Below are 72,089 nucleotides of genomic sequence, written 5' to 3'. Positions count from 1 at the left end.
GTATAGGATGGCTAAGTTACTGTTCCAAATTGTCAGAGTGGTGAAATGTGGTTTTGAACAGGACTGTATTAAAAGTCTATGCTTTTCTACTTTGTAACATTGAGATATAATGGTTAAGGGAATAAGACTGGCAATTTCTTTTTTCCCATTACACTAGCTTTTAAGATAACTTAAAGAAAATCATTTTCAATACCTGGCAAATATGTTAGAAAGCATCTCTGTGACTTTTGACAAAATTTAAACTGCTAATTCCAGAGCTGGTACTTGTCAGATAACAAAAGTTTTTTTCCACTTAACATTAAATTCATTAATAATACCACCAAATTACTTCTGCCTAAAACCTCATAAAACAGGAACTAATCAAAGCAAACACACTTAACAGCTAATGATGATTTTAATTTAGCTGTAAATGCCTCAAAGGCTAGTAATTAGAGATCAGTTCTACGCTTTTTGTTTTGCAAAAATAAATTATTGCTGCATGTTTTGCCACAATTTTCTCTATTTAATTTTGCTAAAACAGTGTTTCCTTTACAAAATTTTAAAATAGATCTAATGGCTAGATAACTTGAATCACCATATTACAATCAATTTTGTTTAAAGTAATGTCTCCTGAAGATGTTTTGAACAATAAAGCTGGACACAAATGTGCTATAAAAGAATAACAGACAGAGCCAAGAAAATAAACTCTTCACAGCCCTTGATTGCATGGTACTACTCACTTTAGATTTAATGAAAGGTTATTTGTTTAGCCATAAAGATGTACGTCGTATATCCTGATGATAGTATGGCTCTAAACAATGAAGCTTAATCTAAAATTATATATTTTCTCCAAACGCATATGAATATCGGTATTTTCTCTTTAGCATTTAAATCTATAACTTCAAAGTTGCAAACCTACATTCAAGGTCAATGATATTAAGTTAGCCTGTCTATTTATTTATTTAATTTTTGAGACAGTCTCACTCTGTCACCCAGGCTGGAATGCAGTGGGTAATCTGGACTCACTGCAACCTCCGCCTCCTGAGTTCAAGCAATTCTCTGGCCTCAGCCTCCGGAGTAGTGGAGACTGATGGTGTATGCCACCACACCCAGCTAATTTTTGTATTTTTGGTAGAGACGGGGTTTCACCATGTTGACCAGGCTGATCTTGAACTCCTGACCTCAAGCAATCTGCCTGCCTGGGCCTCCCAAAGTGCTGGGATTACAGGCGTCGGCCACTGCGCTCGGCCTATCCTCTCATATTTATGCATGACTGTATTTATTTATTTATTTATTTTATTTTATTTTTTTTGAGACTGAGTCTGGCTCTGTCGCCCAGGCTGGAGTGCAGTGGCTGGATCTCAGCTCACTGCAAGCTCCGCCTCCCGGGTTTACGCCATTCTCCTGCCTCAGCCTCCGGAGTAGCTGGGACCACAGGCGCCCGCCACCTCGCCCGGCTAGTTTTTTGTATTTTTTAGTAGAGACGGGGTTTCACCGTGTTAGCCAGGATGGTCTCGATCTCCTGACCTTGTGATCCGCCCGTCTCAGCCTCCCAAAGTGCTGGGATTACAGGCTTGAGCCACCGCGCCCGGCTTATCCTCTCATATTTATGCATGACTGATCCATAGGTTTCAACAGAAGGGGTGGGGGTGGGGAATTTGTCTTCCTAAATGAGAACCCTGAATGTAGAATTGCAAATAGTGCCAACATTATTTATGAAGACAAAGCTAGTTTTCAGGAGAATGACCACTAAAGAGTAAGGAAAGCTGCCACACATTTAAACACAAGAAAAAGGAAAAGCATAGGACGTAATTCTGAATTATTGGTCTGATGTATTTATCTATTGCTATCCTAATACAGTAGTTCCCCTCTTATTCACAGGTGATAGGTTCCAGCCCCTCCAGTGGATGCTTGAAACCATGGATAGTATCAAACCTGATTGCCATCAATCCATACACGTTTCTGTTCAGGTCTTCCACCCACAAATTTAGTGCTTTTTCCAACTTAACTAACTACTTGACATGCATTGGGCTGTAACTTTTGCATTTTGAGGTGCAGCAGCACAACTAACACAAATTTCTTTTTCCTTCTTCGTGATTTCACAGATAGATTCATTCTTACCATAGATCTTAGCGACCTCAGTATACAATTTTTTTTTTTCTTTTCTAATTAAGTGGAGCACTTTCACCTTTTTACTTGAAGGAAACACTTTACTGTTTCTCTTTGGCATAGCTCAATTGCCAGCAACACTACTGTTGTACTTCGGGGCTTTTATTAGATAAAATAAGTGTTCCCTGAACACAAGCACTACCATACCAGAAAGTCAATGTGATTGCGGAAAGGGCGGCTAAGTGACTCACAGGTGGAAAGCTGTTACAGCGTGGGTGTGCTGGACAAAGGGAAGATTCATGTCCTGAGAGGGACGGAACCTGACAGCCCAAGATTTCATCACACTACTCAGAACTGCAGGCAAGTTAAAACTTACGCATTGTTTATTTCTGGAATTCTTCGTGTAGTATTTTCGGCACAGGGTTGATGGCAGGTAACAAACCATGGGAACTGAAACTGTGGATAAAGGGTGACTACCGTTCCACACTGATCTGATGAACATACAATACGTTCCAATATTTGGTAAGCAAGTCCGCTCTCAATTTTTTTATCTTCATAACTTTATTATCTTTTCTAACACATTTATTATCCACTGTGAACTTTAATCATTTTATACATTTTCAAATGGGTCTGCAAATGCTCATTGGCACTTCATTGAACTTATATATAATTGCGGAAATAAGTCATTTAATATTTTAATCTTAATATTTGAAGAATATTTTAATTATTCAAAATATTACTTGTAAATATTACATTTTAATTGTTTATCAATTTTGTTAATAATTTAATTAAATTTTAATTATTGAATATTAACATTCTTAATATTTTTAATATTATAGAAGGTTTTTGGTCTCTATTATAAATGGAATACCCTTTCCAGTTTCACTTTTAAAACTTTATGCCAGAGTATATAAAAGTTATTAATTGGGGATATTTATCTTGTATTTTTTCACATTATGAAATTCTCTTAAGAATTCTGATTTTTCTCAATTATTTTTTACTTTCTAGGTACGTAATAATGTCAGGAAAAAGAAATAAAAGTAGCTCTTCTTTTTAAATATTTATGTCGTATATTTTTTGGTATATCGCATTTTCTAAAGCATCAAAGACGACGCTAATATCATAGTAGAAATTCTTAATAGTTTCTAATTTTAATTAAAATGATTGTAGTGTCACCATTTTAGATACTTGTCTTCAGTTTTTGATAGTTTTTATTATATTTAAGTTGTTCTTTTATTTCTTTTTATTAAATTTTTTATGAGCAATGGCTGCAGTATTTAATAACCGCATTTTGTAGTATGATATGCTTTTTCTCTTTTAACTTGCTAATTCAGTTGATTTTATTGATGGATTTCCTGATATTGAACCACGCTTGCATTCTTTAAGAGACACTGCTTGCTCATAGTGTATTATTCTTATAATACATTGCAAGATTTCATTTACTAAGTTTTTCCTTTGAATTTTTATAACCTTAGTAATAAAAAGATTGATCCATAATGTCATATTTGTTTTTCCTCTTCAGGTTTGTTTGTAATGATGACTGTATAAATCAAATGTGGAACTTTGTTCTTTATTGATTTGAATAATCTTAGAGTCATTTATTCTTAAAGATTAGATAAAACTCATCTCCAGAACCATTTGCCTAGTGGCCTTTTTCATGTTAACTTTATATCTCTCTAACGTCCACAAATTATCCACTTGTTCTAACATCAGTTATGATATTTTGGCAGAATGTTTTTAGGCAAGCATGTAATTTCTTCAGGTCTCAAATTTCTGCCAATGTAATGTCTGTAGTCGTCTCTAGTGGTTCCTTATCTCCTTTTTCATTTCTAGTCTATTTTTGCTCTTTTTTGTTCCTTTATGAAGATTGCAAAGATATCTATTTTATAGTGTTTTCTTCTCTTTTCTTTACGAATACAGGCACTTAAAATCATACTATTCCCTGATACACCTCCTTTACTTTATTCCATAAGATTTTTTTTAACGAAGTATTCTATCCATTGGTTTCTAGATAATGAGTACTTTTTGTTTACTTCTTGTTTAATCTAGGAAAATATTTTTAATTTCAAAATATTTAACATATTTCAGTTACTTTTGTTATTTTTAAAATTTATATTATGATATAGAAAATGCATTTAAACACTTAATAAATTTATTAGGTTTCATTATAGTCAAGTTTATATTTTGTTCTTAAATCACTTTATTGAAGATACGATAGACATTTAAAAAGCATTATGTATTAATGGAAAGTGTTGAAAGGAGTTTGGAGGTAGTATAAACCTGTTTAAAACAATCATCACCATTAAGGCCATGATCATAAGCATCACTTTCTGAAAGTTCTCTCCCATCCCCTTTATGATGATGATGATGTGGTGTTTTTGTGTATATGTGATAAGAGCACTTAACATAAGATTCACCAACATAGCAAATTTTAAGTATACAATATAATATCATGAGCTATAGGCACTGTGCTGTATAGTAGATCTCTAGAACTTATTTATCTTGAATAACTAAAACTTTGTATCTTTTAGCCATTTCTTTTTATTATTAATTTAAATTTTTATCTTTATTGAGTATGGTCATATCCTGACTACAATATTAAAATGTAAAAAAAAGTATTATAACTAATCTTTTCATCTACTCTATGTTGATTTTAAATTTTGGATTATTTTACCTTTTCCCTTAATTTTACTACTCTGATAACTTGTTCTTCACTTCATTTTCACCCTTAAACATTAAGACATTAATCTCTTTTAAAATTATTTTTAAATAACTACCACACAGTACATTTTTCTAACGATCTTTGTCTTGTTTCCTGTCTTTTTCATAACATGGAATATTATGTCTCTCATAATTTGCATTTTTCTCTCCTACATTTTTCCTCCTTTCAGTGAGACATTTAGAAAACTTTTCCTGTTTTCTTCTACATCTCCATTTATATGATTTGTTGGCATAATTCTGAACTTAATAGAATTTACTTTGATGTATACCTCTTCTGTTTCAATAGTTTTTTTGTTTTTTGTTTTTTTTGAGACAGAGTCTCACTCTGTCACCCAGGCTGGAGTGCAGTGCTGTGATCTGGGCTCACTGCAAGCTCTGCCTCCCGGGTTCACACCATTCTCCTGCCTCAGCCTCCTGAATAACTGGGACTACAGGCACCCACCATCACGCCAGGCTCATTTTTTTGTATTTTTAGTAGAGATGGGGTTTCACCATGTTAGCCAGGATGGTCTTGATCTCCTGACCTCTTGATCTGCCGACCTTGGCCTCAATAGTTTTTCTTAAACTCATATTATATATTTCCAGATGGTCTGTGCTTATCATTAAATGCATTCTTAGTGATTGCTCACCACCGTGTTCACTTCCCGGGGTCTGCTTTCTTTCCAAGGTCCCTGATTTATAGCCGCAAATGCTGTTAGAACCTTTTTCAAATATTTTTCTTTTGGTGGCCACTTGGGTAATATGCTAAGTTCTTGAATATTATTGATCTAAAATAAAAAACAGTCAAGTGTATAATATCTTGGTTGAGCACAGGATTCTGAAATAAGACTTTTTATTTCACTGGTCTGTTGATGATATTCCACTGCCTTCCAACTTGCATAGTTACCAACAAACATCCCAAAGGCAGTTTGCTATTAGGAAACGGGGATAATTTGCTCTGTCCGAACTGCATTAATGTGTGTTTGTGTGTGTGTGTGTGTGTGTGTGTGTATTGTTACCAAAATACTTCTTGGTTGTTGGCTTTTGTTCTTATTTTGGTGTAAAATACAGTATTCCTTAATCTTTAAAAACAGATCTCTTATTTGCTGAATGAATTTTTTTGTATGTATATACAGTTTTCTGATTACCCCTCTTATATCTATTCATTTTTCTCCTTCTGGAGCACTTTTTCTTATATTAGATTTCCTAGAACCATCTCTAAGTTTTTCATCCTTTTCTAAGTGATTTCTCTGTGTCATTTTACTCTATACTTAGAGATATTTCCTGCACTTGATTTTCCAGGCCATTAATTTATCAGAGAACTTGAATTTATATACTGGAATTTTTAATTCGAAACCCATAGTGTTCACCTGTGAGGAGTCTTTTTAGTGTTGTTTTAGATATCCTTAAGTGTTCTTCCTTTGTTTATTTGTAACTCTGTTCTTGTTCTAGCCCTCCTGAACTTCAGTTTCATTAAATGTTATTTATAATTCTTTACTTGCTCCTCCTCTCAGTCAGGCTTCTTGGGGGTCTAACAAAAGAAAACTAAGAATTTGTCGCTAGTTGGCTGTACTACAGGAAATACTAAAGAAGTTCTTCATTATGATGAGAAATTATTCCAGTTCCACAGAAAAGGACAGGGAGCATCAGAGTGATAAATATCAAGTATAAAAGCAAAAGGCTGTTTCCCCCCTTATAATTCCTTCAGAATTATAATTTCTTTATATATTATACAAATGTTTAAAACCAAATTTATAACATTGTCTTGTGTTGTCAAACCATTTCATATATTTAGACCAGGAAAGTTACTAAACAGATGAACAAACAAAAAACAGCAGCAACAAATGCTGGAGCTGGGGGGAATAAGCATTCAGAGAAGTTAAATTATATTACCTTAAATGCTTAGCTTTTAACCAAAAATTACAAGGCACTCACAAAAAGCAAGAAAGGGTAACCCATCCCAGGGGTAAAATAAGAGCAGTCAATAGACTAATTTTGATTGTCTCTAGAATCTCAATGTGTCAGAAAAATAATTCAAAGCAACTATTATAAATATGTTCAAGGAAGTAAAGCAAAATCACATTTGAAGAGTTAAAGGCAAGCATGACAACAATGAATCAGAAAATATAAATTCCCAAAAGGACATAATAATTACCAAAAGGTATTGTCATGATTGAAGAAAATTTCACATAAATTCAGAGACCTGTGGGATAATATAAAGAATACCAGCAAACATTAAGTGGGAATCAAAAACAAAAAGACTACCTTCTGTATTATTCCATTTATAAAAATTTTTGTAAAGCAAATATAGTGGGATATAAAGCACATCAGCTGTTTCCTGGCACTGGGGGTCATGAGAGTGTGTCAGCTATAAATGGGCTCAACCAGGTAGCCAAAGAAGAGACTAGTGCCCTGTTCAATTTCACACAGCTCAGCAGAGATCAAGCAGCAAGTTTAGTAGACTTTAGTGAAATCTATAGGACAAAGAAAATAATAATTGCTTAGGGCAAATCCTCACATTTTTTCTGGACTTGCCCCTTACATTACCTGTGATCTAGATCCAAGTTCTGCCCACCTTGGAAACATCTCAACACCTTAGAGTCTGAACAAAATTGATCTCCTTTTTACAAAGAAGACAAGTTTTTTCACTTGCTCAACTAAGGTCTACTTACCTTTCCTGCCACCTGATTGCAATATTCACTACATATACCACAGTCCTATTAATAGCAATATGGTCTGGCTCCATGTTCTAAGATAACCACATAATGGTAGCATTCTCTTTTATTTCCCAAACCTTGTGTTTTTCGGTATCGGGTAACACCATAAATAAGATATCAATAGCCCAGGGCATGCTATGCTGCTAATGCTTAATCCATTTTCTTTTAAGTCCATCATCATCAAGAGTTCAAAATACCCAGGGTTCCATTTCCAAGAAGAATTATGTTGTATGAAGGCTAAATAAGATCATAGGGACAATATTTGTGAAAGTTTCTTCACCATGCCGGTCACAGAAATATGTGGAGCAAATAAATGTGTCTTTCTCAACTTTTTTTCCTGAAAGAAATATTTGAATTTATCAGTAGGTCAGCAAATATTTTAATCATTGAAGTACTCAAGCAGAAGTGTGAAGGGCAAGACTAACACCTAGGAGACCATTCACTTAAGATATAGGAAAGGAAACACAGTTAGAAAGCTAAATGTAAGCTACAAATATACATAATTTTTAAAAAATGATTATGTAGATAATGGAGAGATAGTGAAGGTCTTTAAAATACTGGGAAAAATGATAAAAACCTTATTTTAGGGGCCTCCCTCTAGGTTGATATGAGGAAGGTACCAGAGAACTCCAACTGAGGCAGGGAGATGTTAGAATTTTGTGATTTCCTAGGTGATAAAGGCTTAAAGCCTGACTAATGGTAATGGAAATAATGATGATAGTTAGAATAGTTAGATTTACTGAATGCTCACTCTGTGCTGCCATGCTAGGTACTCTTGTGACACTCATTTAATCTGCATAGCACTGAGTACTCTTGGTACTACTGTTATCTTCATTTGGCAGAAGTTAAGCAACTTGTTTAAATTCACAAGTAACAGAGTCGCAAGGCAAGATTCAAGTCTAGGCTGTCTAACTCTAACCCTTATGCTTGCAAACACTACACTAAGTAAGACATTGTAAAGAGAAAATGTCTTACTTGGTGCCAGTGGTCAAAGACTAGCGATACGTGATCAAGAGATTTCTAGTCTGAGGGAAGTTGGAAATAAGCCTCTTGGGCTTTAATTCTTCTTAGAGTTATGATTCAGGCTCCTTCTTCTCTTAAATTAAGCTCATATTTTTCATATTGTGTACCCTCTAAGTTTTCTCGCTATTGTAACTGCACTTTATGTGAAACGTATGTTGTATTTCTTTTAAAATATTTTGATTTCATTTGATCTGACTGAGCCCTTACTCTTGCTGAAATTTGTGAAAATCTCAATATTATCATTATTGAAACTTCCCCTCTTACATTGCATTATACAAGACCCAGAGAAATGAAAAAGGAATGTGTTTTGCTGCCCACAATGGACTCCTTTGTCCAACCTTCATCATTGCCACTATTAGCCCCCCATCAGTCAGGCACTATTTTAGTGCTCACAGCCAGCAGTGATATTCAGTGCCACCAAGCACCCAGAGCAGAAGCTTGTAGATGGAATATGCTTCTATGTGCCAGTGTAGCTATTCCCACACAAGGCATTTTATTTCTAGGTCCCTGTATTTGAGAGGGAACTACTCTTCTTCCACCTGTGAAACTTGAAGTACCCACTTTTCTTTCCTTCATCTTTCAAAATCCATGGCGTCTCTATTACTTCCCTCTCTCAAAATATGTAGCTAAATCCTCCCATGGGCCTTAACCCACCATTAAACACCATGGTCAATGGGGCAGGTCTAGCTGACTGCTGTGCTTTGTTGAGTTAATAAAGTACTAACCCATACATTAGTATACATTCCCAGCAATTAAAATGTGCATATTTTACATAAAACCTAGAGCCCAAATTCTCAACTAGCAAAACCAGACTGGGGCTTCAGTGGTTTTCATTCTTGCATGTGGTGTTCCCACAGCCTGTAGCGGTCCTTATTACTGACAAGACACTGAAGTCAGGTATCAGATCTCCAAGATATTCAGTGTATCTTCAGGCCAAGGTAACCCAGAATGAAACTCAGACTGCCAGCATATGAAGCTCCTCACTACTTTCTTAAGTAAATACCTCTCATTTTATTATCAAGAGCCTGCAACTAAGAAATTATGAACACATTTATTTTCTCATTCAGATTATTCTACCTTATTAACTTTCTAATAGAATATTTTGCGTTTGCTGTGATGATGTTTTGTCATCTCAATCATTGATACCAATTATCTAGAGCAATGAAGAGTAATACTTATAACACCCCCATGAGTACAGTACTCCATCCAATAGGTCAGAAAAGCTGCCCATTAAATTGGTTGTGAATTTTTATTAAGAAGACTAATCAAATGGGCACTGGCTCAGAGCAGTTAACCAGGCAATAATGCGATCAATTGTTTGGATTCAAGTAAAATCAGTTTTACTCTGACCAACCAGAAACATCCACATTGCTCAGGGAATATTTTTCGTAGAGTAATATCCTAAAGGCTCTAAACGGGTTGCACCAGTTCCAGCAAATCATGGAAAACACGCCTAAAATGTATTTTCAAATAGGAAATATATTTCTAATTCTGCAATTGGTACACAATAAAAGTCATTGAGAGAGAATGAAGCAAGAGCGAAGAAACCAGGGGAGCGTGACGGGGAGAGTTCTTTGGTGTTGTGGCGTTCATGTTCTCTGCAGGGACCACCTGTTCCTATTTCCCGCAGTAGAGTAACTGTTACTTTGCTATGCTGATCCTGGTATCTGATGTTCTAACAGCTAGTAATATTGAGTTTTCCCTGTTTGTATTAAGCAGTATTTTTAAAAAGGAATCCAATAAAATTTCAATATAGAGAGAGAGATTTTAAAAGGTCTTAAGTATATCAACACTAGCATTAACTTCTCTCAAAGATGTTGTATGTTTCTCAGTTGATTGTGTTGGAAAGCAGCAAAAAATTGAAATAATATAATTATGCCTGTCATGATTTACATGTCTACACTGGTGGTTCTGAACTTACACATGATGACTCCCTTGAAAATAAAATATTTTCTTCACCCTTACAATAATGGAATTGCAATTTTAGTATTCATTACTAGGGAAAATATGTAATAATAAAAAGCTATTATGAATTAATTAATGATTAAGATTTGTGTACTTTGTCATTATGTGCCACATAATTTGTCAAATGCATTTGAAAATGTGTCCTCATAGACTGACCAACATGGCAAAACCCCATCTCTACTAAAAACACAAAAATTAGCTGGGTATGGTGGCACACACCTGTAGTCCCAGCTACTCGGGAGGCTGAGGCATGAGAATCACTTGAACCTACAAGGCAGAAGTTGCAGTGAGCCAAGATTGCGCCACTGTACTCCAAGAATTCTGGTTGGTGTATATCCACACTGTTAGAACTCTTGTGGTAATTTTGTGACATCCTCCCCATCACCAGGAGTCTATAAAGCATACATTGGTAACCTTTGATTTACACAAAATACACTTTGAAAGTTTAACTGTGTAAGTTTTATTACCAAAATCAAAGTGTGTGTGTGTGTGTGTGAGTGTAACCATATTATATTATGCACAACTCTAAGAGAGCCATTCAAGAAAGCTAAGCCATTACTTGTCAGCTTGGAGTAAATCTGGCAAATTGTCAGTAACCCACCAAAGACTCTCTTGACACATTTCCAATCTGAACAGATTGTGAGTACAGTTGCTTTAATTCAGTCTGCCATGAAGCTCACTACGGTAAGTCAAAGATGCATGGTCTGAGATCGCATATGAGGAAAATTTACATACTTTGTAAAGATGTGCTGGATAAAAATCTATCATATCATCTGTTTGACAGCTCTACTATTAGAATTCATAGGTACTAAAAGTAGGAAACAAACAAATATAAAATGTCATTCTTTCTAATAGTGTCAGGAGTACGTCCATAAAAGTCTTCTGTCATATTGGACAAGCAGTGGCTATACCTTTAGAATAGTCCTTCCATACAAACTGACACCAAGAATCTCTCTACATGTATATTTTAATCTCTCTGATTTTCACCTGAGATATTTTACTTGCAGGATTTTAAAACTGAATTTTATTCTATTTATTGCACATTTATAACTTTCCATCTTAGGTTAGAATTATTAGATTTGAGGTTTAGGCCTAAGATAAAAATTTTTAGTAATACATAGAAAGTGTCTAAGCTTTCGTAAAACTGCTAAGAATACTACTCTATTCTGGACAGCTATTTGGTAATTAGATTTACTTTAATTTACATATAATTGTACATAAATGTATAGCATATTAATATAGTATTTTATACTATCACATTTATATATAGTATATATAGCATAGTATACATATATTATGTAGTATACTATGGAAATAAAAAATTTTGTGATTTTAGAGTGTAGTTCTATGATTTTTAACACATACATAGATTCACATAACCACCACCACAACCAACCAGGATCAGAAAGGTCCCATCACCACAATAAACTCCATGGTGCTTTCCCTTTGTAGCTGAACCCTCCTTCACCCCTAATCCTGTCAACCACACTTCTGTTATTTTTGTGTGTGCCCATAGTTTCACCATTTCTAGAATCTTAAATTAATGGAATTGTGCAATAAATAAATTTTCCAGACTGGATTCTTTCTGTTAGCATAATGCATTTAATATCCACTCACATCATTGCATGTATCAATAGTTCATTCCTTTTCATTGATTGGTCAAATTTCATTGTATTGATACCTCATTTTGTTTATCCATACACACAGTGAAGTGCATTAGGTCGTTTCTAATTTTGGTGGTTATGAATGATGATGCTATAAATATTCAATAAAAGGTTTAGTATAAACATACGTTTGTTAATTATATAGGGTAAATACCTAAGAGTAGGGTAGCTATGGGCTATAGTAAATGTATGTTTAATTTTATAAGAAACCAGCAAACTACTTTCTGGAGAGTGGCTGTACCATTTTGGATTCCCACTAGAAATAAATGAGTTTCTGTTCTTCTATATTCTTGCCATCATTTGCATTGTCAGGTTTTGTTTTTCTTATACATTGTAATAAGTGTGTAGTGCTACCTGTTCATGGTTTTGATTTGCATTTCCCTAATGGCTAATAAGGTTGATTATTTTCATGTGCTTAATTTCTCAACTGAATAGCTTTTCCAATGAAGTGTTAGTTCAGACTTTGTCTGCTTTTTAAATAGGTTCCTTGTTTTCTTATGGTTCAGTTTTGAGAACATTTTAAAATATATTCTGGATGTAAGCCCTCTGCCAAGTGTACTATTTGTAAATAATTTATTCTAGTCTGTGAGTGGGTTGGCTTTTGATTCCCTAACAGTGTCCTTAGCAAAAGTATTTACATTTTGATGAAATCTAATTTCTCTCTCTCTCTTTTTTCTTTCTTGTAAGAACTTGGTATTATATCTATGAACTTTTGCCTATCTCAAGTTTTCAAAGATTTTCTCCTGTGTTTTATCAGTTTTACATACATTAATTAATTGCCAATTATCATTAAATAATCATCTTTTTCTTGCCTTATTGCACTAGCTAAAACTTCAAGTAAGATGTTAAATAGGAGTGCTGAAAGTGGATTAGGCAAAACACATTCATTACATTTTTCTGGTTATTGGGGGAAATAATTTGATCTCTCATCAGGAAATGTAATGTTAGCTGCAAATTTTCTGTAGGTACCTTTTTTCAGACCAAGAATGTCTTCTTCTATATTTAGCTTGCTGAGCATTTGTATCATGAATGCATTTTGCCTAATGTATTTTCTATGTTGATATGTTCATGGACTTTTTCTGTTATGGTCTTATTTAGTCTATTAAAACAGTGAACTGCACTGATAAATCATCAGATATTGAACCTAGCTTAACAATTTGGTGGAAGATGTACACAATCTATTAAATATGCTTTACACTTTGCAAATGTCAACTCTTTGTAAAATCTGATGGTAAAAATACAATGCAATTCACTAAGTATATTTCTATGTAGTTAAAATAAGGTTTATATGTTCAGGTTTTCTCACGATAATTTTGTTAGATATTTGGTATAGATTATCTATGGTGGTTGTAATCTGTTGGGTCATAGGTCAAATCTTGTCTGAATGCTTTTTGTTTGGTCTATAAAATATTTTTTAAAAGTTGAAATAAAGTCTGGCATTTAAACTTCAGGTTTTAATTTTATTTCTGGACTTCTAGCTTCGAAGGTCTTGCAACACTAGACCTCATTGTCGTGTAACGTCATGAGTTGAGTAGCAACTATTCCAATTTCACAAGGACCATGTGGGTTCCGTTTTACTATAGTACCAAATATTCCCTGAGTAATTTTACTTATTTAAATTATCTTACAGCTGTAGGCTATGGACTTTGCAGTCAGTGATCTAGAGAAGTAGAGGGATTAGATATTATTTAGCATTTTTAAATCAACAACAAATACAATTTGTAATTGTGAGATATTATTTGGTCTAATGCAATATCTACTTTAAAAATAAATGTGTGCTATCAAAATAAGCAATTTTAAAGGTTTTGAAGCAAACATAAACAGACATAGATATAGTTGACCATTGAACAACATTGATTTAAACTGTGCAAGTCCACTTATAATCAGATGTTATTGTGCCTGTATTACCGCTGAGACAGTGAGACCCCCTTCTCTTCTTTCTCCTCCTCAGCGTACTCAACGTGGAGATGACAAGAATGAAGACCTTTATAACGGTCTACTTCCAGTTAATGAATAGTAAATATATTTTCTCTTCCACGTTATTTTCTTAATAATATTTTTCTTGCTTACTTTCATTGTAAGAATACAGTATAAATACAAGACAAAATATTCTTACAAATTCCAAACATTCCCAAATTCCCAGAAAATGGTCTTTGTTACACTGCCAAAAACTTGACATAAAAACAAAACAAAACACAAAAATAAAGCATTCTAGCTACTACATACTCCCTAAGCGTAACCAAACCAGTATAGACACATGGAAAGTTAAAAAACTGCTTTCTAACAGACTACTCTATGCCATTGATTCACGCTGACTTAGGGTCTATGCCAAAAACCTCAGTGCCTTTCCTCTTTTGAACATCTATGTAGGAAACTAGTAAGAATTGAGGCCCTTCCATCTCTTCTTGAAATATATTCAGAAACAATAAATGCAGAAGAAAATATGATTGAATGCATATTTTCAAAAGAAAAAGCATAATGTGTATGACTGGAGATCCCCTAATGTGTATAACTGGAGGCCTTCCAAAGAAGGCAGGTCAGTAGATTTATTTTAATTATTTGTAATCTTTCTATAGTGGAGGATTTTACTCTCTCTGTCTCTCAAGAATAGTTGAAGTATTTTAACACCAGAACCAAAGAATCCACTGAAGTTCCGGAGATTCTGGATGACTGTCTGCTACAAACAAGAAATTGGACTGGGGTTATGTTTGTCAACCTCTATTCTGTGTATGATTTTAGAAGAACAATTTTAACAACCCAGAAGTCCTGTCTTTCAGAAGACTCCAGGCCTGGCTCTCTTCTTACTCAAAGAAAATTAGTCAAAACAGAAAGAGATAACAGCAAAGAACTGTAGAAATACTCTGTATGGCACATTAACAGGAAAACATAGCATTGAACATGCAGAAGAGCATCATTTTGTAAATGACTTATAGAATATTCATTTTAAATAATTTTTGTTTATTAACAAAGGGGTTTAGGCCTGTAGAGGTTGTATTCTTTATGTTTTTCACATTGCAGGTAGTTTCTAAATACATAACATTTCAATCATGGCTTCTTCTTTGACCTAAGAAATTGTCTTAAAATTTCCTAGTTGTTAGATTTTTTTGATTGGATATTTTAAAGTTGGTTTTAAATAGTTTCATTGTTGTTCTTGTTGTTTATACTATGTTTTGGTCAGATTTGGGTCTCTAAAATATCTATTTTTTTCTTATATAATTAAAGTTTTTTTAATGAGCTATTGCCTGATTCTAAATAGTCTGTGGTTATTTGAAAATAGCATGCCTTCTTTATTTAAGGGAAACCAAACAATAATATATTTTGCTAAATGTTATATTTAAATCCTCTGTATATATTTTAATGTTTTGCTTGTATTAGTAACAGTTTGCAAATTTCAAACACATTAAAAAACTTACCCTCCTTTATATCATTTTAATAGTGTATCTCCCATAGTGCCATATAGCAAGATTTTTTTTCTGTTTTAAACTTAGTTTAAAATTTTTATTTTGTAGTAGTAAAATTTAGTTTCAGCAAATATATTATCAATCACTGATATACTTGTCTTATTTAACGTTATTTAATGCATTGTGTTTTTTATACTTTCTTAATATTCCCCCTTTTTTTCCTTTTCTTTGCAGTGTTGATAAAGTTTTATGTTCACTTTTTCTTCCAATGATATGTTACCAGTAGTTATTTTTAATTTTACAACAGGTATATTTGAGCATATGTATGTTCTTTCCTTAAATAAAACAAGACCAGTACTTGTGCCTTATGATTTGAAGAGTTTAGGTATTCACCATACTTTGATTACTTCTTCTCCCTTTACTTTTGTTCCTCTAATACTTCCACTATACGTATCTTAGATATCTAATTTCTATTATTTCTTAGATTTTGTCACATTCTAATCATTTCTGTGCTTTCCTTTGTTTTTTGAGAGAATTGAATTGGTTTTCTAACTTATACAACTACAAACGCAATTTTCATCCATATCAGTTCTGTGTTATCAACAGAATTCTGCAATCATTTTTTATTACTAACAGAATATTCTTCCTTGTTATTCCTTTTTATAGCTACTTAATGTTTTTTGTAGTTTTAAAATGTTTTAAAGTCAAGATATTGAGGTTCAATTTATATAGTACAATTCAACTTTTACAAAATTACAGTATATAACATATATACAAAATCTGTGTTAAAATTGTTTATGTTACTGGTACAACTTCCATTCAGGAGGCTATTAGTAGTTAAGTTTTGTGGGACGTTATGCACAGATTTTTGACTGTGTGGTGGGATCAGTGTCCCTAATCCCTGCATTGTTCAAGGCTCAACTGTATTGGATGAGTAACCATTCCCACATCAAAAGACAGAGCGCTTCTATCACACAAGAAGTTCCTTCATATCTCTTTGTAGTAAAGCTCCTGGGTCTAGGCAGCTACTGGTCTGACCTTTTTCTCTATTAAATGGGGTTCCCAGAATGTCAATATAAATGGAATCAATCAGTAGAAACGTTTTGTGGCAAATTTCACTTTGTATAATGCTTTTGTTACCAATACATCAGAGGTATGGTCTGGGTTCTGTTGCTCGCAGCACAGAATGCCAATGACAAACAAGGAATGTTGTCAAGGAAGGTTTTGATAGGGTGCTGCAGCTGAGGAGATAGAGTGTCCAGAATTGGTGGGTTCTTGGTCTTGCTGACTTCAAGAACAAAGCTGCAGACCTTCGTGGTGTGTACAGCTCTTAAAGGCGGTGCATCTGGAGTTGTTCGTTCCTCCTGGTGGGTTGGTGGTCTCACTGGCTTCAGGAGTGAAGCTGCAGACTTTCACAGCTCATGAAGGCCACGTGGAACCAAAGTGTGAGCAGCAGAAAGATTTGTTGTAAACAGGGGAAGAACACAGTCTCCACAGCTTAAAAGGGGACCAGAGCAGGTTTTCCCTGCTGGCTGGGAAAGCCTGCTTTTATTCCCTTATCTGGCCCCACCCACATCCTGCTGATTGGTCCATTTTACAGAGCACTGGTTGGTCCATTTTGACAGAGGGCTGATTGGTGCGTTTATAATCCCTGAGCTAGACACAGAGTGCTGATTGGTGCATTTACAATCCTTTAGCTAGACACAAAAGTTCTCCAAGTCCCCACTAGATTAGCTAGACAGGGAACACTGATTGGTGTGTTTACAAACCTTGAGCTAGACACAGAGTGCTGACTGGTGCATTTACAATCCTTCAGCTAGACATAAAAGTTCTCCAAGTCCCCACCAGATTAGCCAGATACAGAGCACTGACTGGTGCATCCACAAACCTGGAGCTAGATAGAGTGCTGATTGGTGCACATACAATCCTCCAGCTAGACATAAAAGTTCTCCAAGTCCCCACTTGACTCAGGAGCCCAGCTGACTTCCCCTAGTGGATCCCACAAGGGGGCGGCTGGGTGGAACTGCTAGCCAGTCCAGTGTCCAGTGCCAGCACTTCTCAGCCCTTGGACTGTCCATGGGACGAGGCCCCGCAGAGCAGGGGGCGGCGCCCTTCGGGAAGGCTCCAGCCTGGCGGGAGGCCACCGCTGGCAGAGGCTCCAGCATGAGGGGCTACAGGTCCCCAGCCCTGCCCCGCGGGGAGGCGGCTGAGGCCCGGCGAGAATTCCAACGCGGCATGGGCGGGCTGGCAGTGCTGGGGAACGTGGCTCACCCTCCACAGCTGCTGGCCCGGGTCCTAAGCCCCTCACTGCCCGGGCTGGTGGCGCCAGCCGCTCTGAGGCGCCGGCTGGGCCTGCTGAGCGGCGCCCGCCCAGAACTCGCGCTGGCCCCTGAGCTCTTTGCGCAGCCCGGGTTCCCGCCTGCGCCTCTCCCTCCACGCCTCCCTGCAAGCAGAGGGAGCCCGCCCTGGCCTTGACCAGGCCAGAGAGGGGCTCCCACAGTGCAGCGGCAGGCTGAAGGGCTCCTCAAGCGTGGCTAGAGCAGACGCCTAGGCCGAGGAGACGCTGAGAGCCAGCAAGGGCTGCCAGCACATTGTCATCTCTTGATAGGAGCTCAGTCTCATATCCGTCTCTCTGACCAACTAAAACTAGGGGTTTATATAGCAGGAAAGAAGTGAACAATGCATAAGAAAACAGGAACCAGGGAGGTCCAAGGAAGCAATTATGATGAATGAGGGGTCCAGCATCTCATTATTTGGATCTGGTGATCTAGTGAGTTTCAGTTCTTTGCTACCTTTTTTTTTTTTTTTTTTTTTTTTTTTTGAGATGGAGTCTGGCACTGTTGCCCAGGCTGGAGTGCAGTGGTGGGATCTCTCCTCACTGCAACCTCTGCCTCCCAGGTTCAAACGATTCTCCTGCCTCAGCCTTCTGAGTAGCTGGGATTACAGGTGCTTGCCACCACACCTGGCAAATCTTTGTATTTTCAGTAGAGATGGGGTTTTGCCATGTTGGTCAGGCTGGTCTCGAACTCCTGACCTCCTGATCCACCCACTTTAGCCTCCCAAAGTGCTGGGATTACAGGCGTGAGCCACCGTGCCCAGCCTGGTACTTTTTTTTTGAGAGGCCTGAAGGCCTTTGCTAAGGAAAAAACTCAGATAAAACAAATGTTAGGTTCAAGCCAAAAAGGTGCTTTTCTATGTTTATCCACAAAACTGTCTATGGAACTCTTGGGTCAGTTTCACTTTGAAGATTTAGCCATGTTGTTGCATGTGTTGGTTCAGCCCATTTTTTATTAAATAATTGTATACCACAATTTTTTCATCCATTTATAGTTGGGCATTTAGATATTTTTCCCCCGAATTTTTACTACAGGTATACCTCAGAGATATTGTGGATTCAGTTCCAGACCATTATAATAAAGCAAATATGGCAATAAAGCAAGTCACACAAACTTTTTGTTTCCCAATGAATATAAAAGTTATGTTTACACTATACTGTAGTCTACTGAGTATATTAAGCCTTGAAAACAAGAAACATACCTTAATTTGAAATACTCTATTCCTACAAAATTCTGACATGGAAACATGAAATGAGCACATGCTGTTGGAAAAATGGTTCCAATAGACTTTCTTTTCACAGGGTTGCCGCATACCTTCAATTTGTAAAAAGCACAATATCTGTGAAGTGCAAAGAAGCTAAGAACAATAAAACAAGTTACACCTGTATTAGGAATAAAGTTGCTGGAAATATACATATACTGATATTTATGTAGTTATATGTTTTCATTTATCTTGGTCAAATGTCTAGGAGAAGGATTTTTGGATTCTATAGTAAGTATACAATTAACCTTATAAGAAACATTGCTATAGCATTTTACATTCCTACCAGCAATATCAGTGATTTCAGGTTGTCCTGCATACTCACCGGCACTTGAATTTTCAGTGTTTTTACTGTTAGTTATTGTAGTGGTTAGTGATATTCCATTGTGTTCTCATAAAAGTTCAATGTAAGTCGTGTTCTATATATGTTCTGGATTCCAGTCCTTTATCATATATGTTTTTCAAATATTTTCTCCTAGTTAGTGACTAGTCTTTTCATTTTCTGAACAATGTCTTTTGAAGAATAGAAGTTTTTTATTTTAGTGCGGTACTATTAATCCTTTTTTCTTACATGGTTTGTGATTTGGAATTCCATTAGTGACATCTTTAAGCCAACATACCAAAAGACTTTTTTCTGTTTTTACACTGAAGATTTGGAGCTTCAGTTCTTATATTCAGGAATATGATAAATTTTGAGTTATATATATTTACAGTGTAAAATAGGTATCAGGGTTCATCCGTTTGAATATGGATAGCAACTGTTCCAGCATCATTCATTGAAAATACTTTATCTTCACCGTTGAAATAGTTTGGCACCTAAATTAGATTTTTATCACGGTTGTAACAAAGTACCATGAACTTAAAGTAATATCCACTTATTATCTCACAATTTTGTAGGTCAGGAGTTTGACACTACGTGGCTGGATTCCTGCTCAGAGTCTCACTGTGTTAAAATTAAAATATAGGTTGTGGCTGTAGTTCTTTCTGAGCTCAGAATCCTCTTTTGAGCTCACTAATTGTGGAACAATTCATTTGCTTCTCATGCTTTCCACATGACCCCTTCCATCTTCAAGCCAACAATGGTGGATCGAGTTCTACTTACATTCAAATCTCTCTGACTCATACTTTTGTTGCATCTCTGTGACTTTCACTTCTGCTTTCTTCTTGTTTTATGGGCTCATGTTATTCCGGGATAATCTCCCTATTTTAACTACATCTGCATGGTTTCTTTTGTCACAAAAAGTAACAAAGCCATATGAACAACACTGGTGGTCAACATGATGGGGCCAAATTCTGACGACACCACCTTCATTGTAATCTAATGGACCATATATTTTAGACTCTTATTCTGGCTTTCCATTGTGTTCCCTTAATCTGTATGTCTATCTTTATACCAATACTATATTTTATTTACTATGACTTTATAGTAAGCCTTTAAATCACAAAGTATAAATCTTCTAAATTTGTTCTTCTTTTATAAGATAGGTGACTATTTTATGCTCTTTGTATTTCAGTATACAAGTTAAATAACACAAATTTCTACCCAAAGAAAAATCTCTTGCACTTACTTTGTTATATTGATTCCAAAATACTTCATGTTTTCTTTTATGATGTTGTAAATGACATTGTTATTAAAATTGTTATTGTCAGTTGACCATTGCTAGTAAAAAGAAATTCAATTCTTTTTCTATATTGACCTTATATTCTGTGACTTTGTTAAGTTCACTTATTGGTTCTAAGGGCTTTTTCATAGATTCCTTGAGAGTTGTCTACATAAACAACCATGTCATCCTTGAATGAGGGCATTCCTGTTTATTTATTTTCAATCCATATGACTTTCCTTTCTTTTTGTGTTCCTTATTTTACTAGTTAGGATTTCTAGTACAATGTTGAATATAATTGTCGACATTAGACGTTCTTGCCTGTTGCAACCTTAGGGGGAAAGAAGTCAGTCTTTCACCATAAATTATGTTAGCTATACAAATGTTTACAATTTCCTTAATCAGGTTGAGGAAGGTGTTTTCTATCCTTAGATTGCTCAGAGTTGGTGATTGTAAATGGAAGTTGAATTTTAGCAATTTTTTTGTATTTATTTTAAGTAATGTACCAAGTAGGGCCTATCTCAGAAAGGCAACATTGTTTCAACTAAAAAATTCAATTATTCTTCTTCATTAGGTTAATGGACTTTAAAAAAAGGGATGATCTCAACACTTGCAGAAAATTATTTTTGATAAAATTCAACCTCTTAATGATAAAAAGACTGCAAACTAGGAAGAGATGGAAATTTCTTCAACTTTTAAAAGGGTCTGTATAAAAATAAACTAAATATGCTAATATTTAGATAAGAATATTGCCCCTTTGTTTTTGAAGGAGAATACTTTAGTTTCCTTTGTATGATCTTTACCTATTTGAGTATCAGGTTAACATTGGCCTGATGTGAGTTTAGACATGCTCCTTCCTTTTTATTTCTCTAAGAGATTGTATGGAACTGGTATATCTCTTCCTTAGATATTTGGTAGAATTTACAGATGAAATCATCTGTGTTTAAAGTTTTTAGTTTTTTTTTAACTATGAATTCCCCTTTTTAAATAGATATTGGACATTCCATTTATCTACTTTGTCTTCAATTAGCTGATAGTTAGTATATTTCATAGAATTTGTTTATTTCCTTTTAACTTGCCAGTATATTGTTCTAACTACCACTACCTTAGTTAGCTTATTATTTGCTGCTTTTGTTTGAGGCTCTGCGAAGGTGCCCAATTTCTGGTTAGAGGAATAAATTTTGTTATATTTTCAAAGGACCAGCTTTCCATCTCTTCGATTTTGTCTATTGATTTTCTGTTTCCTACTTTAATGGTAACTTCTGTTATTCTTTCATTTGCTTCCTCTTGCTTTGTGTTTAATTTGCTTTTTATAGCTTTTTAAAAATGGAAGCATAAATAATATATTTGAGACCATTCTACCTTCCTAATAATATAAGCTGTTACTACTAGACATTGCTTCTAATCACTGTTTTAGCTAAGTTTAAAAATTTTTTATAATCATATTTCCATTTATGCTAACAATATATTTTAATTTATACTGTGATTTTCTTTTATCCATTGGTTATTTAGAAATGCATATTTTAATTTCCACATATTTGGGGATTTTCCATATACAGTTTTGTTACTGAGTTTGCAAATATTTGGGGATTTTCCTGATATTTTTTGTTAATGTCATGAGAGAATGTGTTTCTTGCAATTTTAACTGTGTTGAGATTTGTTTTATGTTCTAGAATATTGTTTACTTTGGTATTCACCAAGACACATGTGGCATATGCCTTTGGAATTAATGTGTATAATACTATGGTCATATCTATAAACATCAATAGACCAGTTGGTCAGTAATGTTTCTCAGAAGTCTTCTATATCCTAACTGATATTTTTGTCTATGTTTTCTTTAGACTACTGAGGGGAAAGTGTCTACTGCTCCCTTATAACTGTGAATTTATTTCTTCTTTTGGTTCTATCACATTTTCCTTTATGTATTTGACATTGACAATACTTGCATATAAATGTGTGGTTGTCTTCACATATTGTGTAAGAAACCTGTAAGAGAAAACTTTCAGTTCCTCTTACCTGTTCAGTTTTTTTTTTTTTTACTTGGAAGTTAGGGTTTTAATAAACAAAAAATAGGGCAGTTTAGGTTCACAGCCAAACTAAGCAGAAAGCACAGAAAGTTTCCTTATACCCACTGTCTCCACATACGCCCGTCTCCACAACTATCAAAATTCTGTATCAGAGCCCAATCATTTTTTTATTCTCCTATGTTTTACTTTTACATATGTTATAATCCCCACAATATATTGTTAACCATTTTGCTTTGAGTTGTCAATTATCATTTAAAATTTTACTTTTAATTAAAGTAAAATTAATGTTTTAATATAAATTTTATGAACTTTAGAACATGTATAGATTTGTATGACAGCCACATAATGAGAATGTTGAACAGTTCTGTTAACATAAAAAACACAGCCCCTCGTAGGTTTCCTTTGTATTTACACCCTTTCCCCATACCACTGGGAACCACTGACATGTGTTCTCCATTCCTACAATTTTGTCTTTTCAAGAGTGTGAAATAAATAGGCCTATACAGTATGTAACCTAACAGGATTGGCTTCTATCTCAGTAAACAACTTTGAAATTCACCCTAGTTCATATATATATATATATATATATATATATATAGCTTGTTATATATATCTGTATAAATAGCTTGTTTTTTTATTTATTCACAGTTGTGAATGTGCCACAATTTATTTATTTGCTAACTGAGAACATTTGAGCTGTTTCCAATTATTGGTGATTACAAATGGAGATATTATATATTTGTGTCATGGTTTTTGCATAAGTTTTTTCATCTATAAGTTAAGTAGGTGGAGCGGAATTGCTGTGACATATGGTAAGTGTGTATTTATTTTTATAAGAAACATCCTCCAAAGTACCTGTACCCTTTTGCATTTCCACCAAAAGTTTAAGAGAGTTCTAGTCGTTACACATTCTCATCAGTACACTGAATTTTCAGAATGTTTTTATTTCAGTCATTCAGAAGGGGTATCTCCTTGTGGTTTTAATTTGAATGCCCTAGTGGCTAAGGATCTTGAAATATCTTTTAATGGGCCTATTGCCTTCCACGTATCCCCTTATGTCAGATGACTATATAAGACTTTTACTCAGTTTTTAACTGGGTTGTTTGTTTTCTTACTGTGCAGTTTTGAGACCTTTTATATATTCTGGAAACCGTTCCTTTGTTTAATAAGTAATTGCCAGAGATTTTCTCTGATTCTGTTTGTCTTTCTCTGTGTCTTTCTTAGAGCAATAGTATTTACTTTTGATAAAGTTGAATTTTTTTAATGCATCATTGCTAAGAACTCTTTGCCTAAGCCCAAGTGAAAAAAAGTCTTTCTTTTGATTTTTTAAAATAAAAGCTTATTTTTTCCATTTTACTTTCAATTTTATGATCTATTTTTAGTTAATTTTAGTGTAATTTTAGTGTAATTTTAGTGTAATTTTTGGGTTTTTTCCTCTTGGAGAACCAATTGTTTCAATTCCATTTAAAGAGAGTCTTTAACCTGAGTTAAAGAGACTATGCTTTTTATATTGAATAGGCATTGCATCTTTGTAAAAAATCAATTGATAATGATTTTTATTAATTTATTTCTAATTGAACAATGTAATATAACATGATATTGTTCTATTAAATGTTTATATTCAAAACTACGCTGTTTTGATTACTTGTAGTTTTCTTCAAATAGGCCATACATTCCTGTTTCTTGGTTTGCCTTATGATTTTTTTTATGAAACCTAGAAATTTGAATGTTATAATATGGTAGCTCTGGACATCAGAAATCACCCAAAAGAGAGACTATTATTTAGTCTTCTCTGCTACATGGTTCTTGTGCGTATATCTGCATCCTGAGCCATTAGGTGGAAGGATCACAAGAAAAACAGTCAGAGGATGGGGAAATTTTGTCCCAGGTGTTTAGGTCCACAGTTTCCCTGAAGTGCATGGTTCTCTCTTTCTGATTTGTAGGTGCCTGTGTGTCCCTGATGCAGCATCTGTTGCTGTCACCATTGCCATCTCACAGGATTGCCTAAGGGCTGAGATATGAGTGAAGAGGGAAAAAGAAAAAGAAACCCAGTAGACTTGCTAATCTCTCTGAGAATTAGAAATCCACTTTCCTACTTCTAGATTAAGAACTAGAGGAATCTCCTGGGACTTTCACTATCCATTCTAACGCCTACTTCTGGGTTTTTGGTTCCTTTGAGTCCTGGCTGAAAGATTTGGGAGGAGAAAAGTGTTAAATTCTCTGCCAGATCAGTAGTGCTTCAAATTCTGTTTTTACCCCCCGGTACCCATGCTACAGTTTACATTTCAGAGTCTTTAAAAAGCTGGTCCATGGATTCATTTTAGGTGTTATATCTGCATTCAATTACAGAAATCTGGGGAGTGTGATTTCTCAATCTTATCCAAAATTTGAATAGATCAATCTGTTATCTTTTAAAGTGATTAAAAATAATCACTGGCTCCATTCAAAAATATATTTTTAATTGACAAGTAAAATTGTATATATTTATGGTGTACAACATGATATTTTGATATATAAGTATATACATAGTGGAATGGCTAAATCAAAATATTTAAAGTATACATTACCTCACATACATTTCTTTTGTGGTGAGAACACTTGATATCTACTCCCTTAGCAATTTCCAAGTATACGTTATTAACTACAGTTACCATGACATATACTAGTTCTCTGGAATGTATTCTTCCTGTCTAAGTAAACTTTTGTGTCTTCTGACCAATATATCTTCAATACTCCTGCTCCGCAGTTTTCTCTAACCACCATTTTACTCTCTGTTTTTAAGATTTTGACGTTTTTAGATTCCATATATAAGTGAGACTATATGGCATTTTCCTCTCTGTGCTTGGCTGATTTCACTGGATATAATGTCCTCCAGATTCATCCATGTTGCTGCAACATTTTATAAAACTGAATAGTATTGCATTGTGTGTATATACCACATTTTCTTTATCTACTCGTCCACTGATGGACATAGGTTGATACCTTATCTTGGCTATTGTGAATAATGCTCTAATGAACATGAGAGTACAGTTATTATTTAATCATATTGATTTTGATTTCTTTGGATCTAAACCACATGTGGTTGACCCTCCTGTATCCATGGGTTCCACATCTACAGATTCCAACTGTGGATGAAAAATATTTTTTTAAAGAAATAACAATTAAAAACACAAATATTTAAAATAATATAGCATAACAAGTGTTTACATAGCAGTTGCATTGTATTAGATATTATAAGTAATCCAGAGATCATTCTAAGTATACAGGAAAATGTACATAAGTTATGTACAAATACTATACTATTTTATATAAGGGAGTTGAGCATCATGGATTTGGGTAATTGTTGGAGGTCCTAGAACCAACCCCTGCAGATAACAAGTAACAACTTCAGTGGGATTGCTGGATCGTATGAGAGCTCCATATTGATTTTTTTAGGACTTATAATACTGTTTTTCATGATGGCTGTACTAGTTTACATTCCCACAAACATTTTACAAGAGTTTCCTTTTCTCCACATTCTTGCTGATACTTATCATTTGTGTTTTCGATAATATCCATTCGAACAGGTGTGAGATGATATTTCATTGTGTGATGATTAATAATGTTTAATATTTTTTCATACAATTGGCTAGTTAGGGTTTTTTTGTGAGAAATGTCCATTTAGGTCTTTCTTCCATTTTTTTTCATTGAGTTATTTGTGTTTTTTACTATTGAGTTGTTTGAGTCCCTTATATATTTTGAATATTTACCACTTATCAGATCTATGGCTTGCAAATATTTTCTTCAATTCCATAGGCTGTCTATTCACTTACTTAATTTTTTTCTTTGCTGTAGAGAAGTTTTTAGTTTGAAGTGATCTTGTTTGTCAATATTTGCTATTGTAGCCAATGATTTGAGATCATATCCAAAAAAATCATTGCCCAGAACCATGTCATGGAGCTTTTCCCTTATATCTTCTTTTAGTAGTGTTTTAGTTTCAGGTCTTACATTTAAGTCTTCAATTCATTTTGGGTTAATTTTTGTATATGGTATGAGCTAGTAGTCTAATTTTATTCTTCTGTATCTGGATATCCCATTTTCCCAGCACCATTTACTGAGGAGACATTTTTTGGCATCTTTGTTGAAAATCAATTGGCCAAGCATTATTTCTGAGCTTTCTATTTTCTTCCATTAGTTTATGTGTCTGTTTTTATGACAGCACTATAGTATTTCTATAATTAGAGCTTTGTAGTACATTTTGAAGTCAGGTAGTATGATGCCTCCAGCTTTGTTCTTTCTACTAAAAATTGCTCTAGTTATTCAGAGTTTTATTACTTACATATAAACATTAGGATTGTTTTTTCTATTTCTGTGGAGAATGTTGTTAGAATTTTGATAGGGATTTCACTGAATCTTTAGATTGCTATGGGTACTATGGACATTTGCAGTACGTTCCAATCCATGAGCATGTTTTTTTTTTTTTATTTATGTGTATCTTTAGTTTGTTCAATTAATGTTTCATAATTTTCAATATACAATTTTTTTACCTCCTTGCTTAAATTTATTCCTAATTAATTCAGGTTTTGTAGAAATTGTAAATGAAATTACTTGATTTCTTAGTTTTTTGTTAGCATATAGATCGTTACTAATATTTGTATGTTTTGAATGTGTGTGGTTTTTTTAATTTATTTTTTATTTTTTAGACAGGGTCTCACTTTGTCACTTAGGCTGGAGTGCAGGGGCATGATCTTGGCTCACTGCAGCCTTGACTTCCTTATCTCAAGTTATCCTCCCACTTCAGTCCCCCAAGTAGCTAAGACTACAGGCATGCACCACCACGCCTGGCTAATTTTTTGTAATTTTTTTGCTAGAAACAGAGTTTCACTATGTTGCCCAAGCTGGTCTTGAACTCCTAAGCTCAAGTAATCCACCTGCCTCAGCCTCCCGAAGTGCTAGAATTACAGGTATGAGCCACTACACCTTGCCTGTATCTTATTTTGTATGTTGATTTTGTATCCTGCAACTTTACTGAATTAGTGTTAAGCTTTTGGAGAGAAGTCTTTAGAAGATCCTGCTGCTTGCAGAGACAATTTAACTTCTTCCTTTCTTTTTTGGATGCTTTTTATTTCTTTCTCTTGTGTAATTTCTCTGGCTGAGACTTATAGTCCGATGTTGAAAAGAAGTGGTGAGAGTGAGCATCCTTGTCTGGTTCCTGATCAGAAAGGAAAAGCTCTCAACTTTTCATTGTTGAATGTAATGTTAGTTGTGGGTTTGTGGGTCTTTATTGTGCTGAGGTACATTCTTTCTATACCTAGTATGTTGACAGTTTTATCATAACAGCATGTTGAATATTGTCAAATGACCTTTCTGCATGTATTACAATGATTATATGGTTATAATCCTTTATTCTGTTAATGTGGTGTATCAGATTTATTGATTTGTGTCTGTTCCATCATCCTTGCATCCCTGGAATAAATTTCACTTGATTGTGGTGGGTTATCTTTTTAATATTCTGTTGTATTAATTTTGCTAGTATTTTGTTGAGAAATTTTGCATTTATAATCATGAGGGATATTGATCTATAAATTTCTTTTCTGGTAATGTTCTTATCTCATTTTGGTATAAGAGTAATTCTAGCCTTGTAAAATGATTTGAAACTGTTTTCTTTCTTTTAATTTTTTTTGGAAGAGTTTGAGAAGAATAGTATTCTTTACTCTTTAAATGTTTGATAGACTTGAGCAGTGGAGTCAAGTTCTGGCCTTTTCTTTGATGGTAGACTTATTATTACTGATTCAATGTCTTTATTCATTATTGGTCTGTTCAGATTTTCTATTTCTTCATGATTGAGTCTTAGTAGGTTGTATGTGTCTAGAAATTTATCCATTTCTTTTAGATTATTTAATTTGTAGGCATATAATTGTTCATAGTAGTCTCTCATGGCACTGTATTTCTGTGGGACCAGTTGTAATGTCTCTTCTTTCATTTCTGATTTTATTTAAGTCTTCTTCTTTTTTCTTAATCTAGCTAAAATTTTTTAATTTTATTCCTTTTCAAAAAAAGCAACATTTAGTTGTATTGATTTTTCTTTATTTATTCCTAGTCTCTATTTCATTTATTTTTGCTCTTATCCTCCTATCCTTCTACTAACTTCATGTTTGGTTTGTTCTTTTTCTAGTTATCTGTGGTATAACAATAGGTTGATTTTTTGAGATCTCTGTCTCTATCTCTAATGTTGGTGTTTATTGCAAAAAACTTCCACTTAAAACTGCTTTTGCTGCATCCCATTAGTTCTGGTATGTTGTGTGTTCATTTTCTTTCATCTCAAGGTATTTTTAAATTTCCCTTTCAATTTCTTCTTAGACCCACTGATTGTTTAGGAACACGTTGTTTAGTTTCCATATATTTGTGAATTTTCTAAAATTCATCATGTTATTGATTTCTAGTTTCATATCATTGTGGTTGGAAGAGATATTTGATATGATTTCAATCTTCTTAAATTTCTTAACACTTGTTTTGTGGCCTAACATATGATCTATCTTGGAGAATTTTCTGTGTAGGCATGAGAAAGTATATATTCTGCTGTTGGATGGAATGTTCTGTATATGCTGTATATGCCTATTAGGTCCATTTAGTCTAAAGTATAATTCAAATTCAATGTTTTCTTATTGATTTTCTGTCTAGATGATCTGTCCACTATTTAAGGTGGAGTATTGATGTCCCCTATTAGTATTTTGTTGCAATCTCTCTCTCTCTCTTCAGATCTATTAATATTTGCTTTATAAATTTAGGTGCTCTAATTTGGAATGCATATACACATAATTCTTATATTCTTTTGGTGAATTAACTCCTTTGGCATTGTATAATGACCTTTATCTTGTTTTACAGTTTTAGACTTAATGTCTGTTTTATCTCATGTAAGTATAGCTACTCCTACTCTCTTTTGGTTTCCATTTGCCTGGAATATCTTTTTCCATTCTTTCACTTTCAATCTTTCGTTGTCTTTAAGGGGGAGTGAGTCTTTTATATGCAGCACATATATTTTTTTTTTTTTCCATTGAGCCATTCTATGTCCTTTGCTTTGTTTCTTTTTTTTTTTTTTTTTTTTAGTTTTTTTGTTGTTGTTGTTGGTTTGATTTTTGGAGAAGCATTTTATTTTTTATTTTATGTTTTAAATTTAAATTAACTTTTAATTTCCGTAGGTTATTGGGAAACATGTGGTGTTTAGTTACATGAGTAAGTTCTTTGGTGGTGATTTGTGAGATTTTGGTGCACCCATCATACTAGAAATATACACTACACCTTACTTGTATCTTTTATCCCTCACCCCCTTCCCACTCTTTCTTCCTGAGTCCCTAAAATATATTGTAATTCTTATGCCTTTGCATCCTCATAGCTTAGCTCACACTTATGAGTGAGAACATACAATGTTTGTTTTTCCATTCCTGAGATACTTCACTTAGAATAATAGTTTCCAATCTCATCCAGGTCACTGTGAATGCAATCAATTCATTCCTTTTTATGGCTGACTAGAATTCAATCATATATATAGTCTCAAGTAACTAACTGTGTATGAAATATCTTACATTTATAGAAAATGTATTGTGGGATTATATATATATATATATATATATATATATATATATATATATATGATCGAACATTGTTTTTAGATACAAAGAAAATCTGAAATTTGTTTCATATATTGTTTTTTATATATACACACATATATGTGTGTGTGTGTGTATATGTGTGTGTGTGTGTATGTATCTATATATCTCACAGTTTCTTTATCCTCTCATTGATTGGTGGGCATTTGGGTTGGTTACACATTTTTGCAATTGCTGATTGTGCTGCTATAAACATGTTTGTGCAACTATCTTATTCATAAAATTACTTCTTTTCCTCTGGGTAGATACCCAGTAGTGGGACTGCTGGATCAAACGGTAGTTCTACTTTTAGTTCTTTAAGGAATCTCCACGCTTCTTTCTATAGTGGTTGTGCTAGTTTACATTCCCACCAGCAGTGTAGAAATGTTCTTTGTTCACTGCATCCATGCCAACATCTACTATTTTTTGATTTTTTGACTATGGCCATTCTTGCAGGGGTAAGGTGATAACACATTGTAGTTCTGATTTTCATTTCCCTGATAATTAGCAGTGCTGAGCAATTTTTCATATGTTTGTTGGCCATTTATATATCTTCTTTTGAGAACTGTCTAGTCATGTCCTTTCAACACTTTTTTGATGGGATTGTTTCTTTCTTGTTGATTTGTTTGCATTCATTGTAGATGCTGGAGTCCTTTGTCAGATGTATAGACTGAGAAGATTTTTTCCTACTCTGTGGATTTTCTGTTTATTCTGCTGACTTTTCCTTTTGCTGTTCAAATGCTCTTTAGTTTAATTACATCCCAGCTATTTATCTTTGTTTTCATTGCATTTACTTTTGGGTTCTTGGTCATGAAATCCTTGCCTAAGCAAATGTCTAGAGGGATTTTTATAATGTTATCTTCTAGAATTTGTATAGTTTCAGGTCTTAGATTTAAGTCCTTAATCCATCTTGAGTTGATTTTTGTATGAGGTGAGATATGGGGATCCAGTTTCATTCTTCTACATATGGTTAGTTGATTATCCCAGCACTATTTGTTGAAAAGGGTGACTTTCACCACTTTATGTATCTGTTTTCTTAGTCAAAGATCAGTTGGCTGTAAGGTTTTGGGTTTATTTCTGGGTTCTCTATTCTGTTTCATTGGTCTTTGTGCCTATTTTTATACCAATATCATGCTGTTTTGGTGACTATGGCCTTATAATATAGTTTGAAATCAGGTAATGTGAAGTCTCCAGATTTGTCCTTTTTGCTTAGTCTTGCTTTGACTATGCAAAGTTTCTGTATACAAAATTAACATACACAAATCTGTAGCTCTTCTATATACCAACAGCAACCAAGCTGAAAATCAAATCAAGAACTCAACCCTTTTTACAAGAGCTGCAAACAACAACAACAACAACAACAACAAAAACTTAGGAATATACCTAACCAAAGAGATGAAAGAACTCTACGAGGAAAACTAAAAAACACTGATGAAAGAAATAATAGATGACACAAACAAATGGAAACATATCCCATGCTCATGGATGGGTAGAATCAATATTGTGAGAATGATCATACTGCCAAAAGTAATCTACAAATTCAATGCAATTGCCATCAAAATATCATCATCATTCTTCACAGAATTAGAAAAACAAGTCTATGTCTTTTGATTGGAGACTTTCACCTATTTATCAAGAGGTAAGGACTTGCTACTGCCATTTTGTTACTTGTTTTTTGGTTATTTTGTAGATATTTTGTTCCTTCCTTACTATATGGATGTCTTCTTTTGTGATTAGATAATTCCTTCTGGTGTGCTTTGATCCATGACTTTTTTTTTTTTTTAAGACAGAGTTCTGTTCTTGTTGTCCAGGCTGGACTGCAATGGCACAATCTTGACTCATTGCAACCTCTGCCTCCCAGGTTCAAGCGATACTTCTGCCTCAGCCTCCTGAGTAGCTGGTATTACAAACACGTGCTACCACGCCTGGCTAATTTTGTATTTTTAGTAGAAATGGGTTTTCTCCATGTTGACCAGGCTGGTCTTGAACTCCTGACCTCAAGTCATCTGCCCGCCTTGGCCTCCCAAAGTGCTGGGATTACAGGCGTGAACCACCACACCTGGCTGATTCATTACCTTTTATCTTTTGTATACCTACAAGCTTTTGCTTTGTGTTACTGCAGGGCTTACATAAAACATCTTATAGTTACAACCTCAAGATTATTTTTTAACATTATAGCTTAAGAAGCTTGATTATGATGCTCTTTGATTTGCTTCGTTTGTTTGATGTTTTCTTTGTTATATAATTTGGGATTCTCTGTAATTTTTTAATCTGTGGTTTTTCTTGTCTCACTATTTTGAAAGATTTTTAGCCGTTTTCCTTTTGTATCTTTGATTGATTCTCTTTTCTTTCTGAAATTTCAATTACATGTATGTTAAACCATTATCTATCTTTCCATAGCTCTTGGGCCACTTTAATTTCTCAATCTTTATCTTTCTGTATTTTGGTAGAAATAATTTTTATTAAACTACATTATTTTAGGGGAAATATATTTCTAGGAATCCTTTAAAGTAGAAGCCATGAAGGAAGGATCACTCACTGAGTTTTCATTTTGGAGGAGTACCACACCTACAAAATCAATGTATCAAAACCATCAAGAGGTAAATAAATGCCTCTCTATATCTCTAATCAACCTCCGATATTTTGATAGAACTTTTAATGACTGAATCCAACTGAAGTCAGCTGGCAAGGAAGCCCAAATGATGTATGTTAGGACTCATCTTCCAGGGATAGAAAGATAGGTAGAGAGAGGTAGGAAATGAGTGGAGGAGAGAATAGATTTACCATTCTTGTCAATTTGAAAATGTAAAATAATTTATCAGCATAGTTTAATTTGTATTACTCTTATGCAGGAGGTTGTCATGTTTATGGGCCATGTTTACTTACTTGAGACATTTTCAGATTTTCTTTGTATCTAAGAACAATGTTCGATTATATATATATATATATTATTCCACAATACATTTTCTATAAATGTAAGATATTCCATACACACTTACTTAAGACATTTTCAGATTTTCTTTACAGCTAAAAACAATGTTCTATTTTAATTTATATATATATGTATGTTTTATAAATATAAGATTTTCCATACATACACATATATACAATTTCCTATGGTTGTATAACAAACATGGTGGGTTAATGAAAAAGAAATTTATTCTTTCATGACTGCTAGCTATCCTTGGTACTCCATGGCTGATAGCTCCACCACTCCAATCTCCACCTCCCTCTTCAAATTACTTCTTCCTCTGTGTGTGGGTGTCTTCTTTTCTGTCTGTCTCAAATATTCCTTTGCCTTTCTCTTATAAGAACACTGGTCATTAAATTTAGGGCCCATATGGATAATCTGAGATGACCTCCTCATCTCAAGATTCTTAACTTATTTATATCTGCAAAGACATTTTTCAAACAAGATAATGCTCACAAGTTCCAGAGATTTGGTATGAAATCTGAAGCCATGGTTTTGGAGCCATGTTTCACCATATCACATATGTTATATATTAGAGGACTTCAAAACTCCATGGAAAAAAATGAATTAAAAGACAAAACTTAAAAGAAATATAAACTGTTGCTCAGCATAAACTCCATCAAGGTCAAGACACTTTTGTAAGAAATGATAATAGTCATTTAGTTCCTCCCTAGAAACCTGAACATCCTGGCAAGTTTACCATGTCAATGAAGTCCTTTTTACATTATTAACTGAAGAAAAATGGGTGCCCTTTATAGTTCTTCCTAAGATTAAGAAAGCAAAAGAAATCAAAAGGAACCAAAATGGGACTGTGAGGTGGATGTCTAATGATTTCCCATCAAAACTCACATAACTTTGCCCTTGGTTGGTGAGAGGAATGAGCAGAAGCATTGTTGTGGTGGGGAGGGACTTTCTGGTGAAGGTTTACAAGGCGTTTTTCTGCTAAAGCTTTGACTAAATTTCTTAAAACACTGTCATAATGAGCAGATGTTATTGTTCTTTGGCCCTCTAAAGAATCAACAATGCTTGAGTATCCCAAAAAACTTTTGCCATGACCTTTGCTCTAGACCAGTCTGTTTTTGCTTTGACTGGACCACTTTTACTTCTTGGTAGTCATTGCAGAATCATACTGGTAAAATCATGTTTAATTTCTTATTAATTCTTCAAAAAAAGTTTCAGGATCTTGATCTTAACCTGTTTAAAATTTGGCGGATCACAAGGTCAGGAGATCGAGACCATGGTGAAACCCCGTCTCTACTAAAAATAGAAAAAATTAGCCGGGCGCAGTGGCGGGCGCCTGTAGTCCCAGCTACTCGGGAGGCTGAGGCAGGAGAATGGCGTGAACCCGGGAGGCGGAGCTTGCAGTGAGCCGAGATTGTGCCACTGCACTCCAGCCTGGGCGACAGAGCAAGACTCCGTCTCAAAAAAAAAAAAAAAAAAAAAAAAAAAAAATTTCTACTGAAAGCTTTGCTCTTGTCTGCAACTGATTTGAGCACAATGGTTTTGGCACCCATCGAGCAGAAAGTTAGTTCAACTTTAATTTTTTAGTGAAAATTATGTAAGTTGAATCAATATATTTACAGTTTGGCTATTGTTTCAGTTGTTAATTATTGATCATCTTCAATTTGGGCACAAAGAATGTTAATTATTCTTCTCTTAAATTGATGTGGATGGTCTGCTAGTGTGGGCTTTATCTTCAACATCATCCCTCCCTTTATAACATGAGTTCTCCATTTGTAAACTGCTGAGCTCTTTGGTGCCCTGTTCCCACAAATTTTACATAAAGCATCAATGATTTTAGCATTCTTCCACTCAAGTTTCACCATAAATTTTATGTTTGTTCTTGCTTCAATTTCAGCAAAGTTCATATTGCTTCAATAGGGGCTCTTTTCAAATCTGTGTCTTTTCCTTCTTAGTGCCTCAAAATAGATCCTGCTCAGAAATGTTAAAACTAGTTAGTGCAAGTTAATTTTGGTGTGAACCATTTTGGAAATCCACGCACAGTTTTTTCATGATGTGTATTTTCCATGAATCTTTTGAATCTCCTGTATAACTCAAGTAAGTCTATCTTATTAATTATGCTGTTCTGTTATTCCTACCTATATTTCTGTCCACTTGATGTGTCATGGCATATGATAGGTGAATTAAAATGCCCTAATTTAATGTTTCTATTTATCCTCAAGTCTTCTATAATTTCAGCTTTATTCATATTTTTGCTAAATTATTTGCTGCATAAAAATGTATGATTATTATATCTTCATGTGAATTCTACTTTTAAATTTTTATAAAACACCCTCCTTGTGATTTTTATGTTGAATTCCAATTTCTAATAATGTGACTGACCCGTGTTCGATTTTAGTTAAATTTGTTTGGTTTATCATTTTTCAACCTTTACTTTTCAATTGTTTTAAATTATTTATTTTGTTTTAGATGTCTTTTTTAACATGTAGCATGTAGTTTTATACTTTGACCAACATAAAATGTATTTAATATGTTTTTAGTCATATAAATTTATTTATGTGACAGGTACATTTGATCATAATTATTATATTTTATTATGTTTTCTCTTAAGAGTATCCAACACTCCTTACACAACTATATTTCTTTTAAAACTCTCCTGTCTCTTGCTCTATTTGCTGCTGTAAATGGATTCCAAAACAACTTTTAATTGACACTCCCCCACATTGCCTCAGTTCATCTCTCATTCTGCACCAGCTGCCTGTTGTCCCAAAGTTTCAATGCTAATTCCACTATGGCACCCTCCTGGAAACTTATGCATAAGAAATCTGGAACCATTTGGTTTTAGTTGACTTTTTAAAAATGCTTTTTAGAGTCAGAGTTGTATTATTAAACATAATTATGCCTGATACTTTATTTGTCCATTTTACCTCATATCTTTTTATGCAAATATTAAAGATAAGGAAACTATTATAAATATTCCACCTCCTACCTTCTTTACCATTTTCCACATATTGAGTTTAAATCAAATGTTATATCGCAAGTTAAATTTTAATGTCACTATATTCTGTTTTGTCACCATGATCTTTTTTTTTTTTTTTTTTTGAGATAGAGTCTTTTTTTGAGATAGAGTCTCCCAGGCTGTAGTGCAGTGATGCAATCTCAGCTCACTGCTACCACTGCCTCTCGGATTCAAGCGATTCTTCTGCCCCAGGCTCCCGAGTAGCTGGGACTACAGGTGCATGCCACCACATCTGGTTAATTAATTTTTTTGTAGAGATGGGGTTTCACCGTGTTCGACAGGCTGGTCTCAAACTCCTGACCTCAGCTGAGATTACAGGTGTGAGCCACCACACACAGCCTTCCCTTTTGTTTTAATCTTCCTTCTACATTTAAGTAGATTCAGTACTCTCTACCAAGCCTTAACCTGTAGTTTTTAAATCAACTTCCGTTTGGCTGATGGTTGTCCTCCAATAGATTCCCAAAAGGGGATCATGAAGCCTACATTTTCAAAGTTTCTGGATATTTACAACTCCATACAGCATTTATATTTGCATCACAATTTCATTTTATTATTAAATGCTTTGTTCACTGTTTCCCTACGGATTGTGTAGATGTTCCTTTAATAAATTTCTGTGAGAGTCTATATATATATTTTTTTTTCTTATAAGTGACTTATTCTTTTTATCTAAATGCCCAAATAATTTATTTTAAAATTTTGATACCCAGAACTTTTCTCTACAAAAAGGATTTTTTTTTTTTTTGTTTTAAGGACTCTGTTCTTCAATTTTCTCTTTAAAGATTAGTCCATGCTTGCCGGGCACGGTGGCTCACGCCTGTAATCCCAGCACTTTGGGAGACAGAGGCAAGCAAATCACGAGGTCAGGAGATCATCCTGGCCAACATGATGAAACCCCATCTCAACTAAAAACACAAAAAAATTAGCTGGGCATGGTGGTGCGTGCCTGTAGTCCCAGCTAGTTGGGAGGCTGAGGCAGGAGAATCACTTGAACCTGGGAGGTGGAGGTAGCAGTGAGCCAAGATCGTGCCACTGCACTCCACCATGGTCACAGAGCTAGACTCTGTCAAAAAAAAAAAAAAAAAAAAAGTCACTCCATGCTTTTCTGTGTAGTCTAATTATGCGTACACTACATCTCTTCTGTTAACTGTTTCTATTATTGTCTCTAATTTAGTTAAATTTTGTATTCATTTCTATTCTCTGTGACCCTAAATTTGTATTTAACAGTGATTTTTCTTTCATGTGTTCCTTTCATTATCTTCCTTTTTTTGGACTCAGAAAATGATACTCCAAAGTTTAGGCCTCAGAAGCAGCCTCCGAAGCAAATCTCTGTCTGATCTTCTCCTGTCCTGACAGAGAAACCACAGTCCCTTTTCCCCAAGGCAAATGGTTGAAAGTAGAACCCATTTTCCCCGAAGCCATCCATAAAACCTAAAAATATTACTCTAAGCTTTGCCCCTTTCTGTGTAAGAACTGGCCATAAAAAATTTCCTGACCTACCTAGTTTGATGATGGGTTGCAAGTCCCTCACTCCCGAGTGTCCTGCCCCATATCTGGGAGAAGGAGTGCTGCACAGAGAGGCCAAAAGGAATCTGAACGAACGGGCCTTGCAGAGTTTCCCCCTTCAGTCTATTCCCATTAAGTCATACTCTTTCTCCAGTCACATTTCTAGGTGGTTGTCCATTCTTCATCAAACCTCAGCATACAAATAGACAGTTTTTCTGGAGTCTTTGAGTCTTCATTCTGAAGGCTCCCATGTCATATAAAACTCTGATTAAATAATTGTGTTATGCCTTTCCCTTGTTAGCTTTCTTTTGTTATGTGGGTGTTGACCATGATCTTTGAGATAAGTGAGGAAAGGTATAACCCCTTTTCACCCCTACATATATGGATTTTTAAAATTTTTCCCACCACATATTTTCTAACCTCTTCCAGATGGCATTTCCTCTCCACCTATTATCTCACTATTTTTTCTTTGAGCTTTTGTAATTTTTATTTACGCTTTTGTTTCATAGAGGCAGATGATTCATTAAAGGTTTTTGTTTTTTCTTTGTTTAAGTTCATTGAAAAATGTTAGTTCACAATTTTCTTCTTTGTGACAACATTTTTCTGGTATTTTTTTTCTGTTATCTAGTTTCACTATGTATTTGAATATGTTCTGTGCTGTTATATTTTTGATTCTTCATCTTCGAAGGAGAAAAGTTATTTCTGGACTACCTATTTATAGGAGTCTCTGGGGAGAGGTCGATGGCTGTGTTCCAGGCTGGTAGCAATTTTCCATAAGATTCAGGATGTGGTGTGTGAATTCTTTAAACTTTTCCACCATCCCATTCAATAGAAATACAAGGTTTAGAACTGTCCACAGGAAAAAGACTCCTTTTCCCCCATGTAACGAAAATCAGCATCTTCCAGAAAACATGGCTAACTATGTTGGAGTCCCAGTACATTGCAGCCACCCTTTCTTATCAAAATAAAATGGGTCCAGAGCAGCTCTCCCTAATACCAGCAATTTCACATATTTTCTTCTGTGGCAAATAAAACATTTTAGATCAGTACAGTAGAGTGCTTTACTCACGTTGGAAAGTATACGTTTTCTATCTTCCTGAGCTTCAAAACAGAATTGTCGTCTTCTCACTTATTTGCATACCTTGTCTCCCACATTGTGCGCCACCCTTTTGCCCATTTCATAGCTGAGGGTTTCAGCTAGATTATAATTTGTCCAATAATGGAGTTTTCGTATTTGTATTCTGTTCTCCTAATCGCTTGTGGATGATTTAAAAGATGAATTAGGGGACATAAAAAATATATGTGGTGATCTTCAAACCTTGTGTAAGGGCTGTTATTTTACCACAGGTACAGGGGCTGGAGTTGGGGAGGGAGACGCATTCCTTATCTTGTGCAAGTAAGGAATTATATCTAAGCTCCAAGGTCAAAAGTATACATATTTATGTGTTTACCAAAATTCAAGCTAACAAGAATTTGTCTAGGTCAATCACCTCCTTAAGATATTCACCAGAGTTTGAACCTACATGGAGTAGGAGGCCAAACGATTTAAGCAGGAAGAAATGAAGATCTCAAAAAGTGTAAATATGTAGTAAAATTCAAAACAATAATGATGATTTAAAAGAAGTGCACTTTTAAACCTGTGTATAAGGTGTATAAGTCTCTTGTGAGACTTATACACAAAATAAAATATATGACAACAATAGCACAAAGGGGAAGTAAGAATAAATGAAATTATATTGTTACAAAGATTTTACAATCGTCATAGCAGTAGGAAAAGCACTAATATAAGGTGAATATCAAAAGGCAAAGATACAAACTACCCTATTTAATTGAAATAATGAAAGAAGCATTATATATGGCGTCCTTCTGCACACTGTGACAGGCAGCATCCAGGCAGCAGCTGCAGTCAAAGTCAGAGCAGGGGAGACCAGCTGCAGGCATGGCGTTGTGTCCTTCTGGGGAAGAGAAAGGGGTTGTCTGGAGCCAGCAGTTTCCAACTTCCTGGAGGTCATCTGGAGTTCGGTGAGAGCTGGGAAGAATGCAGTCAAAAGGAAACCTGGGAAGAAGCAGCTCTTCACCTGAAAAATGTTTGCTTTGCCTCAGTTAAGAATTCTTTCGTTGAGAAAGAGAATTATCATGTTACCATATTAACCGAAGGAGAGATGGACGTGACTCATGATTCAGAACCACAGAATGTGGAGCCTGAAAAAAAAGAAAGTTGGGACTGGGTTGCTTGGGAAGAATTTCCTCTACTAGATCAGCTTTTCTGGTCTCAAGGCCATGGTCCATTGAAAGAAGATTTGAACCACATGGTTGGATACAAAGGAAATCATTTCTGGTGACCAAGATTTATTGATTTTTTTTCAAAAAGGACAAAAATAAGGGCTGCTTAGGGAATGAAAAATATCTGCATTTCAGAACAACTCTATTTTATCGAAAAAGTTCTTGTGATTGCCAATTTATTTGCAGTGTCTTCATATGCTCAGCCAGTACTTGGGAACATTTTTCTGAAATACATCACTGAATTGTATTTCAGATACAGAGTATATGATAAATAGTGATATTATGGTTAATCCACTTTCCACGTTTATCTATGATATTTACTGTGCAGTTTGTCATTACCAGCTTGCATGGAGTAGGATGCAATCAAATTTGCCTGAGTGTTTCAGTTCAAATAGAGATCCTAATTCAAATAGTGTAATTCAGATTTAGACAATATGCTTGTAGGAAAAATATATCACATTTGTTGACTTACCCCTTTTATTTTAAAAAAAAAAAAAAAGGTAATATATTGTGACCATCTTTGCAACTAGACAGACGAGAACAGGCCTTTAGGGTATATTTCCTTGGTTTTGAATTGAGAATCTAACCTAAGAGAAGTGAGACAAGCCATCTAAGATCCATATCCTGTCATTAACAGGCTGTGAGATTTTGGGTTTCTCACTCTCTCTGAGATTCAGTGTCCTTATATGTAAGATAAGGAGATTAGACTAGAGCAGTGGGTCTCAAAGTGTGGTCTGGGGGGTCCTCAAGAGCCTTTTAAGGGAATTCAAAGTCAAAGCTATTTTTATAATACTAAGATGTCATTTATCTTTTTCACTCTCATTCTTTCATAAGCGTACAGAGGAGATTTTTAGAGGCTACCTAAGGTGTGATATTGTAAAAGTCCTAATGTAAAAGCAGATATGAGAGCCCAGCTTTCTTCTATTATGTCAGATATTAAAGAGATTTGTAAAAATGTAAAGCAGTGCCATTCTTGTCACTAATGATTTTTTTACTTTAGAAAAAGAGTAAAGTATTTATGTTAATATGTATTATTTGTAAATAGTTAATAGAATTTAAAAAATAAATCATTATATACATATATGTAATATTAACAAAAAGAGATAAAAGGATAATATACAGTCTTATCTAATACTAACTATATAACAAACATTAAATACTATTTTTTTATATTTTTAAAGTATCTAAATAGTCCCAAGGAATAGGTAGGCCCACAGAATGATAAAGAGAGAGAGAATAATATAATCTAGTTAAATAGTTTTGGCAAATTTTTAATGAAGTATTGAAAAAAAAAATCAAAGTAAAATTAAAAAAAAAAATAAAGAGTTGAGATCATACAATGGTCTCCTAAAAAGATTTAGCCAAGGTGTTCTGGAGTTTTGGCATCACTGCACCCCATTTTGAGGCTTCCTCTTGGCAGGCCAGGTATATCATTCCAGTGGCTCCAGGGGCAAGAGTAGCAGGTGGGAGGGAAAGTCAACTCTTGTCCATACTAGAACAAAGGCGACAATTCCCAGCAGAAATGACACCTGCCCCTGAGAAGTAATTGGAATGACAGAAATAATCAGAGATGGAATTCCAGAGAAGATATAGTGACTTGGCTATCCTTGGAAGATTGTTAAAATACTGTAGCTTTTTAAACCATTATACACTAGAGCTGAACCTAATGAGAAGGCCATGCAGGTGACTTCCAAGTGGTCATTACTGACTCACAAAATTTCACTTTGATCACTGCTTTTATTTTTTAATTTGAATTATTCATTTCTGAAATTGCAGCTTCCAGAGTTCATCAGAGAACCAAAATTTATAACTGTAATGTAGCCACGTTTAGATCCATTGAAGATTAAGTGACCCCAGCACTATAGAACTGAACAGTTCTATAGTGTTCAGTTGCTAAGTGCTCCACTAACAAATGATGCAGTAAAGCAGCTCAGGGCCGAACATGACCACACCTCAGACCACTGAGGCCTGGACTGGCTAGATAGCACAAATTATATGTCATTGTCATCCAAACTTCAAGTGTGCACAATCTTCCTTATTCTAGCAGAACTACTTGGAAATGTTAGAAATATGGAAGAATAAAAGGGCAGATGTTTTCAGTCCTTTGGTTATTAAATGCATATGAGCACACCTACTTTTTATTTTTGTTCACTGTTCTAACGTGAAGAAAGGCAGGAAGCATCAGCTTGATTGTTGTGAATTGTCTTTAAAAAGCTATGGTACCTCGCCGGGCGCGGTGGCTCAAGCCTGTAATCCCAGCACTTTGGGAGGCCGAGAGGGGCTGATCACGAGGTCAGGAAATCGAGACCATCCTGGCTAACACGGTGAAACCCCGTCTCTACGAAAAAAATACAAAAAACTAGCCGGGCGAGGTGGCGGGCGCCTGTAGTCCCAGCTACTCGGGAGGCTGAGGCAGGAGAATGGCATAAACCCGGGAAGCGGAGCTTGCAGTGAGCTGAGATCTGGCCACTGCACTCCAGCCTGGGCAACAGAGCGAGACTCCGTCTCAAAAAAAAAAAAAAAAGCTATGGTACCTCTAGGAATTTAGGTATTTCTCCTATCATGTTTGAAGAAAACGTCTGTAAATATTATTCTTTAGTAAAATAAAGTCAGTCATTCTAATATACAGAAATAGGATACAGAGAATTAATGAGTCTAATTCAGGAGGGGGGAAATGATATGGCATACTTTAAAAAATTACTAGACGATTGCAAAGTTGGGCATGCATATTTATTTGTAAATGCCAAGAGGACGCAAGTTGAATTAAAAATGTTTTAATATGGATAAAAATGGATAGATTTTAAAAACACTAAAATATTTAAATAAACATGAATTTATTTGGAACTGTCCACTATTGACAGAATTAAAAGGAGAAATTGTAGACATTTACAATTATATTCATAGGTTTATGCACTACTGTCTCTGGAAACAAAAAGTCATTGAGAATGTAGTATTTCAATAACGAAATAGTGAAGCAAAATTCCATTTTATTTCTCTATACCATAACTTATGCCAAGAAAAAATAAAAACAGTATCATGGCCAGGCACAGTGGCTCATCCCTGTAATCCTAGCCATTTGGCAGGCCAAGGCAGGCAGATAGCTTGAGCTCACGAGCCAGCCTGGGCAACATGGCAAAACCCCATCTCTACAAAAAATACAAAAATTAGTCGGTTGTGCTAGTGCACACCTGTAGTCCTAGCTACTTAGGAGGCTGAGGTAGGAGGATTGTTTGAGCTTGGGAGGTAGAGGTTGCAGTGAGCCAAGACTGTGCCACTGCACTCCAGCCTCTAGCCTGGGTGATAGAGCCAGACTTTGTCAAGAAACAAAAAAACAAACACCCAAAAAGTAATATCACTTACAATAGCATTAAAACTGTAAATTTCATAGAAATAAATCTATAAAATATGTGAACTCCATTGACAAAATATAAAATTTCACTAAAAACACTTTTAAAAACAAATAAATGGGGGAGATATGCCACATTCATAGATAGAAAAATAAAATATTATGAAGACACTAATTCTCCCCAAATATATTTACATATTTAATACTTTTTTTGCTCTTACTGTAGACTTAACACAGTAATTTTAAATAAAAGTGAAAAAATAGTAACCAGATCACTTGAAGAAAATCAAGTAGAGAGAACTTAGTCTCAAGATATCCTGACATATTATAAGGCTCTAGTCAGTTGGTTATTGTGGAATTGAAGCAAAGATTAAAAAACAAGACACCAGAACACAGTAGAGAAACAAGAAGTAAATCCACACACTTATGGAAATTTAATAAATGACACAAGGGTATGAGTAGATTAATGGAGAATATGGTCATTCCAACAAGTGATGCTGGGCAATTGAGTACCTTTTAGAGCAAAAGAAAATTAGTCTTGTACTTTAATATACATTAAAAAGTCAATTTCAGGTAAATTAAAAAATTGTGAAAAGAAAAATTATAAAGATTTTAAAAGCTATTATAGAATGATATATTAAACATCCCAAGATTGTAAACTATTTCCTAAATAATATACAAATAGCAGTAGCAATAAAGGAAAATATTGATAAATTTTTATATGGTAAAATGGTCTCAATCAAAGACAGCAAAGAAGCAGTGCAAAAACAAGCTGCAGAAGGAAAGAAGTCACTTGAAATTAGGGACTAGAATCGATACTTAAAATCGTTTTAGATAAAAAATCAGACAATGTAATAAAAAAATGGAAAGAGACCTTCACAAAAGTGGATATCCGTATGACCAGTAAGGATATGAAAGTGGATCAGTAGTGTTGCCCATCAGAAAAATGCAAATTCAAAGCATAATGGAAGCAAAAAAGAAAAAGTAAAAAAAGCACAGATACTGCACACTTATCAAGCTACAGTGGAAACATCTGACAATACTGACTGTTGGTGAGGATCTGGAGAAATCAGAACTCTCATACACTTCTGATGGCAATGCACATTGGTACCACATTTAAATAAAATAGTGTATGTCCCCTAATAAATTGAAAATTATGATACCCAGAAAATGTACTCATAGATATATATGCTGGGGAGCCTTGTCCATGTGTTCCAGAACACAAATGCATCAAAGTCCATAGCATCATCTTTCAGAAAACTGGGTTGTATCAGTTGGGGTTTTCCAGAGAAACAGAACTAGAAATAGATAGATAGGTAGGTAAGTAGGTAGATAGATAGATAGATAGATAGATAGATAGATAGATAGATAGATAAAGTAGATAGACACATAGACACGTAGATACATACATACATACATACATACATACATACATACATACATACATAGAAATCTGATTGGAACTGTCCTATCCACATTATCAAGGGTCATCCTCTTAACGTAAAGTGAAGTAAGTCTAGATGTTAACCTCATGTACAAAGTACCTTCAGAGTAGCTCTAAATTATTATTTCATTAAATAATTGAATACTATAGCCTAGCCAAGTTGACACATAGCACGAAGTATCACATGGGTCAGTGAAATGAGTAATAAATTATGATATATTCACACATCATAGATGAATCTCACAAACAATTTTGAGCAAAGAAGACTACTTTCTTATTAATATAAAATCCAAAAGCAAACAAATCTAAATTCTATTGTTTACAGATATACAATTACATAATAAAACTATAAAGCAAAGAAGTAATTATGGTGAAAGTTAATATAATGGTAACCTGTGAATACAGAGGTGGTTATTTTAAACATACAAGTAATTATTTAGGGAGAGGGACATGAGGAGGGTTTCTGGAGTTGGAAATGTGTGTGTGTTTGTTTTTTTCCCCTTGACTTTGGTCACTCTATGCATGTGTTAGGCCTTCCATACCTGTTTTATGTGCATTTTATTGTGTACATCGTATTTTATGAAAAGTAAAGGAAAGCAAAATTTTCACAATACCAATTAAAACTATGTATCATTGAAGAATAATCCTAAAGAAGTGCAAGAACTTTATGGAGCAAAACATAAATGTTACTGAAGGACATTAAAGAAAATCCAAATCAGTAGAGAAAGATGCCATTTGCGTGGATTGCAGTCCTCAGTTTGAAAATATTTACTTGTCCCACAAATAATCAATCTATAAACTCAAAGTAAATCTAACCCATATCACAGCAGGGTTTACCAGGGAAGTTCACAAAGAGGTTTCAAAATTTATCTGGAAAAATAATATTCCAAGAATAGACAAAATCATTCTGAAAAAGAACAAATACATTTGGTACTGAACATGTTACTTCAGTAAGGATCCACTTTTGTTACTTTTAAAATGAAGTCAGAGATACTTAATCTCCTTCATAGAATGTAAGAATGCTTTTCTTTCTTTCATAAACCTCTAAATCAGGAAAATATAAAACCTTTAGCATCCCATTTCAACCATTATTGACTTTCATGTGGGGAAGTTATTTCTGAAGCCTACACTAAATCTTTAATCCTTAAGCTTGTTTCTTATTTTGTCACTATTCTTGGTGTTCTAACTTCATGTTCTTGAAGATAATTATCACGTTTTCCTCATCTTTTTTCCCAATGGAGAAAACAAAATTGTAGTTTCATGAACTTTTCTTTATTTTCAATCCTCTGCTGCTTTTCAAAATAGTCTTTCTTTTGGTTATGTTTCTCTCATACTTAATTGGGGCAGGAGGACTGTAAAAGGGTGGAGAGTGGGTAGAGGGCAGGGTATATAGGCAATTATAGGGTAAAATTTTCTTTTGAGGAGTGGGCTGACTTTTACTGGTCCTGAAGTATTGGAGCAAAGAGTATTTTAATGGACAATGACTTTGTTTTACAAATTTGCTAAGCTCTAGCCAATAGCATATTTATATAACAACATTTGAATATCATTATATGATTTCCAGTGTATTTTCAGAAACATTATTTTGCTTCTTTCTATCAACAACTTTTAAATTATTACAGGTAATATCAGTCTCGTTGGGGAGGAAACTCAATAACTTTGACATGATTTGCCCAAGGTCACTAAGGCAGAGCAGAAAAATCACTAGAAACCCGGTCTTCTGAAGGTTTAGCTGGAATTTTCTCTTTTTCACTTATTCAAGTATTCATTTGACATATCAAAATTCTAGCACTGCAAAATAATTTGGACAAACTCCTGGCATTTATATAATTCATTAAATTTTGTGGTTACCAAGTTATTTCTCTTGTGAAAGAATGCATTTCCTGCTATCACCATTTGTAATACCAGAATGGTGGACCCCTAAAGAGAACCACATCTTAATTCCCCAACCTGTGTACATGTTACAAGACAAGGGGGAATTAAGGTTGCTGAGGGAATTGTGGTTACTCAGCTGACCTTACGAAGATTACCCTGGATTACCCGGTGAGCCCAAGGTTATCACATGGGTTTTGGGAGCCACAAGAGTCAGTATGAGAGTGATACAATGCGGAACAGACTCAACCAGCTATTGCTAGCTTGAAAGATGGAAGGGGCAGGAGCCAAAGAAAGCAGGAGTCCTCCAGAGACTGGAAAAGGCAAGAAAATGGATTCTCTCTGAAAGATTTTTCCCCCAATATCAAATATATGGTGTCTTTTCCAGCATCAGTTCTCCAACTCTCTGACACCAGGTGAGTATCCAAAAATGTAATTCAATTCTGACACCAACTGCTGGAGCTATCATAGACTCCACAAGATCAGCACTCAGTCCCACAAGACTGACCACACTTCAGAGACCAGCCACAAGTGGGGTTCCCAGGCTACCCGCGTTTCTGCCCCACCAACTACAAATTCAGGGGTTTCCATGACTCCTCTTCAGGTTCAATAATTCTCTAGAAGGGCTCACAAAACTCAGGAAAACACTTTGCTCAATACTAATGGTTTATTTTAAAGGAGGCTGCTCACGAATAGCCAAATGAAAGTGTTGCATAGGAGAGGGGAAGGACTCGTGGGCGGAACTTCCATGTTTCCCAGGGCATCCTCCAGGCACCTCCATGTGTTCACCAGCCTGGAAGCTCTCTGAACCTTCTTGTTTAGGAGCTTTTATGGAGGTTTCATTAGAGAGGTGTGACTGATTAAATAATTGGCCACTGGTGACTGAACTCAAAATCTCTAGACCCTCCCCGCTCCCCAGAGGTGGGGCTAGGGGCGGGGCTGAAAGTCCCATTCCTCCTAATCAAGGCTTGGACCTTCTACTGACCAGTTCCCATCCTGAAGCTATCTAGGGGACCAGATAGTATTATATTATATCTATTCAGGAGACATTTGTTTGCATACCAAAGAAACACGTCACTGTGGAGATTCTAAGGAGTTTAGGGGCCCTGTGCCAGAAATCTTAGGGACAAAGACCAAATAATTTTTATTATACCACACTCCTGTGGGACCTCCAGAAAGGATCACAGCCCTGCTAACACCTTAATTTTAGCCCCTGTGAGACATATTTTGGAATTCTTACCTCCAGAACTGTAAGATCAAATATTTGTGTTGCTTTAAGTCATTACATTTCTGTCAATTTATTAGAGCTGCCAAAAGAGACTAGTACACCATTTCATAAACATCAACAATGGATTATCACACTCATAGAGAAAGAATTTCAGATATTAAAAACACAGAAACAGTTTTGATTTTTGTTTTGTTTTTTAGTTACTGTATTTATAAAAGAAAGATTTTGTTTTTTACAGTAATTTTCCTCTTGTATAGCTGTTTATATCAATGCAATGCAAAGTGACAAGATACCCACATTTGAAGGAAAATACACTATTTTCAGATCAGATATCAGCCGTCAACTTGGATTGAGTGTACTGCTTCTGATATTTCACAGTCCAGTTCACAAAAATTTTACATGCTTACAATTCACTTCTGGTGTGAAATGTTTGTTGAAATATGTTGCATATGGAACTCACAATAAGAACCTTTGTGAACACAGCCTGTACGGATTATATTAGGTCTGAATAGATACTGGTTAACATAAAATAAAAATGAGAAACTGAAAAAATACTCACTGAAGCAATTGAAATTGGTAAGTAATTTACATCAGTAAATACTCTCAAACACAATATTGGATAAGTATTTTATATTGTGTATTCACAATTCAAAATCCATTGTACTCTAGCCCAGGCTGAATTTATATAGTAGCCAAAAATCAGAAAACTAAATGTTAATTTAACCCTATTTTCTGTTAATTCACTTAGAGAACTATGAGGTAAGCCTAAACTATGGGAATCAACAAACTGTAATAATATGTAAAAAATCCTCTGAATATTATTATAAGTGTAGGCATTGATTATCATCTCTGTTAAAATTTATTATTAAAACACTTCTATATCACTTTCAATCTTAAAACACATGAAAAGGCAAACTATTAGCAATTATTGTTTGGATGAAAGAGACATAGATGAGTTAGTATTTCCTTTTCTCTCTGAGGTAAACAAGGATACAGAGAACTTCAGTCCATTGAGCAAGCTGATAATTTGGGATTTTAAAAAATCACGTTTAAAAAAAAAGAGTTCTGTATCTGATCTACAGAATTAAGATTTGAAAGTGAGTGAAGTAATGAGGCTTTAACTATATGACCTTTTAAATGCAAAGTGATCATTAAATCATTTTTTTTCTTGGTAGACATAATTTATTGGTAGTTTCACTGTTATATTGATTTAAATAATCCATAAATTATCAAACTACATAATTAAAACTGCAAAAACTAATCTTTTAAAATTACTTTAGGGTTTACATCTTTTTGTTTTTATTGTCTTACATGAACTTCCCAATTATTATTTAAGAGGAATAATTTGCTTTTAAAAAAATACTTTAGCTAGGAAATAAATATTTGCACTCTGATTTCCTATCTTTTTATTTTTAGATTTAGGAGCTTAGTTCAATGCCATGTACATTGAGAATGCCTGATAAATGGTTTTTGAACCTATATTCACTGTATAATTCCTGGATCTTTTTTGATCACAAATCCAAATAATGTCACCTGTTAATATTATCTAATTAACAGATTCAAATTATGTTGAAACCTAACACCAAGCTAGGCGATATTAGCCACAAGCAATTTTACTTCTCTTTTGATAATGCTTAGCAGGGCTTCTATGTATAGTTGATGTTTTGTGCCCTACAAATATCCCTTGTGTCAGGGTGAAGTTGCCATTCAGTCCAGCTTGGCTTTACAAGCTAGGAATGGTTGTGAAGTCTTCTATCAGTCTCAGCATTAAAGTTATCTTGAACTTTCATTTTGTTTGTACAGAATAAAGATAATATTTATTCATAAAACTAAATAGTCATTAATGGTAAGAGACCGTTTTTATATCCCAATTTATAATCTCATTGTTTAAGTAATTTAACTCATCTTTTCAGAAGACAAAAGCTTTTATAGTTCACAAACACTATCAAAATTTATTCAGACTTCTGACTTAAGTGTCATAGAACTCTATCCACTCTTGTTTCATATATATTATATTGTTACCTTTTAAGATTTTTCATTCGTTAGAATATTTTGATCTCTGCCTCCTCCCGGCAAAACCCAATTGTGATAGATGGTCTGCTTATGGATCTTGAAATATCAAAATAAATGTTATATATGTTTGACTAGGAAAAAAAATTCCAAGAACACCATCCCTTTCCTCAAACTCTATCTTCCAATTTCCAGGTTTACAGATGAGAAATCTGGTGGCAGTCTAATTATTTTCCTTTGTTCAGCCTCTCTCTCTCTCTCTCTCTCTCTCAAGAAACTTACGAGTTTTTCTTTTATCTTTGGAGTTGAGTACAATACTGAATTATGTCTAAGTCAGCACATATGATGCTTTTATGCCTTTAATGAATTGCAAACAGGCAGCTCACCCCTGACCTTCAGGAGGATGAATTACAAGAAGGCAGCTCCAAATTTTATGAATGACCACACTAGCTAGAATTCATGAGTTACACAGAGACTACCTTGGCACCCTATGCTCAGCCCCCAAACAACTCACTGTCCGTATCACAGGTGATATCACTGGGGAAACAGCAGAAGAAAAAGAAACATTTTTCCTGAATGAATCTAAGTGGTTCTACTTTTAATAGTAAGAACAATTAAGAAGATGATATTATTCAAAACAACATTGGTTAATGCCACATAACCTGTCCATTTTGTTAAAGCATTATCTTTACATTGTGGACCTTCAAGTTACTTGTGATAATTGCAGTGATTTACTGCAGGATTTCTATCACTCTGACTATTATTGGTTGTCTTGTATTAAAGGGCTGATAATAACATTTGAAAGGAAATAGAAGCTAGTCAATATTTTCTACAAACAAAATCTGTAAGCCTAAATACTGAAACATCCAAACAATAAAATCATTCTAAAAGGATTTTTGAAAAATAGTCCTTTTTTAAAAACAATCATAACTATAATAATAAAAAAGTAATTTTCGGGATATGGGTTAAAATTATGTAACGGCTGCATATGTATGCAGGGATGGAAAAAATAAATAAATGGATGATGGGTAGTAGGAACAGGAGATTTCTCACTATTAGAGAGGCAGTTTGCAGAAAAGCAAGGGGAAAACACTGGAATAAACCATGCAGTGTTGCATTAGAATCAGAGCAATCAGTATGAACTCATATTTAACTTAGTGCAGATGTAGCTAGATGGTTACAGAAATAATGAGAGAGATATTTGTATAGACACAGTTAGTAGACTATGGCTCTGCTCACCACAGGGTCTAAAAGCAATCACACTTGTATAGGAACAGGCATTCCCAGTGCCCAAATCTTGGTTTCTAATACCATTTTCCATTTAAAGGAACCAAGACACTCTGGATAAAAAGCTGATTCTAGGACTGGGGTTGCAGCAAACAAGATGAGCCTGAAGCATCTTGACATGCAATAAAGTAAGGAAGTGCAAAAACAAGCAAACAAAAAACAAACAAACAGCCGGGCGCGGTGGCTCAAGCCTGTAATCCCAGCACTTTGGGAGGCCGAGACGGGCGGATCACAAGGTCAGGAGATCGAGACCATCCTGGCTAACACGGCGAAACCCCGTCTCTACTAAAAACACAAAAAATTAGCCGGGCGAGGTGGCGGCGCCTGTGGTCCCAGCTACTCGGGAGGCTGAGGCAGGAGAATAGCGGGAACCCGGGAGGCGGAGCTTGCAGTGAGCTGAGATCTGGCCACTGCACTCCAGCCTGGGCGACAGAGCGAGACTCCGTCTCAAACAAACAAACAAACAAACAAACAAAAACAAAAGAAAACAGTCCCAAAAGGATGGACAGGTCAAGGAAACACCAGGGCCAACCTAAAAGTGCTCTCAGTGGTCAAACTTGAATTTCCAAATATGTGAGGCTCATGAAGTGCCACTTAAAATGCTGACTTAGACATAATTCAGTATTATACTCAACTCCAAAGATAAAAGAAAAACTTGTAAGTTTCTTGAGAGAGAGAGAGAGAGGCTGAACAAAGGAAAATAATTAGACTGCCACCAGATTTCTCATCTGTAAACCTGGAAATTGGAAGATAGAGTTTGAGGAAAGGGATGGCATCCTTGAAAATTTTTTTTTTCCTAGCCAAACATTTATAACATTTATTTTGATATTTCAAGATCCATAAGCAGGCCATCTATCACAATTGGGTTTTGCAGGGAGGAGGCAGAGATCAAAATATTCTAACGAATGAAAAATCTTAAAAGGTAACAATATAATATATATGAAACAAGAGTGGATAGAATTCTATGACACTTAAGTCAGAAGTCTGAATAAATTTTGATAGTGTTTGTGAACTATAAAAGCTTTTGTCTTCTGAAAAGATGAGTTAAATTACTTAAACAATGAGATTGTAAATTGGGATATAAAAAGGGTCTCTTATTATTAATGACTACTTAGTTTTATGAATAAATATCATCTTTGTTCTGTACAAACAAAATGAAAGTTCAAGATAACTTTAATGCTGAGACTGATACAAGACTTCATAATCATTCCTAGCTGTCATTTTAAAATTATTATAGAATACATTAACATTGCTATTAAAAGAATCTCACTGTTCTTATGTTCTTGCCTTATAATAAGTATATGTTACAGTTTAAAATATGTTTGTACTACTAAAATATTGCTTTTTTACTCATTTTGTATGTAGGGTTTTTTTTTGAATAATTGCCTATTAAAAAATGCTTGAAAACTATAGCTGTAGACAAATGACGTTGAGTAGGAAAATCACGTTAACAGAACTGTAGTTTAGAAAATATAATTCTGATGGCAGTGAAGCAAATGGCTGGAAGAGGAGGGAAAAATATAAAACATAATACAAGTCATGTAATGTCCTATTATTTTGGTTATTAGACCTATAGGAGGTGAGAATATGCCACCCCAAAATATGCTTCTTTGATATAAGGATTATTTTGAGCTGATAATGCTTAGAGAAACTGTGGAAACCAGAGAAGCTCTGAAAACAAGGGTAGAAGCTACCCTTTTGTAAGAGAAATGTACAACTATTAAGGAAATCTTCATTTGTAAGGGAGTCTCCCTCTCAGGACCAGGAAGAGAAGGATGGCTCCAAATCACTGGAGACTTGTCCATAGGAAAGGTACCAATTTCGGTGCTTTCCTGGTGACCTCCCATTTCTGGGTTTCCCTGTGCCCTTCATTCTTTATTTCCATGGACAGTGGTATTTAAGCCTGAATTCAAAGCTCTCTGATTTCTCTAGGTATTTCTTATGTAAACATGAGGTATACATGTTATTAAACTTGTTTGTTTTTCTCTTATTAATCTGTCTTTTGTTAGTGGGGTCCATTTGAATGAAGAACTTTGAAAGGCAGAGAGAAAATTATTTTTTCCTTCCCTACAGAGCTACAAATTTTTGAGCACTAACTGTGTGCCTGAGATTGCACCAGGTACTTACATACATTATCCATCTTCTCTCATTCTCACAACCAGTCAACAGGTATTACTGCCTTTGTTTTACTGGCCCAGAGTGCTGACGTGACTTGTTCCAAGAGTAGCCGGAATCTGAGCCCTGGGACTAGCCGATTCCAACATCCACGTTCTCTCCTGGGTACAGCATGGAACTCTTTCCCAGCTATGGCATAACACTGCGTCTGACTTAAAAAAAATAGACTGTAATTCTTTCAGGGAAAAAATGTTATTTACTGCATTTGAAGCAACCATAACACATAATACAAGGAAGCAGTGATCAATTAACATATATTTGTAGAAAGATAAAAGAATAAACAAATATAATCAAATCCCCCGAAATTCCCAAGGTGTTTTGGTTTTTTAGAACAATACCATGTGATAAACATTAACTGGATAATGCACATGCTTTCCTAATATATTTTTTCTCCTTGCGATTCTGTTTAACTTCAGTCAAATTATATTGCAAAGTCCACAATAAAGATTTCAGAAGAATTGTCTCCTTCCATTTATTCATATAATATGCATTACTTTCTTAGTAAACTGAAGTTTCAAAAACAAGTTTTGGATTTAAATGTTATCTTAGTTTTTTTTTTTTTTAAGATAGTAAAAATGGAAAAAGGCACAGCATTTGAATGCAGGAAGCCTTTAAGCCATCTTTCTCTCCTTTGCCCTTGCCTCCCCCTCTCTTCCTGTGAAACATCAGAATAAACGTCCCTTGTTTGAACTAAATCACCCACTGTGCGTAACTGATATCATAAGCACAGACACATATACCTCATAACCAGAGCTCTCACACCTTATCAGAACATTCTCATCTGAAAGGTGAGGATGTTGGAAACCAGGTTTTTTTGTTGTGGTCATATCAATTAGGAGCGAGGAGAAAAAAGTGCACAGGGCTAGAGGGGAGGGTTTGCTCAGGTTTGTTTAGGTTTCACTTAGCTTTAGTCTATTAAGGTCTAATTCCTTCTGTGTTTTACCTGATGGTGAGCAAAGCAGCTTTACATTGTATTTCTTTGTAACACTGACATTTCCTTTGCACGATTTAAAATTAAACCTTTTATTAGTCCATGGAAGGCTGAGGCAGGAAACAATAGCAGCTCAGGGAGAATAATTATTTCTGTTTCATTGTGTAGGATGTTTGAGCTCTTGATTAGTTGCACTCTACAGTACTTAACAGCTAGCCAATCTTACCATGATTAACACCTCGAGAAGTTTTTTGTTGTTGTTGTTTTATTCTAGCAGCGTGCTGAACACCTCTGAAATGTTGTTTTATATGTTTCTTGGTGACTTAAACCTTGTTTTAAAAAATACCTCTCATTTTCTGGGGTGTGTTTGAAAATGACCACGCTATCAATGGTATGCAGTAGTGAGCAGTGGGCAAGGCAAGAGGGGATCAGTATAAAATGGATGCAAAAAGCTGTGGGTTGTCCAGCATTAAGCATTCCCAGTGTGTTTCTAATGAGCTTATGATGGCCTCACTGAATGACTGTTTCTACTCCAGCCCAGTAAATTATAGTATGCCCAAATTAAATCAGTGGGACTCGAGAGAAGCCAATCTTCAGCAGGCTCCACATTTGTAAGAATTAAAAAATCACACTTCATCATATTTAATCATGTCCATTGTCTCAAGAGTATTAGGCTTACTTTTCTTCCCAAGTATTTGGGTGCTAGAGATAGATATAGTGACTCTATGCTCAAGAAGCAATTTTGCTTCATTTTCTATTTTACCCAAGTGCAATTCTTATTCCACTTCTGGTCATTCCAAGCCACTTGCAGTGTGAACACTGAAGGTGAATTCCAATTCAATAATCACTATTAAGTAGTAAGATTATGATCACATCTGTATACATACATTAGTTATTAAATATGTGTAGCTTTCACTTTGATTTTAAAGTGTCCCCAAAAACTGGGATTTGGTAAATTACATATCATTAGATAGCAATAACTTATGTGAATTAGGCTAAAAATGTGCTTTAAAAGCCCTGAGAAGTGACTACAAAAATGTGTCATCTGTGTGAATGAACAGCCGTGTTATATGGATAAAATAAAACGTAACACATAGATTGGTTTTCAAGAATAAAAAATAAAATGATACTAAGGTTTCAACTGGGAAAAATAAAATTTACAGAAAATGGGATAATTACTACTTTATATCATTTCACTTAACTATTATGTCAGGCAAGTAATACTTGTAGCACTTCTTGACTGAGAGTTAAAGAAACATTACAAACATTAACCAGTTCTGATTCATAGTATTTCTTTTAATAATTATTATTGCTACATAAGCATTTGGTTTTGGCTATAGGAAAGGAAAAAAAAAATGCCCAGAAGAGTATTTAAGTGAAATTGACTTCCAGTTTCCATTTTCTAAAACCAGACTCCATAATCCCTGTCCATTAATGTATTAATTGGTTATCATATTACTGGTGGAGGGTTGAATTAGGCTATTTAATTTATAGTAGGAAATAAAATTGCTCTCCCTTTTCCCACAGAATCAAGCCGTCTTACTGCCCAGTCTCTCCCCACCTGGCTCAAACCACTTTCTGCTTTTCACAGAGAGCAGCTTAACAATAGGACTTTATACAGTTTTAAATAAATAATCCAGGTTCTCATTCCTAAAATGGAATGCGGCAAAGAGCTGGTTTAGAAGTTGGCATCTTGTGTCCTGTGTATGTGAAACATCAGCGTTGATTAGCAGGGACAGGAGACTGGAAAACCATGAAGCGCTTTTGAAATCTTGATAAGAGGTGACTCTCCCTGGATGTAGATTTATTGATACTGACAACATTTTTTTTTCTCAATTTTTAAAAAAGTGAAAATATCTTGTACATGGAAAAACACAGAAATTGAATGAATAATGAAGAAAGCAACAGCTCAGTAGAATTAAATGTCCCCGCTCCTGAAAGAAACTGTGTGTGCACTTTGGAGTTGAGGGGGATGGGAGAGGAAAAGAGAGGGAGAGAGAGGGAGGAAGGAAGGAAGGAAGGAAGGAAGGAAGGAAGGAAGGAAGGCAGGAAGGCAGGGAGGGAGGGAAGGAGGGAGGGAGAGGGGGAGGGAGGAAGGGCAGTCAGGCAGGCAGACAGGCAAAATGTTATCAGCAGAATTTTTTTTTTTTTTTTTTGAGACGGAGTCTCGCTCTGTCGCCCAGGCTAGAGTGCAGTGGCCGGATCTCAGCTCACTGCAAGCTCCGCCTCCCGGGTTCCATTCTCCTGCCTCAGCCTCCCGAGTAGCTGGGACTACAGGCGCCCGCCACCTCGCCCGGCTAGTTTTTTGTATTTTTTTAGTAGAGACGGGGTTTCACCGTGTTAGCCAGGATGGTCTCGATCTCCCGACCTCGTGATCCGCCCGTCTCGGCCTCCCAAAGTGCTGGGACTACAGGCTTGAGCCACCGCGCCCGGCCCAGAATTTTTAAGAGATAAATATTCTGTATGATTTTTGAATGCTAGCAAAAAATCCAGTTCTTGGTTCATCTATTTATTTAAAAGGAAAGCCTATGATATTCAGCTACATTAACCTGAAACCGAGATCTTTTGGGAAACGTCATCTCACTGTGACATTATCTATCCATATTGTTCAAGGAAAGATCATGATGTAAAGGTGAATCCACTCAAGAAAAAAAAAAAAAGTAAAAAGAAGTGAAAAAAGAAAGAATGGCACTAAAACACAGCAATCTTTCCAAATGGCAGAGTCTCTCAAATTTTTTTGTAAGAAAAAAGAAAGTTTTTATTACACTTTTCCAAATTCATGTGTAATTAATTCAAAAACTGAGTCACCGAATGGCTGAATTATGAGAAAATCCCTGTCTTGTAATTCAATCTTCCCCAATATCATCAAACACTCTATTTACTGACAGCACAAGGGGCATAGCTGGAAATTACACACAGCATTAGAAGTGAGGAGGCCTCTGATGTTGAATCCAGGGTCGGGAGGCTGTTGGCTTCCATTGCAGAGCGGGGCTCCCAGAAGGACACTTACCTTTGGGTGCAAGATGGCAAAGTGCCTCAGCCAGTCTGCAAATGCTCTTCTGGCTTTCCCTCCACAGCTACAGCCTCCTTGGATAGGCTTTATGTGCCAAAGGCAAGATTTCCTTCGTTCTTTATGACTGTTCTGTCACAGTAAACAGAACACGCAGATCTTCAAGTACATACTTTCACTGGGATAAAACTCCCAAGTTAACCCTATCCTTGCCCATGCAGAGAACACAGACATTTGAGGAACTAAGCACTGAGAAGCACCATGTTCAGTATAATCTATAAAACCAGTCAGGAGAGGGCAAGGGCCACTCAGACACTGCAGAAAGGATGGATGACATCACCGACAGGAGGCGCTGACTTAAGTGTGGCCTCAGCCATCTGCATTGGCTGTACCATCCTTAAGAACAAAGATACAGAGGTTTGAACAAACAAACAAACAAACAAAAAACCATGGATATGAGAAATATGATAGAAGCAGTTCATTTCCCACTCCGTTCCCTCAACATACATAAAGTTTCCTTTGAAATGTCTGACAGGTACAGACTGAGTCCCCTGCACAAATGGATGTGCACAATAATTACAGATCAAGCTCATCCAGCTGGTGGCCTGCAGGCTGCATGTGGCCCAGGATGGCTTTGAATGAGGCCCAACACAAATTCATAAATTTCCTTAAAACGTTATGAGATTTTTTGCAACATATATGTATTTTTAGCTCATCAGCTATTGTTAATGTTAGTGTATTTTGTGTGTGGCCTAATAGAATTATTCTTCTTCCACAGTGGCCCAGGGAAGCCAAAAGATTGGACACCCCTGCAGATGACCTGCGGCCTGTCATGGGATATGAGGTTACAAAGTGAGGGAGTATACAATATTTTGAATCTTCAGATGATCATAAATATTATTATTCATCATGATACAGGCACTAATTGAATAGCTAGAAAATAAGAACACAGAAATAAGTATTTTTTAATAAAAAGAAAACTTCAATACAATATAAAGGGCTTATCGGTTGCTACCAAAGAAATGCACTAAAAGTGATATGAGACGTTTTAAGCTATAATACTTATTAAATAAGTTTTTATTTAACACAATATTGTTATAACCTCTGCTTTAAAGTTTTGGGGAGTTATTCGATCTGAAAAAGTACCTAGGTGAGGCTAGAGACTGTGTCTTAATTAATCCAGTATACAGAGTGCCTAGTAAACTGTTATCCAGATATGAAAGAATAAATAAGCCAGTGGACATATGAACAAGAGAGCAGTATGGAGGCCTGCTTTGATCACTCGCTTTGTCTTCACTGAATCCTGAACTCATTCCCCAGGTCAGCATTATTCCAGTTCGATGCTAAGCATTCTAGGAATGTAAGAGCCAGCCATGACTTTATTCTTGGGACCTGAAGTATTTGATTCTCTTCACATTTCTTAGTACAATAGACAGCATTTAAAAATTCACTAGGGACAGCAACATAGAGGATGCAGAGATCCAGGCACTGCTTGAGAAGGCTGTGTAATACAAGAACGAAGGGCTAAGACTAGATTTTTTAAAAAATAAGACATGGAAAAATCCTATGATGCATAGTCACCTCATCAGTCAACCTCTCACAACATATGTAAAATATGTTGGGATCAAACTAATCTTTGAGGGATCTGAGAAACATTACTTTGCCCTCTGAGTTCAGTTCTCTCATCTGTAAAACCTGAGAAAATAAAGGGATTCCTCAGAGGTATTATTGCAGGTTCAGTTCCGGACCACCACAAAATTTTTTTGTTTCCCAGGGCAGAGAAAAGTTAGGCTTACACCATACTGTAGTCTATTAAGTGTGCAATGGCATTATGTCTAAAAAAAGTACATACCTTAATTGAAACACACTTTATTGCATATAATGCTGACAATCATCTACGCCTTCGGGCAGTCATCTTTTTGCTGGTGGAGCATCTTGTTTCAATGTTGATAACTGCTGACTGATCAGGGTGCTGAAAGTTAGAGGGTCTGTAGTAGTTGCTTAATATAAGTAAACAATGAAGTTTGCCACATCTATTGACTCTTCATTTCATGAAATATTTATTTGTAACATCTGATGCTATTTGATAGAATTTATTTCAAGATTGTTTTCAATCTGTTCAAACCCTGCCACTGTTTATCAACTAAGTTTATGTAGTACTCTAAATCCTTTAGTGTCATTTCAACAGTATTGACAGTGTATTCACCAGGAGTAGATTCCGTCTCGAGAAAACATTTTGTTTGCTTATTAATAAGAAACAAGTCTTCATCCATTAAAGTTTTATTATGAGATTGTCACATCTTTAGGCTCCACTTCTAATTCCAGTTCTCTTGCTATTTCCCTAACTTGTAGTTTCTTGCTCCACTGAAGTCTCAATCTCTCAAAGTCATCCATGAAAATTGGAACCAATGTCTTCCAAACTTCTGTTAATACAGATATTTCTACCTCCCATGAATCATAACCCTTCTGAATGGTGTCTAAAATGGTGACTCCTTTTCAGAAGGTTTTCAATTTACTTTGCCAGATTTCATCAGAGGGATCACACTTTTTGCCAGCTATAACCTTCCAAAATGTATTTTTTAAATAATAAGACTTGAAAGTCAAAATTACTCCTTGATCCATGGGCTGCAGAATGGATGTTGTGTTAACAGGCATGAAAATATTCATCTCCTTGTACTCCCCATTAGAGTTCTTGGATGATCAGATGCATTGTCAATGAATAGTAATAGTGTGAAAGTTGAAAGAAATCTTTTTTTCTGAGCAGTAGGTCTCAACAGTGGGCTTAAAATATTCAGTAAACCATATGTAAACAGATGTCCTGTCATCCAGGATTTGATGTTTCATTTATTGAGCACAGGCAGAATAGATTTAGCATCATTCTTAACGGCCCTAGGATTTCCAGAATAGTAAATGAGCATTGGCTTCAGCTTAAAGACAGCAGCTGCATTAGTGCCTCACAAGAGAGTCAGCCTGTCCTTTGAAGCTTTGAAGCCAGGTGTTGACGTCTCTTCTCCAGCCATGAAAGTTTTAGGTGACCTCTTCCAATAGAAGGCTGTTTCATCTATATTGAAAATCTGTTGCTTAGGGTAGCCACCTTCATCAATGATCTTAGCTAGATCTCTGGATAACTCGCTGTAGCTTCTACATCACCCCTTGCCACTTTCCCTTGTATTTGTATGTAATGGAGATGGCTTATTTCCTTAAACCTCTTGCACCAACCTCTGCTAACTTCCAACTTTTCTTCTGCAATTTCTTCAACTCTCTCAGTTTTCATATAATAGAATTGAAGAGAGTTAGGGCCTTGATCTGGATTAGGCTTTGACTTAAGGGAATGATGTGGCAGGTTTGATTTCTATCCAGACCACTCAAACTTTCTCCATATCAGCAATAAACCTGTTTTGCTATTTTGTCATTTGTGTGTTCACTGGAATAGCACTTTCAAATGCCTTCAAGAAGTTTTCCTTTCCATTTACAACTTGGCTAACTGTTTAGTGCAAGACACCTAGCTTTGAGCCTATCTTGGCTTTCAGCATGCCTTCCTCACTAAGCTTAATCATTTCTAGCTTCTGATTTAAAGTGAGAGCTGTGTAAGTCTTTCTTTCACTTGAACACTTAGAGGCCATCTTAGGGTTATCAATTGTCCTAATTTCAAGATCATTGTGTCTCAGGGAATAGGGAGGCCCGAGGAGAGGGAGAGAGGTGAGGAAATGGCCAATGGATGGAGCAGTCAGAGCACACACACTTACCAGTTAAGTTCACTGTCTTATGTGGACGCCATTCATGATACCATCCAACAATTACAATAGTAAAATCTAAGACCACTGCTGACAGATACTGTATAGCAGTTCCCAACCTTTTGGGCACTAGGGACCAGTTTTTGTGGAAGACAATTTCTTGACACACTGGGGTGGTGTGGGGATGGTTTTGGGATGAAACTATTCCAATTAAGATCATCAGGCATTAGTTAGATCCTCATAAGGAGCATTAGTTAGATCCTCATAACCTAGTTATGCATGTGCAGTTGACAATAGCGCTTGTGCTATTGTCTCTCATGTGCAGTTGACAATAGCGCTTGTGCTCCTGTGAGAATCTAATGCTGCCACTGATACCACAGGAGGTGGAGCTGAAATGGTAATGGTCACTCACCTGCTATTCACCCCGTGCTGTGCAGCCCAGTTCCTAATAGGCCACGGACTTGGTACCAGTCCGTAATTCAGCAGTTGGTGACTCCTGCTATAACAGATATAATAATAATGAAAATGTCTGAAATATTATGAGAATTATCAAAATGTGACACAGAGACAAGAAGTGAGAATATATTGCTGAAAAACTGGTGCCAATGGACTTGCTGGATGCAGGGTTGGCATCAACCTTCCATTTAAAAAAAAAAAAAGCAGTATCTATGAAGCACAGTAAAGCCAAGTGCAATAAACTGAGTTATTCCTGTACTTGTCTCATATTGATGATTAAATAATATAAGATAAAGGTATGAAAATATCCTGTTGCCATGCAGAATGTGAGTGGGGTGGCTAATAAATGTACTTTTCTTGTCTTTCTCATCCTAAAATAAAACCCTTATTTAGGAAAAGAAAAGAAAAAAAGCTTGTTTTCTATTCAGAGCAAGGCTCTGGTACTTCTCAGGAAATGAATTTGGTAAGCGTGATTTTTTTCAAAAACTTACTGGATACCCATATAAATTGATAAAAGATAAGAAAGACTCAGTACAACCAGGGGCAATTTAATACTCAATTTCAAAGACAACATGAGTTTAGAACTTTGAAGAAAAGAAACTGGTGATACATAATTTAATCTAGTTCTCAAGTGATTACATTTTAATTTGGGCTGTTTAAACACTACTCATGAGACTGTAGGGACTTGAAACCACATCACAAATCTCAGAATGAAGCACTTTATTTTTCAGGCAAGTTTATTAAACCTAGGCAGGTGAATGGCAAGTAACTAGAGTAATTATGAAAACATTTTTTCATGATTAAGATGGATGGCAGTCCTCTTGTTTAAACAGTGCAGTTAGAGAAAAACGTTATACTTTCCAGAAAGATGTCATTTCTGAAATGTTCCTCCCTCTTCAGATAAGACTAGTTTCTCATTCTGATAGAGCATTTAAGTTTACCCTATTGTGTATTTTGCTGGCTGAAAACAAAAAGTTTAGACATATTATAAGAAAGGTCTGAGATAACTGCTTTGTAAGGCAACTTCTGAAAAGGAAAAACAAACATGTAATGGTCAATATTGTCCCATTTAAATGTATCTCAGAAAGGTTTTGGTTCAATGAATTCAGAATGGGTGATCACAGTGTGATACCATTTATATAAAAAGTCACAAACACATAATACAAAACTTTTACATTCATGCACACACACACACACACACACACATCAATGCAAAGGAAATAAGATTTTGAAAGAAACAGGTAAAACCCCAGTAACTTTGGAAAGCATCGCAATTTTGTTGTGGGGAAAAGAAAGAGAAGAACTATAGGGAAAGAAAGGCTGGACTCAGCTTCAGGGAGGTAAGGGTTTATTACTCAACGACAGGAAACAGAATACTAATTTTTCTTGAGTTCTCGGTATAAAACTGACAAACAGGCTCCCAAAACTACAAATTCCAGACAAGGAAGTTGTTAAGATTTCATTCCATAAATTAAAATCCTATATGAAATTAGAAAAAACAATCAGTTTTGCACTGTGCGCCTACAATTTAGTTAGAATAATGAGATTACTTACATTACAAAATATGAACAGTTTAATGAGCTAATAGTTTCTGATGGAGAAGAATATCAGGAGAGTAGTATTGAAAGAGGAAAAGTTCCCTTATCCCCCTCACAAGACATGTGATGCGGGTATGGCTGCTTCTTCAGTGCCCGGCTTCTCAAACCTCTAGGGGGAGCATGCAGGCAGGCATACTGTGGGGCTCTGACGCCACTGCAGCATCTAGGGGTGAATGCTTGCAACTCCTGAAGCCCCAGTGGATGTGTGTTACAGGGTGCTCTTTTAGTTTCGACATCTGTAGGCAGCTTGTGTTAACCAGCTCAATTAGACCCTCTACCTTATCTCAAAGACAGAGGGCTTTGTGTATCCTGGGTTCTTGCCTTGGTGTACTGTAATAATTGGATACAAGTGGGCTTGGAGAATGAGTGCAAGGTTTTATTGAATGGAAGTAGCTCTCAGCAGATGGATGGGGAGCCAGAAGGGAGTTGGAATGGGAAGGTGGTTTTCCTCTGGTATTGGGCAGCTCAGCTGCCAGGCTCTCCTTCGACTAGCCCGGCCAAACTCCACGTCGTTCTGCTGGTTGATGGCCTGCTGGCATCTGCTGGTACCTGTTGCTGTGCTCTTACGCCTGTGCGTACGCGGGTGCGTTCCTCTCGCAGTTCAGCTGGTAGTGTGCATGCCCGCTAAGGTCTCAGGGTTTTTACAGGCACAAGATGGGGGTGTGGTGGGCCGGGGTGATCTTGTGAAATGCAACATTTGGGCACGAAGCAGAAATGCCTGTCCTCACTTAGGTCTGTGGGCACAGGTCCAGGGGTGGAGCCCTCCCCAGGAACCATGCCCTTCCATTCCCAGCACTTGCCTGCCCCACTCCCATATATATCAGTATATACAAACTACTGATGAGTTTCTGATGAAGTTTGTTTTTCTAGTCTGTAATAAAATAAGAACAATTTGGGCAATGTAGTGAGTTTTTCATAAATTTATTTATTTTCTCAAAGGGCTATTCTTTATTCTCAGAATACATTCTTTCTATGTTGGGTGCGTTAACAAAAGCTGTTTCTTTGATAAAATTGATGGCAGTTGAAAATGGTAATCTATTTTTCTCTAACGCCCTTGCTTGGTAAAATAGAAATTGAACACATTTTTATTATACATATATTTTATCTTTTGAAGTGTTAGCAGTTGTTTCAATCCAAGAATCTACGAACACGCTTAAAAAGTATAGAACAAATAGATTATTGTTTCTAAAGTTAAATTTTATTTTTGTTTTTGTTGAGATTCTCTATACACTTTTGTTTTCTATTTTATCATTCTCTGTTATTATTGTTATTATTTATCTTCGACTTTGTTGAATTTTCTCTCTTTAACTTCTTGAAATGAATGCTTAGCTTCAGATTTTCAGCCTTTCTTCTAATAGATTTAGTTCTATACACTTTCTTTTAGAAAGGCTTTAGCTGCCTCCCACGTGATATGATGTTTCGTACTTTGTTATTTATTTCAAAGTATATTCTAAACTTTGCTTTCATAATTTCTATCACTTGTAAACTAGGAGAGTGTTCATTAATTCCTAAACATTTGGGAATTCGTGGAACAGAATGTGATTAATTATGGCAAATTCCTCATTTGTTCTTGAAACGAAAGGGATTTCCTCTCTATATAGCAGTGGGGTAAGAGCTAAGAATCATGTTTAGATCTTCTACATCGTTGCTGATGTTTTCAATCTGCTTATTCTCTGTTTTTAGCTTTCATTTTAGGTACAGGCAGGGGTACATGTGCAGGTTTCTTAAATAAGTAAATTGCATGTCACAGGGGTTTGGTGTACAGATAATTTCATCATTCGGGTAATAAGCATTATTAACTGACGGATATTTTTCTGATCCTCTTCCTCCTCCCACCCTCCCCCTCTCCACCCTCAAGGAGGCCCCAGTGTCTGTTATTCTCCTCCTAGAATTCATGTGTTCTCATTATTGAACTTTCACTTGTAAATGAGTGCATGCATTATTTAGTTTTCTCTTCCTGTGTTAGTTGGCTAATGGCCTCTAGCTTTATCCATATTGCTGCAAAGGACATTATATCATTCATTTTCATGATTGTGTAGTATTCTATGGTGTATATGTACCACATTTTCTTTATCCCATCTACCATTGATGGGAATTTAAGTCAGTTCCATGTCTTTGCTATTGCAAATAGAGCTGCAATGAACATATGCACACCTGTGTTTTTATGGTAGAATGACTTATAATTCCTGTAAGTATATACTCCAAAATAGGATTGCTAGGTTGAATGGTAATTCTGTTTTAAGTTCTTTGAGAAATCACCAAACTGCTTCCCACAATGGCTGAAATAATTTGCACTCCCACCAACAGTGTATGAGCATTCCCTTTTCTCCACAACCTCACCAGCATCTGTTATTTTTTTGACATTTTAATAATAGCCATTCTGACTAGTGTGAGATGATCAATTGTGGTTTTGATTTGCATTTCTCTAATGATCAGTGATGTTGAGCATTTTTTCATAAGCTTATTGGCCACATGTATGTCTTCTTTTATAAAGTGTCTGTTCATATCGTTTGCTCACTTTTTAATGGGGTTGTTTCTTTTGTGCTTGTAAATTTGTTGAAGTTCCTTATAGATTCTGGATATTAGACCTTTATTGGATGCATAGTTTGCATGTATTTTTTCCCATTCTGTAGGTTGCCTCTTCACTCTGTTGATAGTTTCTCTTGTTGTTCAGAGGCTCTTTAGTTTAATTAGATACTATTTGTCAATTTCTGTTTTTGTTGCAGTGGCTTTTGGCATTTCCATCATGAAATCTTTGCAAAGGTCCAAGTCCAGAATGGCATGGGTTATTTTCCAAAGTTTTTATAGTTTTAGATTTTATATTTAAGTCTTTAATCCATCTTGAGTTGATTTTTGTATGTGGTGTAAGGTAGACATCTAGTTTCATTCTTCTGCTTACGGCTAGCCAGTTAATCCAGTACCATTTATTGAATGAGTTCTTTCCTTATTCCTTGTTTTTGTCAGCTTTGTCAAAGGTCAGATGGTGGTAGACGTGTGGCATTATTTCTGGGCTCTCTGTTCTGTCCCATTGTTCTATGTGTCTCTTCATGTACCAGTATCATACCATTTTGGTTACTGTATTGCTAAAAGACATGAGTTACAGTCTTTCTCTTTTTTGAATTTCTCTGTTTCTCCCTTTAGTTTCAGCAGTTTGGGGCTTATGCTTCTTGAGATTATATTATTAGATTTATAAGGATTCAGAATTGTACTTCCTGGTGAATTGATTTTTTATCACTTTGAAAGCCTCCTGTTTGTCTCTAGCAATGATGCTAGCCTATCTACTTTGTATGTTTAGTATAGTTCTACTAGCTTACTTATAGTAAACATTAGCTTAGGGTATCTTTATAAGGTATGTCTCTAGAAGGCAACATATATTCCTGTTTGTTTTTTAACCACCATAGCAGTATCTATCTTTTAATTAGAGTATTAAACATATTGACATTTGATATATTTAATGAAATATTTTTGTTGAAATCTACATCTTCCTACTGGATTTCTAGTTTTCCTTATCTTCTTGGTTCTTTTTTCCCTTCTTCTTTGTCTTCTTTTAGAAAAATCAAGACTCCTTTGTTCTTATTTTCTCCTGTATTTACTCTGGGTTATATGTTCTTTTACTTTTTACTTTAGTGGTTATCCTGAAGATCAGAACATTCATTCTCGACTTATTACAGATTACTATAAATTAGTACTTGCACAACATCCCAGATAATGAAAAAGCTTTCACTAGTTTATGTCAATTTACCTTCTCAAATCTTTTGTGCTGTTGTTTTTATGTAATTTATTGCACCTTATTTCAGCCTTAGTTTGGTTTCCCCACAAAACAGTTTCTGAGGCAAGAATCAGAGTTCAGGGAAGTTATTTGGAAAGTAATCCCAGAAAAGGTGATCAACATAAAAGGAAGAAAAGCCAGTAAAGAATATTTTAATGACCAGATCACAAGTTTTGACTTTAAGTGTTAGAGGTTGTAGTATGTTAAGTGATGACCCCCAAGAAGATATGTCCATGTTCTTACCCCAAGAGCCTGTGAATGTAACCTTAGTTGGAAATAAGGTCTTTGCAAATATAATTAATTTAATAATCTTGAGATAGGGAAATTATCCTGGATTAGGGTGTACCCTAAATATAATGATAAATCCTTTAAGACATAGGAGAAAACACAGACACTGAAGAGGAAAAGGCCATGAGAAGATGGAGGCAGAGGTTGGAATTATGAAACCTCAAGGCAAGGAACATTTGAAGATACCAGAAGCTAGAGGAGGCAAGGCATAATTCTTCCATGAACATTCACAGGGAGCTTGACTAGGTTGACACCCTTATTTCAAACCTCTAGCTTCCATCCAGAACTCTGAGACAGTACATTTTTATTGTTTTAAGCCAACGAGTTCATAGTAATTTGTTACAGCAATCCTAGAAAACTAATTCAGGATTTCTTTGTGAAACACATCACAGAATCTTTCCACAAACTGCTGAGGAGGCTGGAGAATTTATCCACTGACTTACATTTTATGCCATTGAGAGCTGCCCCAAGGCATTATGTTCCTGAACTTCTGGACAGATCTGTGTATAGTCCCTAAAGCTGAACTTCACTGATGCTAAAGAGAGGATCCAAGCAGGGAAGGGAAAAGGGCACGGGAGGTAGAAAGGTTGTTATTGTGAGGAATTGTCAACATCTTCATGGAAAGTCAGGTAGTCCATGGGCTCTCAGATGGGATATCAACATTATCTATTGCATATATTTTATGTTTTTATAAGACATTAGTATCATTGTTTTATACAACTGGTACTCAGTTAAATTTATAATATTTAATTTGTTTCATTAGTTTGCATTTCTTCTTGCTTTTCTGTGATTTTCACTGGGATCATTTTTTTTCTTTGTAAAAACGAGAGTCTATCATATATTTTAGTTTATCAGGTGGCAAAAAGTTCTCTCAGTTTTTGTTTGTGTGAAAATGTGTTTATTTTATTTTATCTTTTTTTTAATTGAAGACTATCTTGGCTGGGTATAGATTTTGGAGTTGGCAGTTATTTTCTTTCACCACGTTTATGATGACATTTTATTTTCCTCTGGCTTTCATTCTTTGTTTGAAATGTTAGTTGGCAGTCTTATTTTTGTTCCTTTTAACAGTTTTCTTCTGGATGCTTTTAAGTCTGGTTCCTTGTGTTTGGTTTCAGCATTTTATAAATGTTTAGGTATGTTTTCCTTTATCCTACTTGAGTTTCATAATACTTCTTGAATTTGTAGTTTGATATCTTCAGTTTTGGAAAGTTGTCAGCTAGTATTTCTTTAGTTATTGCTTATATTCCATTCTTCTCTCTATTTGGAATTCTACTTATTCATGTATTACAGTTTGTCTCTGTATCTCATGTGCTTTTGATTTTCTTTTTCATATTTTTATTCTTTTCTTTTGCTATGCTTATATATGGATATTTCCCACTCATCTGTCTCCCAGTTCACAAACCCTGTGCCTATTCTGCTGTTTAAACTATTTGTTACGTTCTTAATTTCAGTTAGCAAATTTTTCAGTACTAAAATATGCATTTGATACTTTTTTAAAAAGAATTAATTTCAGTGTTCTGGTAAAATTCAGATGAAAAAGTGCAATATTTTACCAGAAAATGGTAGTCTATGAAACTGTTATGTTCAAGTCTGTTTCTGCTATTTCCAACATCCAGATTATGTGTTAATCTGTTTCTGTTGTTCATTTTTCCTTTTTATTTTCAGTCATTTGGTCTTGACACTGTGTGAAGCTCGGATTAGACTATCTTCTTCCAAAGAGAATTTGCTTTTCTTCTTGTAATCAGTGAAAATAAATGCTGATCTCTTTAATCCATTCAAAGTTTCTAGTCCTGGTGAGGGCTGCTGTAGAACCAGTGCTCCAGCTCCTAAGGTGTAACCTTTCAAAGAATCAACTGGAATCTGGAGTATATACCTTCTTAGTGGCCTCTGATTCCCCATTTCCTTTTCTCTTCATCTAACTGCTAAATTTTAAACTACCTTTCTGCTGGTCTTTTCAGCTTTTTTCTTGATGCAGTTCAGGAATTGAAAACCACCTCAAGGGAAAGGAAGCAGAGAATATATGGCTGACTTTAAACACGTTCTTCTACTTTTTTTTTCTGGAATCTTGGCTCCTTAAAACCTTGTTGCATAAAATTGTTCTTCTTCTATTCCTTTCACAGCTATTTTCTTGTTTGTGTTTTTCCAGTTTTTATTTATCTCTTTTGGTTGCTGTCTTACAGCAGACTACAGTTTTAAGATAGAAATCCTAATTTATTGTATGATTGTAGTGAATAATACCAGCAGTAAATGTGAAGACATTTTTTCTTTGAGAGTCTCTGGAGCTTTTTTTTCCCCCATAACCATTAATACTATAAGTGCAAATGTCATACTTTTATGAAGGTAGAAATAATACAGGAGGAAAAGGTCTAAAGACCTCAAGAGATTATTGTTATATAATCCACTCCTTTTCTTACCTCCCAAAGCACCTCAGGTGATTATCCCTTTTAATTAATTAATTAATTCAATTAAAGCTAAAGTTTTTAAACAAATATTAATTTCTTGTCACCATGTGCCCAGAACCATTCTAAACACTAGGAGCTGATGAATGGGGAAAGTGATATTGAGTGGGTGGGTTGGGAGCAGGAAGATAATAGTCTCCTGGACAGAAAAAAATAGCAAGTATACAAAATCAGAAAACAAATAAATATGAATTATATCACACTGATTATAAGTGTGGAAGGAATAATGATATAATAAAGATTCACAGGGCAAGAGACACTATCTAATGAGGTATTATGGCTGTTATTGTGACAAAGTTATTTGGTTATTTGCAACCAAAATTTCTGCTAAGATGAGTTAGTCTCATATCTTTCATGATCTCCTCAGGGGAAAAGTGTTCATTTATTCAATGTGCTTATTCTTATAATATGTCATTAATCACCATTACAAGTCCCAGAATGAGAAATTGTACGTAAATATCCACATAAAGAATATTCCAGTCAATGAATAAGCTCTAGGAACAAATCTTCTCTTTATGAGGTTACCAATCGCAAACAAATAACATATTAAGGGCACTTCATGTTATAATCATTTGTATTTTTATGTAAATAAAAATAAAATGATTTTAAAAATAATTTTCACAAGAAAACTGGACAATTTCTTGTTGTGATGTTCTAGTTTTGTTGTTTTGCCAAAGGTGTTACAGAACTCAATTATCCTAAGTCATTTTTAAGATTGTATGCTTTTATTTTCATATTTATTTATGATTTTACTCTGAGGCAAACCAGCAATAATAATATATCATGAAATGCTTTCTTTTTAAATAGCAATAAGATCATGGATCATGGAATTGAAAGAGTAGTAATAAAGCCATTATTTTAAATATAAAAGCTCAGTGTTTTTGAAGTATTGGTAGAAAAGCATTGTTAAGTATCATTTACGATGTCTGCATTGACACAGCATTATGCAAAATGCTATAGCAAAAAAGTAAGATAAAATCTCTTTATATATCAATATGTGTACATATAAACACACACACATTACAAAAAATGCCAAAATGCTCTAAGAACCATAATAAAATATACTGAGTACTGTTTTAAAATCTAGTTGATGCAAGTAGCAATCCATTTACAAGATATAATCTGAGAAACAAAAAAGAAATGATAGCAGAAGCAAAATAGCTGAAATACCAAAGAGAAGCTTAACGAGAAACGAGCATCATCTATAAGAAGAAAACTTTAAAATTATGAAAGACACAAAAGAAGATTTAAACAAATGGAAAGTTCTCCTTTAGCCTTGAATAGAAAAACCCAACATCACAAAAAGGATCCAAAGGAAAAAAAAAAACAAAAACCAACAATATAATGAAATCAGTTCTCTCAATGTTAGTATTATTAATTAGTTGGTAAAATATAAATAATAATTCTAGAAAAATAATGAGTAAGACTACCTTTGTAAATTGTTAACCACATTATAAAGCTAACAATATAAAAACAGAATGGTATATATTTATAACTAGATAAAGCAGAATACAAAATTCAGAAATTCATCTAAATCCATGAGGCATTTTTTTTTTCATTTGATAAAGAAAGCATTTCAATGAAGTAAGAAAGTATGGATTAATAAGCAAATTAAACTGGGCCCATCAGCTAGTCATTTGGAAAAATAAATAAATTTGAATTCCTACTTAATACACAATAAATTCCATACGGGTCAAAGAATTACAGGTGAAAACCCAACCGTGAAGTGTTATGGGAAAACAAAACAAAGCAACAAAACATGTACCATTCTTTTATAATCTCAGAATAAGAAAGGCCATTAAAGTATTGCATAAAATTTCAGAAGCCTCAGAATAGTATATTGATAAATTCAACTATACTAGAATATAATATTTCTGCTTGAAAGAAAAAAAGCAAGCAAATTCAAAAAAAGTGACAAATGGGGAAACATTTGCTCATATCATAGTGTATTGATTTCCCTAATATGTAAATGTGTATACCAAAATAATAAGGTAATATCTATAAACATTATGAAATTTGTGAAGTATATGATAAGACAATTCACAGAAAATGAAATGTAAATATTTGGCTCTTAAATATATTAAACATATGAAAAGACACCATACATTTCATCAACAAGGGAAATGCTAAATTAAAATTATGAGACGATATAATTTTTCCCTATATATTTGGCAACTACCAAACAGTTTGATTACACAAAGTCATTTTCATACTTCTTAAAATAAGTATGAATTGGTACATCTTTATGGAAGGTAATTTAGCACTAGTTAGAATAATATTTTAACAATGTCCTTATTTTTTGTCCTTATTCATATTCCGCTATTGGGAATACACCCT

General features: G+C 35.1%; 1 pseudogene; it reads left to right on the top strand.

The window, feature by feature from the left end:
• The first annotated feature begins 32,927 nt into the window (after window positions 1–32,927).
• LOC116272461 lies at window positions 32,928–40,628 on the top strand (annotated as a pseudogene).
• Window positions 40,629–72,089: the final 31,461 nt, after the last annotated feature.

This window comes from Papio anubis, unplaced genomic scaffold (genome assembly GCF_008728515.1).
Source record: "Papio anubis isolate 15944 unplaced genomic scaffold, Panubis1.0 scaffold109, whole genome shotgun sequence".
Classification (NCBI taxonomy): Eukaryota; Metazoa; Chordata; class Mammalia; order Primates; family Cercopithecidae; genus Papio; species Papio anubis.
Note: the sequence above shows the minus strand (reverse complement) of the source record. Positions and strands in the feature narration are given on the sequence as shown.